We start from the raw sequence: 72,089 nt of genomic DNA on the forward strand, positions 1-72,089 counted from the left end.
CATTTATTAGTCTTTCAAAAAGAGTATTAAGGAGGGAGCAAACTTCAGTTTATCTAGATACACGGCATCTCAGATGATAAATATACAGTTCTCCCAACATTTTTCCATGAACAGTAACAGAGTGGTAATTTGTTCTCTACAGAACCATTTTAGTGCAGGGCTGTGAAACAATTTTACAAATACTCTCCCTCCCCTGGCACTGTCACAAACATAACTGACTCATGGCTTCTGTGATTGCACCACTACACACACAATCTGCCTGAGAATTCTAGGTCATCATCAGCTTACGTCAGTGTGCACCCTGGGCTTCCTGAGCATAAGCTGCCTGCTCAGTGGGCATTCTAGACTAAAATGCCTCCTTCCCTTCCAGGGATCCTTCACCCCGCTGGGGTATCCATGGCAAAATTTCTGTGGGATCAGTGAAAGGATAGGAACAGAGCCACAGATATAGTACGGTCCTTGGACTGTGGCCCGTTGCCCTCTCTGCTCATTGCCCAACAGCCCTCTACCCAAGGATGTGGAGGAAATATTGTGGAGCAGGATTACATTACATTTAGACTTGGAAGGATTCGATTTTTATCAGTAAATGTCCATTTCATCATACACACAAAAAACAATGAAAATGTATTTTCATTGATGATCTTTGAAATGTACAAAGGCAAAGTAAGAAAAATGCTGCATGAGAAATCATTGATTTAAGGATATTTACTTTGTATATTTTTATGTGATGTTGACAATCTGTCTTTTCCTAAAGCTTCAGTTTTTTGACTATGTGTCTACTGTCTTTAAATAAATGTCTGACACCCTCAATGCCTGGTCCATCCGTAATTTCCTGAAACTGTTGAAAATTAAAACTTATAAACATTAAAAAAACTTAAAAATAAATATTGATATCATCCATTAAAATTATAAACAAATATTGAATTTTGCCAAGCCTAATTATATTGATGCCGGCCTTTGATAGCTTTCATTTGTGCAATCAGACCACAGAAAGCATATCCATTTGAACTTTTGCAACAATTTATAGTGCTAATATATTTTCACTTTCCGCATGGATGATTTGTCTTTGGACCTAAACGTATTAGGTACAAAGAAGCTTTTCTTTAATTTGGGGCATGATTGCCTTGTGTAATGATTTTTATTTCTTTCAACAGACTTACTAATTAATAGGTTGGCATGACACTCCATGCCTTCCAACTTCTTGGTAGCTAAATGTCTGAAGCCTTTCTTTTCTGAGTTGTCTCTCTTCCTTTTCTGCATTATATTCCCCTACACCTTTATGCTTTTTTTCCACTTCTGGCCAGGGCCGGCTCTGGCTTTTTTGCCGCCCCAGGCAAAAAAGCCTCCGGCCGCCCTCCCCCCCCCGCTGTGGGGGGGGGGAGGGAGGGCAGCCGGAGCCCTGGGAGGAGGACGGCGAGCCCCGGCCGGGGCTCGGCTTTCCCCCCGGCCGGGGCTCGGCTCTCCCCCCGGCGGCCAGAGCGCCGGGGACAGGGCGGTGAGCCCTGGCCGGGGCTCCGCTCTCCCCGGCGGCCGGAGCGCCGCGCCGCCCCCCTCCAGGTGCCGCCCCAAGCACAAGCTTGGTGGGCTGGTGCCTGGAGCCGGCCCTGCTTCTGGCAGAGCAAGTAGTGACTAAAAATACTGAAGTAATCTGAAATGGGGGGATGTGAGAGAACTGGACCAAGGCCCCAGTACATCTAAAACAATCTTCACTCACTGTGTTGTCATTTCTCTGTGGATGGAAATTCCATGTTTGAATAATAAGAGTATAACAGTAGAAATATACTACCGAGCCAGGCATGATAATTCTGATTGTGAGATGCTCAGAGAGATTAGAGAGGCTACAAAATCAGAAAACCCAATAATAATGGTGTACTGTAGCTATCCTCATATTGACTGGGTATATGTCACCTCAGGACAGGATGCAGAGATAGCATTTCTAGATATAATTAATGACTGCTTCTTGGAGCAGCTAGTCCTGGAACCCATAAGGGGAGAGGCAAGTTGTGATTTATGTCTAAGGCTAGGTCTACACTACAGCGGGGGGTCGACTTAAGATACGCAACTTCAGCTACGTGAATAGCGTAGCTGAAGTGGCGTATTTTAGGTCGACTTACCTGGCTGTGAGGACGGCGGCAAGTCGACTGCTGCCGCGCCACTGTCGACTCCGCTACCGCCTCTTGCCGCGGTGGATTTCCGGAGTCGACGGTAGAGCCATCAGGGATCGATTTTTATCGTGTCTTCACTAGACGCGGTAAGTCGATCCCCGATAGACCGATTGCTACCCGCCGATCCGGCGGGTAGTGAAGACGTGCCCTAAGTGTCACACAAGATCTAGTTCAAGAAGTGAATATAGATGAACTGCTTGGTAATACTGACCATAATGTAATTAAATTTAATATCCTTGTCGGGGAAAAATACCAATGAAACCCACCACAGTATCATTTAACTTCAAAAAATGGGACTACGGAGATATAAGGAAGCTACTTAAATGGAAATTAAAAGGAATGGTCACAAGAGTGAAATCCCTGCAAGCTGCGTGGAAACTATTTAAAAATACGATGATAGGGGTTCAAACTAAATGTATACCCCAAATAAAAGAAACCAAAAACAGTAAGAGGATAAAAAGTGGCACCATGGCTAAACAGCAGAATAAAAGACGTGTATAGAGGCAAAAGGGCATCCTTTAAGAACTGGAAGTGAAATCCTAGCTAGGAATGTAGAAAGGAGCATACATACTGAGAACTCAAGTGTAACAGTATAATTAGGCAGGCCAAAAAAGTATTTGAAGAGCAACTAGCAAAAGACACTAAAACTAACAGCATTTTTTAAAAATACATTGGAAGCAGGAAGCCTGGCAACAATCAGTGGGGCTGTGGGACAATCAAGGTGGACAAATTGTTGTGGAGAAGCTTAATAAATTCTTTGCATCAGTTTTCACTACAGATGATGTGATGGAGCTTCCCACACCCGAGCCACTCTTTTTTGATGACAAATCTGAGGAACTGTCCCAGATTGAGTTGTCAACAGAGGAGATTTAAGAACAGATTGATAAATTAAACAGTAATAAGTCACCAGGACCAGATGGTATTCACCCATTCACCCATCAAATACGAATTGCAGAACTACTAACTGTGGTATGTAACCTATCACTTAAATCAGCCACTGTACCAGATGAGTGGAGGATAACTAATGTCATACTGATATTTTAAAAGGGCCCTTGAGGCAATCCTGGCAATTACAGGCCAGTAAGCTAACTTCAAAATGAGGCACATTGGTTGAAATAATAGTAAAGGACAGAATTATCAGAGATAGATGAACATGATATGTCGGGGAAGAGTCAACACAGCTTTTGTAAAGGGAAATCATATCTCAACAGACTATTAGAATTCTTTGAGGGTGTCAACAAACATGTGGACAAGGGTGATCCAGTTGCTATAGTGTGGGCTTTCGGAAATGGTCCCACATCAAAAGGTTCTTAAGTAAAGTAAGCAGTCATGTTATAAGAGAGAAGGTCCTCTCATGGACCAGTAACTGGTTAAAAGACAGGAAACAAAGGGTAAGATTAAATTATCTGTTTTCACAATGGAAAATGGTAAATAGTGCTGTCCCCCAGGGATCTATACTGGGACCAGTGCTGTTCAACATATTCATGAACGATCTGGAAAAGATGGTAAACAGTGAGGTAGCAAAGTTCGCAGACAATACTAAATTACTCAAGATAGTTAAATTCAAAGCTGACTGTGAAGAGTTACAAACTGGGTTACTGGGCAACAAAATGTCAGATGAAACTCAGTGTTGATAACTGCAAAGTAAAGTACATTGGAAAACATAATCCCAGCTAAACATTCTAAATGATGGGGTCTAAATTGGCTGTTGCCACTTCAATTGGAGTCATTGTGAATAGTTCTCTTAAAATATCTGTTCCATGTGCAGTGGCAGTTAAAAAAGCTAACAGAATGTTAGGAATCATTAAAAGGATAGATAAGAAGACCGAAAATATCATAATGCCACTATATAAATCCATGGTATGCAGTTCTGGTCACTCCAACTCAAAAAAAGATATGTTAGAATTGGAAAAGGTACAGAGAAGGGCAACAAAAATGATTATGGGTATGGAACAACTTCTATATGAGGAGAGACTAAAAAGACTGGGACTGTTCAATTTAGGAAAGAGACAACTAAGAAGGGAATATGATGGAGGTTTATGAAATTATGAATGGTGTGAAGAAGGTGAATAGGGAAGTGTTATTTACCCCTTCATGTAAGAAAGAACCAGAGATCACCCAATGAAATTAATAGTCAGCAAACGTAAAACAAACATAAGAAAGGACTTCTTCACACAATGCATAATCGATCTCTGGAACTCATTGCATGGTGATGTTGTGAAGGCCAAAAGTATAACTGGGTTCACAAAAGAATTAAATAAGTCCATGGAGGATAGGTCCATCAATGGCTATTCACCAAGATGCTCAGGGAGGCAACTCCATGTCCTGGATGTGCCTAAACCTCTGACCTCCAGAAGCTGGGACTAGACAATAGGGATCGGTTACTCGATAATTGCCCTGTTCTGTTCATTCCCTCTGAAGTGTCTGGCACTGGCCACTGTCAGAAGACAGGATACTGGGCTAAATGGACCACTGTTCTGAACTAGGATGGCCAGTCTTATGTCATTATTTCCAACCTTTCTGACAACACAGAATGATACTCCACTCTCATGTCTCAGTGGATTGCTATTTCTAGGTATATAGTGATGATTTAAATTCCATCATTTTCCTGGAGCCTTATTCTATCATTTGGATCTTTTGTCTTTTATTTGGTTATGTTATATTTACCTCATATGAGGGTATTTTTTGTTCTATCTCCACTAATGGCTAGCACAACAAAAATCACACGCTGAGGCAAACTTCTGTGCAGAGTAATTCAACAGAGATTTCAATGGACTTTCACCAGGGATTGAAAAAGGCAGTATATATTCATGTTTGGCTTGTCTCCTAGGGCTGGGATGTTGCACAGAATCTTTTGCACTCTATTTTTAAGGTGACTCTTTGAGGACCTCCACACTTACTTGCACTTTTCCAGCAGTGCTTTTGTTTTTCAAAGGACTCAGCTTCAACAGTGGAGGATGTTTAGCAGCAGAAGGCACCAAGCATTTGAATGGCAGTAGACAGGATGTGTATTAGAGCACAGGGATTCCTGGAGCCCACAACATTCCATGCAACCGGTATGGCAGGATAATCAAAGTATGGTTGTTGGCATGCAACTAATCAAGAGTTAACAGTGTAAATGTGTGGCCATTTTAAGGAAAGGATAAAAATATTACAGAAAGTAGATGAAACAGGAGAAAGAGTTGACAGATTCTCTTGATGGCATGGCCTCTACCATACTGGGACAATCCTTCACTCTGTGATTATGATTGCATTGATGTCATTTTTGTATTTCTGGAATAGGCAAAGGGAATTTAACCAGGACTAAGGATATTGTGTTAGGGGCTGTCCCATGGGAAAGGGTAGTTCTGTTGACAGATTTTAGTATGATCATCTTCATTTGTTCAGCTGTGATGGAGAGTGCCAGTCACCGCCAGGATGATGCCTCTTCCTGCTCATTCTGGGGAATAGCTTGCAAGGTCGACACTCCTTCCTGCAGTTGCACACTGTCTCTCCATCTCTCTCTCTCTCAGTGTCTGCAGCCCCTCTCTCACTCCACAAGCTGCTGCTGCCTCTTTCTAACACAGCACTCTGGCAAGGTTACCATCTGTGTTGTCCCCTTCTGGAGTACCAAGGTCTTCCCTCAGCAATCCTGGGTAGTCTTCCCATTCACTGCCAAATAGCGCTACTCCCTGTGGTTGGCAGGGGAACCTGGTCCTGCCCTTTACTCCAGGTTCTGGTTCAGGGACCCTCAAGCCAGCAGTCAAGGCCTGTGTCCTCTTAGACCTTACTGCCTTTCCCTGAGCCATCCTGGCATTCCCCCTCTCTGTAGATGATAGTACATTCCTACACTTCTGCTGCTTCCATGTGGCAGGTTTGGGCACATCTCTACATTTTGTACACATTTCCTCTAGGTCTCTTGCTATTCTGCTGTGGTATATGTGACATTATCTGATAAAATATGACCATGTAGGCCATTGTTGCTGCCACTGCTATATAATTGCAACAAATCTTGTACAAAGTATGTCAAGTAAGGTGTCTATGGAAAGGGTATGATTTGATTAATATGATTTTGCTATTTGTATGCATGTATCATTTTTGTATTTGAAGTTATGAATATTGGCTCTATACCTGTATTTTAAACATTTGCTCCTGTGGTAATGCCCACAAGGTATTTAGCCTGCACATCTTGAAGGAACTATTCGAGTTGAGTGGCCCATTAAAGAACAGTTAACTCACAATGGAAGACGCCCATCTACACTTAATAGACTTTCCTGCTGTGACTAAGAGAAATCATGTATGGACATGTGACTTGCCCATGTGACTCCAAACACCATCTTGTCACCTGTAATTTTCCACAGTGAGAACAATGGGTTTCCCTTCACTTGAGAGAAGCTATAAAAGGTGCTGGAAACATCTCCATTTTGCCTCTTTCCTGCTCAACCCTCTGGACTATGGACTTATACTAATGGGAGCATTCTAACCAAAGGACTGCGGACCTTCCAATGATTTGGAAGCAACCAGTACATATTTGATTCCTTTAAACAATTTTCTCACCTTTCTTTCTTTCTTTTTATAAACAAACCTTTAGATTTTAGATACTAAAGGATGGGCAACAGCATGATTTTGGGGTAAGATCTGAGTTATATATTGACCTGGGTATGTGGCTGGTCCTTTGGGATCAGAAGAACCCTTTTGTTTCATGAAATTGGTTTTAAATAACCACTCATCTTTAAGTCTAGTGCCTGGGTGTTGAATCAGGACTGGAATGCCCAAGGAGACCGCTTTTCTGACTTCTTGTTAGCCAGTGTGGTGAAACCAAAGTTTATTTTTGTTGCTAGTTTGGTATATTTTATGGGAGAATAACCACCAGCTTTCAGGTGTGTCTGCCCTATTTCTCAGCAGTTTGTCCTGAATTTGGTATTCTGAGTTGTGACTCACAGAGGCACAGTGACAGTATACAATTACTAACATCATCTGCTGACCACAGAGATCTTTGATGAATGACCCTTTTGAACTATTTCAGTTGCCCTGTGTAAGTTCCAACAGGTAAGCTAAGGACATCCCATAGACCACATTTTATGCAGATAAGAGGCAGCACAATATTCAAAAAGGTTAAGTAACCTGATATGTTTTTTCTCTGAGCCACTGTTAGCTAACTTGAGAAGATGTTCTTCTTCATCATTATTAATGAAAATTATTTCAGAAGATCTTAAGGGGGGGGAGAGGCATGGGGTGGAACTATTCCGAGACAAATAATAAAATAATATTTTCATGGGCATGTTGTATGTTGCATAGCTTACTCTGGATCTTTATTTTCACATGCAAGTATTTTATTCTGAATCACACACTGTTGTAGTATAGTTTAAGGCTCAAATTTGAGCCACCATATGCACCTGTGCAAAGAAATAAGCAAACATAAGGCTTACCTATGTGGGCTACCAGAAGCACAGGTAGCAGCAGAGAAGCAAAGCAACCTTCACAACTTCCTCTCCTATCTATGTAGACATGAAGAGGGGCAGTCAGGGATAGGATGAGGATAGCTGCAAGTCAATCACAGAGGAAGCGGGAGTGGGAGGAGAACAAGGTACCAGATAGTGGTTCTGACTTTCTTGCATTCCATCCCAGAGACACAATCTGATTCCGTGTTCTGCTCCTGGCCAACATAGCCATTCTCTACTCTTTGCTCAGGATTTGTGGCAAAAGCAGATTTGAGTCTATAGTTTATTACATGCCCCAAGGAACTTATATGTCTGGATTTGTAAAATGATATGTAAATTTACAGGGCTACATAAATTATTGTAGTAATAATAAAAATCCTTATTCCTGATGCAGTAATTTAATGAAAACATGACCTCCCAGTTAAACATATTTTTGCTTTTACAGGCTTTGAGCACCTCTCTCCAGTTTGTGAACACTGTTCTTTCAGCTAGCCCAGCTGATAGGCAAGAGTGTTACACTATAAAAACATATCAGGAGATAACAAATAAACATCTTTTTTTCACTCTCTTTATTCATAGGTTAAAATGTAATGCCATACAGTTCTTAACAATTATTCACTAAAAAAAACAAGGATTTCTTTTTGCATAAACCAGAAGCAAAACAGAAAGAGACTAATTAAAAAAGCCATCTTGCTTCAAGTTTTGAAACCATTACATACAGTATTAATATACATATTTACATTACAAGTATATTATATAAATATAATATATATGTAATCTTGTAACCACAATAAATATCAAGAAGGTTTTTTTAGGCACACAGCATAGAAAAAATGCAGAATCTGCACAATCCTTAAGAGTCTTGGAGTGACTCGCTCTTACATCATTTTCACACTGAAAAAGAAAATATTTTACATAAAATATACAGCCACAGCTTAAGCAGTCCTCAGTGAACTGGGAATCTTTCTTGTATTCCCATTAGAAGCCTCCTCCTTGGTTTTCTAATACTATTTTTCTATACAGCTGTTACATAAGAAAAATAGTTTGCAAGATTTTGTACTCAGCTAATAGCCTAAGTAATTATCAGTGCTAACAAAATAAGTACAGCATATCTACATAATGTATATACAATTGTGTGAAGAAATACGGGTTTGGTGAACAATTTTGAGGCTCACTTCTAATACTTGGGAGTTAACCTGACATCAAAAAAGAGATTTTCAGTTAAACCAAGTCAGAAATATTACATCAGTTGAGAAACTGCTGCAAACTGAGGTAACAACTGTATTTTATAGACATAAAGCTTTCAAATTAAATTTAAAAAAAATCTTCGCTATCTTGACAGACCTAGGCCATCACTGATTTTTTTGTGTGGTGTGTATTCCCTTCAACACTCAAGATAGTCAAGTCCAAAGCAGACTGCAAAGAGTTACAAAAGGGGTCTCACAAAACTGGGCGACGGGGCTACAAAATGGCAGATGAAATTCTATGTTGATAAATGCAAAGTAATGCACATTGGAAAACATAATCCCAGCTATACATACAAAATTAAGGGGTCTAAATTAGCTGTTACCACTCAAGAAAGAGATCTTGGAGTCACTGTGGATAGTTCTCTGAAAACATCAACTCAATGTGCAGCAGCAGTCAAAACAGCGAACAGAATGTTGGGAATCATTAAGAAAGGGATAGATAAGACAGAAAATATCATATTGCCTCTATATAAATCCATGGTATGCCCACATCTTGAATACTGCATGCAGATGTGGTTGCCCCATCTAATATATATATATATATTGGATTTGGAAAAGGTTCACAGAAGGGCAACAAAAATGATTAGGGCCATGGAACAGTTTCCATATGAGGCACGATTAACAAGACTGGGACTTTTCAGCTTGGAAAAAAGACAACTAAGGGGGGGATTTGATTGAGGTCTATAAAATCATGACTGGTGTGGAGAAGTAAATAAGGAAGTGTTATTTACTCCTCATAATGCAAGAACTAGGGGATCACCAAATGAATAGGCAGCATGTTTAAAAGAAACAAAAGGAAGTATTTCTTCACACAACGCACAGTCAATCTGTGGAACTCTTTGCCAGAGGATGTTGTGAAGGCCAAGACTATAACAGGGTTCAAAAAAGAACTAGATAAATTCATGGAGGATAGGTCCATCAATGGCTATTAGCCAGGATAGGCAGAGATGGTGTCCCTGGCATCTGTTTGATGGAGGCTGGGGTTGGGTGACTGGGGATGGATCGCTTGATGATTGCCTGTTCTGTTCATTCCCTCTGGGGCACCTGGCATTGGCCACTGTCAGAGGACATGATAGTGGGCTGGATGGGCTTTTGGTTTGACCCAGTATGGCTGTTCTTATGTTCTAATGCAATATAAAACCAGAAGATCAATCCAAAGGGAATTTTCACTCTGTATGTACCGTCATGATATTTTAAAGACTGTAGCTAGGGGACACCTGAGATCGCACTCTAGTAAGTGAAGCAGACAACTTCTCTTAGAGAGCCAATGTTTAGTGATACAGTATAAACAAAAAAAAGTGATTTTGTTCTCTAGCTACAAGTCAGACTCTGGCATATCTGGCATATCTGCCATTAGATAGCCAATACCATAGCGTCCATTGGGAGCAGTATCCAGAGTTGGGGATCCAGTCTGTTTCCGGTATATGTTTTTACCAAAATTTGGAGATGGCAGCTCACTTGGAATCTTCCCATGAATCAGACTTGCATCATCTCCCTCTAGATTAACAGGCTCCTTTATTATCCGTCCTCTTTTGTAGGATACAGCGGCCAAACTACCAGAGCTATCATCAATAAGATTGCAGCGGCGGACTATGAAGACTATAGGGACAGGAAGTATGGCCAATATCATCAGAGATATACAGACAATCATTCCCCAGGGTGGATAGCTCAGGAACTCCTCAGTAGCCTATGTGGGCCAAGAGAAACACAATTAATACATTGTTACTTATAAGAGACAAAGCTTGCAATCCTAACCCAGACGAAACTCCTATTCATATCACACATTCACTTCCCCCAAATTTTGATTAGCAGTCAACCCCAGATTTGGTGTTGCTACATGAGATGAAATAAGCACTAAGAGCAGTGCTAATGTTGCAAAAAACCTAGAAAACAGAACATTACCAATTCTTTGCTGAAAAACAATATACCTAGATTTCCTAGAAACTGAATGTCCTTATCCCACTATACTAGACAATCATAGATTGTTCTATAAAGTAGCTGTTCACTGATATGCTGTTCCAGTTTCCAAGGGGAGTGGCCATGAAATGTCTAATCTGAATATTTAGTTCTATGATAGCTGATGACAACAAAGTGGTGAAACAACTGATGCTAGCTCAGTGCCACCACCATGTATTCTGCTTTAATTCAAACAAACAAACAAATGCCTTAACACCTCCCCCTTTCACCCTCTCTCTCACACATGCAACCTAACAAATCAGCACTGACACAAAGGATAAAAGGGAGGTGTCAGCCAGTGACTACCTTTTTTGGAAATGAAAGAACCAATGCTATATTAAAGGTAATGATGTTTTTGTATTAGTATAACTAGAAACAAAAGTGGCCATGTTTACATTTGTAATGAACTATATGAATTACAAAAGTGTCTTTTCATGGGCTAGCAAAAGCACTTTAAATACATGTTACATTATTCTGGCAATGGTATATGTTATTACTTACCTTTTCTTCAATCCATGCATTGTAACCAGGAGGACTTAATCCCATTTGGACAATACTAGCTACCAGCAAAAATAACAATACTACAGGGGAAACATACTTCCACATGTAGTAATAATATTGGTTTGGAGAAAAACCAAGCATATCCTTTAGGTCCTCCATAAATCTGGGGGGAAATGCACATTATTATTAGTACAGAAACTGAGGTTTTGAGTGTATGTAGTTGAGACATATCAGCTAATTTGCAACAAGCAGCACACCAATAAAGGGTAAAAATAGAAATATCTGCACTTAGATCAATTATATAGTTTACAAATAGTACCTATATTAATAATGGGTTGAATCAGCTCAGATCAAGTTCACTCAGAGTGCTAGAAAACTTAGGTTTGAATCCTGATTAAGCCACAAGCAGAAATGAGTGTGATCCCTAAATGATGTTAGGCCAATATTTAGTTCCTGGTGTGTCACAAATATAGAATAGATTACCCTAAAATAAGTAAGAAACATATTTTGAATGTTGATGAATCATTGTGAAAATCCACAGTGTGCAGCTCAGAAAGATTTAACACTGGTGTTTAGGGGTGATACATTAGGAAAAAAAAAAAACACTGTTATAAGTTTTCCAACCCATTCTTGCAGCTGTCTGCTAGTTCAAAGATGCTGCCCCAAACCAGTATAAGTGTAAAAAGAAATATTACCCTGAACCCAACGCAAAACCTACTGAAGTGTTTATATTGTGCTGGGATATCTACTTAGGCATGTGCCATTGCTTTTGAATTCACATACAAATACGGCACCAGAAAGAACAAAATAGGTGTTACAAAACTAATTTGGAATTCAAGTGTGCTATATATTATAATAAATTACATTATCAACAAGCTACCATTTTGCACCTTATCAGTTGTTGAATGACTGACTGTGTAAGGTCTTGACTCTGCCACTGTGCCTTTATAGTGCAACATATGTTTTGAACCAAGCCTGTTGTTTTAGGACTTTCTGATGAAAAAGTACACATACTCCAATGCCAGCAGAAAATGAGAGTGTTAACTTAGAACTGGTTCCTTTTGGGTTTTGTCAGCAAACTCTGATGGCATTTTAACACTTTTGCTGTTTCATTTCCCTATTTGAATGTTACTGTAACAAAATGCTTCTACTGTAATTAACGTTGTGGAAGAAATGCCCCATGCAAGATTACTATGACATAAAATCTCATCTAATTCCTGGAAACATACCACTGAGAATATACTTCATTGTGAGCAAAGGACATAGTTAAAACCAGTGAAAATAACCGATTTCACAAATGGCTTTAACCCTTGGTATATAGCTCCCCTTTCTCCACCATAGCAAACATAAGCTACTTGTCTTCACTTTTAAGATTTTTCATGACCTATCCCCACACTACCTATCATCTCTCATATATGATCAAGATGTCATCTCCTGCCTCTGATCTGTCAATGATGACAGCCTTGTTACATTTTCAAACACTTTCTTACTTTCTCCTATGCTGCTCCTCATGCTTGGGAGGTGCTCCACATAAGCATCCACAAGGTCACCTCCCTCAAATTCTCCTTTGCTGTGATGCCTACAGAAAACTTGAGAGTTAGGTGCTGTGCTGAGACCGCTGCCTATCAGGCTGATCAATATTGTCTCATGTTTCCTTGTGTTCCCCCGTCGGTCTGTATCCACCTGCTGTCTCTTTTCTTACACTTAGATTATTAGCTCTATGGGGCAGGCACTGCCTTTTTGTACTGTTTGCCCAGCATCTACCACAATGTGGTCCTGACCTTTGACTGAAGCTCCTAGGCCTGATAATTAATAGCTACTTGTCAATGGCAGTTTGAGTGCTTCAGATTCAAGTGGTCTCTGCAAATAATATTGGGTTCCATACTAAGGTTAGTGTGGGGAAATATACACCATCAGTGATGTATAGAGCTTAGCAATGAGTTCACAGGTCAGTCTGAATGCTGGACTACAGTACATGCCGTGACTCAGAGACACTTTCAGTTGAATCATCAGGATACCCCGTGGAACCACTGACAAAGTAATACCTCGGACTGATAAATCAAGACAGGAGACAAATGCATTTGACATATGTAGGGTCAATGCTTCAAGATTATTAAATCTGAGACTAGATTTACAACAAAGCCATATTCTTTTCATCATCTGTGCTGACTAGTTGATTGAAACTGTTTCCTTTGAATTTGGATCTGGGTACCCTGATCCATGCCTGTGACACCTCAAGACTAGATTAATGCAATGAATTTTGCATGGGACTTTACCTTGACTCAATCTAGAAACTTTAGCTGGTGTAGTATGCAGTAGCCAGTCTAGTAAGTAGTGCACCTTGATGAGAGTGTGTGACATTACAGTTCCAGGATCTGCACTGGCTGACTGTTGGTTTCTGTATTTTTAGTCTAATTAATGTGTTGATTTTGACCTAAAAAGCCTTAAATGGGCTGGTGCCTTCCAACTTGAGAGACTACCTCTCATGTCATATTGTCCAATAATTCAATCTGTCAAAAATCATATATTGTTCCTCACCCACTACTCTAAGTATGTTTAGCTCTTCTTGAAATCCTTCCATTGGCTTCCCCTTGCTGTGTAGATCAAATTTATATGCCCCTTCCTTGACTTCAAGACCTTTCTCATCCTGCCCATCTCTCTGACCTTGTTTCTTGCAACTGACTTCCTCTTCTCTGTTGCACTGGTCTAATCAACCCTCTGTGTCCCTCTACTACTCGTGCTTGAAGGCCTTCTTCCATACTGCCCCCATAGATTTAGAACCCTCCTCCTACGCTGGTCCAATATATTCTCCAAATCCATCCTTAAAAATGCACTTCCCTCAGGAGTCCTACAAGCACAGGCTCACCCACCCTGACACCCATAACCTACCAGAAATAATGTACCTACACACACAAGAAAAAAACAACCCCAAGATGAAGACTTGATTTCACTCTTCAGTTCATCGTTCCCCTTCCCTTCTCTGTTTTTGTATGCTGCCTAGATAATTTGAAAGCTCTCTGGGGCAGGGATCTGTCTTTACCTCATCCAGCGGACTGTTGATCCTATACAACTAAAACAATAACAAGGATAATGATGAATAGCATCAACATATTAACCATCACAGAAAGGAGCAACTCCATTTCCTGAACTTACTTGTCTATCCCATAAACTTGAGAAATGGCAATATTCTCCAAAATGACCACAATAAGTAGAGGCAAAGTAGCAGAGTAATCATCAAACATTGTGACAAAATAATTTCCAGAGCGCTGCACAAAGATCAGGCCAATTAAAAACGCCACCAGACAGCAGATGACTGGAACAAAGGACAGAAATTAGAATTGTAACCATAATCATGCATCAGAGAAAGAAAGGAAGGAAGGAAGAAAGAGTTACCAAACATCAAAATAATTATTGTTTTGCTTTATTCTAGGTTGACACTAGTTTTCCCTTCTTTTCTTCCCACCTTTGCACTAGCACAGTAAAGCCATCAAAGGAATCTTAGCCGTTCCCTAGGCAGCAAACAGTCAAAAATTTGAAGTAATTACTAGAATGTAAGGCAGCCCTGATTCAGCAAAATAAGTTCTTTGCTGAATCAAGGACTATTTATCATTAGACACTTAAAGTGAATTTAAGGGTAGAATCCAGGAAAACAGTACACTTAATGCAGTGCATGCTGTGAACTGGTCCTTAGTTCTCTCTTTCCATCAACTAAAGTTAAGTGCGTCAAAATTTTAGACCAATTTTTTAAAACCAAACAACTATATAGGTTTACTAGGTAGAATCATTCACTGCCACTTTGATTCAGATTGCATTCACTTGCCAAGGGAACTATTTGCATTTACTTGCTTTCAGAGCAACAGCATCATAACCTTTTCTTCTTCTAAAGTCCAGCAGGAAATCTCCATCCCAAAGTCAATGAAATTCAATGATGAAAGTCAATGGGATTTCTGCCATTGGCTTCAGTGGGAGCAGGACTGGACCCTACAATAGTAATACAGTGAGACAAATTCTGGAAGAATTTGAAGTTGGTTGTACTCTGAACAGATAAGACTTGTAGGATTGGCCCCAAAGTGTAACAGTACCCCATAAAGGCCACTTGTTATACTCCAGCCAATATATGTATTGACTTAAGTACTGTAAGGAAAGAGAACAATAATTTTGTAAATACGGTCATATAAAAATAAATGTATCTTTTTTTATCATGTAGCCACAGTTGTTTACTTTATTAATGTCTTTTGGAGAAAAAAGTTTTGAATTAAAGCATTGCAGAAGAAACAGCTATTAAAATAAAAAATGGATGTTAACCATAGCATTCAGGGCACCAACACAAATTGACAAAAGCAGGGAAAGTTAGTGTGGAATCTTCAAAAGGGCTCAGCACTGGCCTAATTGCTCCTACTGAAATCAATATGAGTTATCCTAGAATCTTCAGTTAAACAGATTTAGCCCCATACTGTGTGCTTTGGAAAATCCCACCCTCAGACTTTAGATTATCCCTGAATCGTTAACTCTTCCCTCTGTGCCTTCATGTTGTAGATAGCCAGAGTATGCAATAATCTGTATATGGAGACTCTGATGATAGCACTAATGTCACTGAACACATACACCCCAAGTATTTAAGCATGTGATAAGTCTCAGTGAAGGCAATGGAGATTCAAAGCTACTTGAGTGCTTTGCTGAATCAGGCCCATAATGCTGCAAGTTACAAATGTAGGAACACTTTAATCAAAATTGCAGATTTGTGGGTATCTATGACTCTTCATGCCAAATTCTCCTGTTGGTGTTTATGCTGTGCAATTCAACTGGCATTGGATGGGACGTAATCCAGGGTAGAATTTGGAGATTAGAGATCAATTCTGAAAACATTTTATTATGAAGTGCTAAAATTGTATTACGTGGCAACAAAGCATTCATATACACATTCAGAACAAGTAGCTAATTTTCAAACTATATTAATGTTACACAAATTATTTGATAGGGTTTTAAAGAAGCAAGAGAATTAAGGGCTGTGTTTCAGAAGTGGTGAGCATTTCTATTCAATGGCTCAGCACTCATGAATATCTGCTGATTAGCCTTTGTGAAAATTGTAAGGCCCTGATCAAGCAAACAACTGAAGCACGTGTTTCCTTGTTAACTAAGTCCTCCAAGGCCAGATTTTTAAAGCTATTCAGGTACCTAAGATTTAGACAGGTGCTTAGTGGGATTTTCAAAATTGTATAGGAGCCCATGGGAGCCCAGTGCATTACTGGCCAGGCCTAACTCTCAGTAAAAAAGTATTTTTTATGAATGGTGGGTTCAGGGATGCTATCTTCCTCATAAATATCTGACATAGGACATTTCTGGCAGTAGGCTATCAGAGTGAGTGGGCAATTTGCTTGGTCCACTGTGGTAGTTCTATAGACTTTCTGAACTGCAAATTTCATCTCACCGTTTATTTCTTTACCTCGTTTTTTTTCTCTATCCAAAGAAAAGATTAGTAAAAGATGGTTAAGGATGCCCCATTAATCACTCATAAATCAGGACAAGCCACTATTAAGGCTGCATGTGAAACTTTCATTCCTCTTTGTGCATAAATTTTAGCATTTTATATTTATTTTTTTCATTCTTTTTTATTTACATTGTCATACTTGTCTATGCTTGAATGGCGAACATTTTGGGAGACTTAAGAATGACTGACTTTAAAGGAGCTCACAATGGAAACTGTTATACAACTTGAATTACACACATAAAAATTCTTTATGGAGCTATGTATATGGGGGTGGGGAATAGAGAGTACAGACTGGACTGCAGTTAAATTACACTATACTATATTCTGTGGTGCAACTCTTTATGCCAATAAAAACATGAAATACCTCTTATTCTTCTCCAAAGAAGTGAGGAGGAGACCTATTTTATTGGGCTAATGAGAGATGGAAACTTGTAAAACTCACCAGTAAGAATTTCTTTCCTCACTTTGAAGGTATCAACAATAGGTGTGATGATTCCTTCAATGGTTCCAAACATACTGCCAAGTCCCAAATTTACCAGCATGAGGAAGAACATCACTGACCAGAAAGGAGAAGCAGGGAAGTGGGTCATTGCTTCTGTAAAGGCAATAAAAGCTAAACCGGTGCCTTGAACAGCCTGTCAATAAGAAATCCACATGAGATGATTAATGGAGACAACAAAGCAAACTGTGAGTCAAAGTAACAGTGGGTCAGTATTTATTTACATATTTTTGTAAGCTTGCGTACACAAATTCTGCCTCCCACCCTGGGCCGGCTCCAGGCACCAGGTTGGCAAGCAGGTGCTTGGGGCGGCCACTCCGGAGAGGGGCGGCAGATCCAGCTATTCGGTGGCAATTCGGCGGACGGTCCCTCACTCCCGCTCGGAGCGAAGGACCTTCCGCCGAATTGCCGCTGCAGACCGCTATCGCGGCTTTTTTTTTTTTTTTTTTTTTTGGCTGCTTGGGGCGGCCAAAACCCTGGAGCCAGCCCTGCTCCCACCCATAATATTGCATTCTCTAAATGTCTGAAAATCAGGCTCATTATATTTTATGATCTCAGGATCAGTATATCTTGACCATAGCATACAGTAGCTCAATGCAGAGACACTGACTAGGGGCCTGATCCAAAAAATCTGATTGGGGCTTTAGATGAGGCCCATCTGTTTACAGATGAGGCTGTTCAGAAAATAAAGCCAATTTTAGATATACAATATTGCATTCTTTGTATTTCACAGTAACAGATGGCTAATAAAATACCTACTCATTCATAATCTTTGCATTGAAGACACAAACATCATTCTAACCTTATTAAGCTCATCTTCGATCTGACAGGATTTCAGGCCAAGAGCAGGAAATTCTTCTTCTTTAACTTTTTGAATGATGTCATAAACTAAATTGTAATCATCTGCTGTAATGCTAGAGAAATTAATATGATGGGGGATCATATCCTGGCTCAGATTGCCTATTTTCAAAAGATTTAAAATCTTTTCTGAATTTCTGTAAAACACAATGAAATAGTGATAATAAATCAGAGGATTTCTTGTGTGAATTCCTAAGTGAAATATACCATAAAAATGAAGAAAAAAAACAAATATTCATACTGGGTAATGCATTTCTCATTTATGATATTTGCTTTGAAGCCCAGGACAGCAAACACCACCAAAGTTGCCAGCACAGAAGTGAAAAAATTGATGAAGGACACCAGAACAGCATCGAAATGGCAGTTGTTGTCTCTCTTGTTGTAGCTTGAAAAGGCAATGACTCCACCAAATCCAAGCCCTAAGGCAAAGAACACCTGAGTAGCAGCTTCTCTCCAGACCTTGGGCTCCAGCATTATTTCAAGCTGTTTGAAATTAGACACAATATACGTCAGCTACAAAATACAGTACTTCTTTTGTATGGATAGACAACATACAATCCTGTAAGATAACCCACACAAAGTAAAATGCTAAAGCACAAATTTATTTATACAGTATTAGAACAAAAGCTGAATATTAATTATACCACTGGAGGAATGTATGGACCAAGATTTCCACTTTACACACAGTCCAAGAGGAACATAATGAGGCACTGTTGGCCAGTTATGTTCATTGTTAAAATAGTAGCTAGTTGTACCCTGGTATTGGAGGCCACATTGTAGTACGTTTCTAGTTTAACTGGGTTAATTGATTTGAGTTGCAATTGTTAAGATATTTTGGGATACAATTCCTTTATAAAATTAAAATAAAGTATGTTGAAGATTGTTTGAATAGCAAAAATGAATTACATGAAGCATCATGTGGAATTCTGTTGTGTTAACAAGAGAGAGTTCTGTGAATGCACTTACATTATAGTCTGTGCAGAAAGATTCAATGAGCAGAATAAACTCTGGCCATTATAACCTTTGCTGATATCTGTGGGTCAAATTCTGTCTTCAAATATACACATAAACCTCTCATTGACTTAAACAGATCACATATCCAAGTGAAAATTTGGCCCTGCACTGAAATTTGATTGTAAATTCTATTTGCATTGCTTCTTTAGCCCATCCAATTTCAATGAATGCCTTTGGTGAAACTAGATAATTTATACTGCATCACCTGTTTACCTTGGATCTACCCAATTAGTAGATCACAACAGAATAACAACACTGTCTAGTTCTTATATGTTGTTTTTCTTCCATAGATCTCAAAGAAGGTCAGAAGTTGATGGTTATGTTGGACATATTAGATTTGTCTACTGAGATCGAACTGAACCATACCTTCCTAAATATGTTATGAAATTATATATAACATTAAAAGACCTTAATTTTGATGACATACTTTGTATTTAAATTTCATTAGTTTTATAAGAAAATAAAAGCATCAAAATAGTTACATTAATGTATTGGTTTTCCTTACTTTAAGCAAAATATGCCTCAAGTTACTTTAATACAATTTTAGAAGTTTCCAACTTCCTGTAAAAACTGAAAGATTATATATATCATATGTAAACTGTAAAGGAGCTGTTTTCATAAATCTAATTCTGGTCCTGGAAGTCCTGACAAATGGATCTTTAGTGTGAAGGTGGAAATATATATTTTTCTGTAAAGATGCACAGTACTGTAATTACAAATGGTACAAACAGATATGCTGTACTCTACAGATACACCTCTACCCCAATATAACGCGACCCGATGTTACACGAATTCGAATATAAGGCGGTAAAGCAGCGCTCCGGGGGGGGGGGGGGGGGGGGGGTTGCTGCACGCTCCGGCAGATCAAAGCAAGTTTGATATAACGCGGTTTCACCTATAACACGGTAAGATTTTTTTGGCTCCCAAGGACAGCGTTATATCGGGGTAGAGGTGTACTTCAAATGTTGTGTGTATCTCTCACACAATCATTTCTAGTGCTTGCTCACTAGATGGAGCTAAATATACACTCTTAATTCCTACCAGCATGTCAGAACATTTTTTTTCACATTTTTATTTACTCTGTTAATATAGAGCATTTTCATTTCAGTTTTTGTGCAGTATAAGGAAACATTTCTCCACATACTGTGATATTTCTGCCCTAGTAACTGACTTTAATGGGCTTTGAATCAGGCCCATATATATTTCGTTTGCTACTCTATCTACATCAAGCCAATGTTCAAGTGACAATCTTCTGGTTATATACACTGCAAACAACATTATCCTCTCCTGTATTTATACCATCACTCGAGAGTAATGAAAATCAGGTTTTGAGACACATATCTAGAGACCAATAGAAAATATTAAGAATAAAATTTTTCTTTAAACATTATTTATTTGAACAATTTTATTACTAACCTCTTTTAATTAAAAAATCATCAGTATTATTTGTAATGTACTCATCACTATGTTTAAATCATGATTGGCCAACTCCTAAGAGATGCTGAATTCCTTTTGCTCAGTGGGAGCTGGGGAGCTTAGCTTCCTTCAGGATCTGGCTCCAGAGTGTTTTTACGATTAAAAGAAAGATAGTCTTGTGTTTGAAGCACTGAACTGCAAATCAGGAGCTCTCATTTAAAGCACTCAACTACATCTCAGGAGCTCTCAGTTCAATTCCTGCCTCTGCTACAGGTTTCCTGTCTGCCCATGGACAAGTCTCTTAATATCTCTGTGCCTTGGTTTTCCATCTGTAGAAATTGTGATAACACTTCCTCACAACCACCCGGCAACTGTCTTGTCTATTTAGCTGGTAAGCTAATTTAGGGCACAGACTGTCTCTCACTATGTGTTTGTACAGTGCCTAGCATAATGGGCCTGGATCTCAGTTAGGGACTCTTAGTATTACTATCATGCAAGTAAAAAACAATATGATTGCTAACACAGGTCATTTTAACCTACTGATGGTGCTCCTGACATTCAAACAAGGGGTAACCTTCTTGTTATTTTTCTCTGGCCACGATGACCCCTTCAGTTTTATCATATATTATTTAATATTCATCTGTGAGGGCCAGTCCTGCTTCCACTGAACTCAACTGTAGAACTGACTTGTACAGAAACAGGAACAGATCCCGTATGTGTTTCTGAGCAGGTAGGCTCTAAGGGCTTGATCCTGTGCCACTGAAGTCAATGGAAAATTTCCCATTTATTACAATGGGAGCAGGAGCAGGCCCTGAAAGAAGGCTGCTAAGCCCAGTGTTTTATTATTGAAAGAATTCATAAATGAACAATTTGCCATTGAAGCCATAAGTGCACATTCAATGGAAACTAAGCACATACCTTAGGTGTAAACATGTGACGAATTCCATCCATGGAACCATTTAAAAGCAGTCCTCTGACTAGAAAGCATATAAGTACCACATAAGGGAAAAGGGAACTAAAATACATGATCTGAAAAACATTAAAAGAACATTAAAAAGACATGCATGGCGTTTTTTTTTTCAGAGTTTCATTTTCTATAGTTAGTGCCTTTTCATGGTACAATTGCATGACCAAGATTAAATTGCAAGACAGACTCTCTGTTCCCCTCTATGGGGCAGAATGGAGCAAAAGCAAGGTAACATTGCTCAAATGGTTCCCCAAATTGCAGAAACAGTTATAGTACAACATCTGGTCTGGTTGGTTGAACAACACAGAATTGGGGTTCCATGGAAATCCAATGGGTATGTCAGTCCTGATGAGAGGAGTGGGGAGCAGCCACTCTTAAGGACTTTGCTTCTGCTTCTAAATGTACTCTGTTTCAGGCAGAAATCATGATGAAGAAAGTGGCTGCTTTTTGCAGCATTGTTATAATCTGCAACTTGTACTCCTTTTGGGAGAGGGATAACAGGTAGCCCAGTGGGTTCACCCCACCAAATAATGTGTACTGCCAAGAAGGAAGGGGAGCCCAAAACAGTGTGCAAATGCCCCCAAATCCATGGGATTTCAGCCATGTTGCATAGGGATTGGACCATTCCCCCTCACCTGAAGATCACATCTCACTGGGCTAATAGGCAGAGAAGTTAGTACACTTTAGAGCCCTAGAATACAATCCAGACCAACTTTCTGAGCCAGGAGAACCCTACTCCTACACTCTACAGCACCGATGCAGCTAAGGACCAGGTTTTTACCTTATACTTGAGGGCTGACTTCATTTGGTTTTAAAAGCATAAAGCTTAATTTTCTGAGGTACTTGCAACCCCTTGTGATAAATATCTTTTTGCTTTATTGTTAACTTATCTGATCTCATATTGGAAAGAAAACAGTATCCAGTAAGTGAAATGCTATCTTTCATTCCTTATCTGTTCTTGAAAAGGCTAGTAAATGGGTTTGGTGCTTGAAAAACTCAATCGTTTTATTATGTGTCAAAACAGGCCATACTTAAATAATTTCTGTTACTGGAATATGCTAAAGAGGCATGTGATAATTCCCCATGATCTGATGTAACATCCTATCACAAGATTTTCTGATTGCAAAGAACTGGGCAGATGATGCTGTCAGCAATGAGGCACCAGAACCAGCCAGTCTTAAGGGCAATTGTTTTTTTCTTATCTGGGGCTGTATGTAGAGGAAAGATGAATTCCCTTAAATTTGGCTAGTATTTTATAATACAGCCTGACATTATGACTCAGTCCTCTTGCCTCCAGGGCAGGAGATTATGGGTGGAAGTTCTAGGTGAGTACTTCCAGTCATGTTAAATACAAATTTTGCAGACTCACTTAGGATCAGGAATAACTGGAGGACGAACCTGGGGGGGAGGATTATTGCCATTGCCACCTTCTAGGTCCATCCCAAAATGCCCCTCCATAAACTTCAGACCTTCCTGCAGCATTCCTCAGGTGTCTCCTTTCTAAATGCTAGTTGAGATAGCCCGATTTACGACCCAATCCTGTTAACATTTACACTCACGTGTAACTTTATTGACAGTCCCAGTTTTAAGAATTACTGTGATGCATAAAATTTCCACTGAACCCTGTAGGTGCCTAAACTCACTCGGCACCTAAGATTTTACTGTAAAATTTCCTTAGACACCTATGATTCTGCCTCTGAGAATGTACACTGCTGCTTCACTCTAGGCGCCTATCTCCCACCTAATCCCCAGAGCGATTCACATATCCCGGGAAGATTGGCTTTCTGTCTCCTCAGTCATGTGTGGGGCCTGATGGTGGACAGCCTCCAAACACAGCTAATGGATTGGGCCCCTCAGGTGAATTTACACAAAACAGACAGGAGAAGGAGGAAGAGGACAACTTCCCTCATAACATTTAGCCCAGTGGTTAGAGTATTCTACTGGCACGTGGGAGACTCACAATTCAAGACCCACTCTCCCTGAGGAGGTGAAGGGATTTGAGCAGGGATCTGCCACTGGGCTATGGCATATTCTGATGTGGGAGAGCTCTCCTCCTGAAGCTGTGCACTCTGGATAATTAGTCATTGACACAGGAGGGCTGGATCCTCAGGCCCCACCTACCAGTGCTCTCACCACTGGACTATAGAGTCATTTTCATGCTTGTCCTCTCTTTTACTTTCTTGCTGGCCCAAATGACTCTTTGACACAGAGAGCGCACACGAGAGAGAGTTCAAGCATGAGAATTACTCTGTAGCATCTATCGCTCTCCTCCTCAGCAGCAGCAGCAATAGGGGATGGCTAATCGAAAAGGTTGAAAAGGAACAATGAAGGCTTCCAAAGGGAGCTGTATCCAGCCCTCATGATAAAGGATGTTACAGCAGCATGGACCTCTGTGAGGTATCAAAATGATAACGGATCATAAGGAACCAATCTACCATCCTGTAAATGGGCATGGATGTGGTAAGAGCCATCTCACCTCTTTATCTGATACACAAATGTATGCACATGTATCAGTGATGCAATAAAACAGAGGTGAAATTACCTGCATTATTTATATCAAATGAAAACAAAAAGGGTTCTCAGACTTCAGCACTCCCTCTCTCTTTATAACCAAACATTATGTCTACAGTTTTAATGCTTAGGTACCAACAGTTTTCTACCCGAGATTATAAAATTGCTAGATGAGTCACAACCTTTAGTCTGCCCGTGCAGATTTTATGAGAGGGTAGGCAAAGGAAGTGGCAAGTAAGAATGTACAGAAAGTAAAACACTGTAATTAAGATAAAGAATATACTCACTTTGCCTGAAGACTGAATGCCTTTGATCATTGCCAGGCAAACCAGAATCCAGGCAGCCAGCAAGCACAGAGTCATTTTCCAGTTCAGACCCCCACTCTCTGAGAGAGAGTTGGAAATGTTCAGTGCTTCTCTGTACCAGTAATAGGTGGTAGCAGAGCTTTTTTCACACTCAGGCTCCACAACTGGCAAAAAAAGTCAACAAATCATTATTGATCTTTGGATGTTGGGTAAAAAGTACTTTCACAATCTTACAGCAAAGCATCACAGCAACCTTGAATTAGTTCTTATATATTTTATTACCATGGGGGCATCATTTTAAAGTCTATTAATATGAAAATATCACAGTTCAAAGATGGAATCTGAGGCCTACTGAATGGAAAGTTTTGAATACGGCCCTTGAAAAAATACCCAACTGTACTCCCCGGAAGTGAAATTCATTCGTGAGCAGAACACCAACCCAAAGCCTATGAATCACTTAAATCCCATGTAAGCCCTCAAAATAGGGCTTTGAGTAGTGCATAGGCCTTGGACATAGTTTTATGCACAAAGTTGAATTTAATCAATTATGCATAAATTAGACTTTCTGCATTATGAAGCTGTGAATCATGTGCCAGGTTTTCCATTATCATTATGGAAAGTAATTTACTTTAAAGTTATTCTGAAATGTAGATGATGTTAATTTTGAAATAAATATGGTGAAGCCATTTTCAAATAAAGGTGTGTGATGGGATGTACTAGGCCTTCATGGCTCCCTGCTGGAGGCCCCACTGCTCCGCTACAGCCTACCCCAGGAAGCAAAAAGGTGGGAGGAAAAGGCAGCAAAGGTGAGTCCTCCAGGCCTGCCTAGAGAGGCCTCACTGTAGAAGCCATCTTGGAAGCTAGAGAGACTTGTCTTCCAATGGCTAGAAGGACAAGCAACAGCCAATCAGAGCCCAGCAGGCTTAGATAAAAGGAGCTGCAGGGCCTTTGCAGATCCGTTGCTGGATGGGACCAGAGGAGTGAGGAAGGGGACTCCTCTCTAGCCAAAGGAGCCTGACAAGTAGCCAGAGTTTAAGGCTGGCTGCACTTACTCTTGAGATTGCAGACATTGGCCCTGAGATAGAGCTGGAAATAAAAGGGCCTGGGAGGAAGAGGCCCAGGGAAACCGCAGCAGAGGATTGGAGTAAGCAGTATGTGGCTGCTGTGTATAGAGTCCTTAGGTGGGCCCCCAGAGGAGGGGATGTGCCCGGGTTCCCTTATGGGCCACTTGTAAAGTGGCATAAATGCCAGGAAGAGGAGAGGCCTTATCTGGGAGCCCAAACAATGCACCATATTTAAAGGGCCCAGAGCCAGGGCTGAAGACTGAGGGCAAATAGTCTGTTTAGTTATTGGACTCTTTAATACCTGGAAGGAATTCTTTTGGACTTTTTGACTTGACCACATGGCCAAGCTACTGAAGACAGAGCAAGGTTGGCCAGCAGCATGCAGGGGTTCGGTCACTAGGAGGTGCTCAAGAGGTGAGTGTCCTTTTACAGGGTGCCTCAACAGAATATCCATATCTTATATACACAAACAGTCTGGCAGGTAGGCACATAAATGACTATTTTACAAGTCAAAATAATGATTTAATGAAACCAAAGTGTTAAAGCACTTGAAAACAGGGTCCTATATTGTTCTGTTGAACTGAAAGTGGTTATGTGTATTACAGTAGTGATATTTTATAGTACTGTAATGCTACTATGAGTTTTCCAGTAATCTTATACTTATCAAACAGAATAGTTAAAATGTATTTTAAAGGATTTAAAAAAAAAAGACTCATAAAATTCACTTACATTTTTAAATGATAGCATTTCTAATCTAGCTCTTGAATCAAAATAGCTTATGGAGGAAAGAGGTTTATTTTAAATCTAATTAATACAAAGGGCAGATCCTGAGCTGGTATAAATTGTCCTAGCTCCATTATGGCTAGTACACGTTTGCCTGGCAGTTATGAAGCTATGACAACTTATATGAACTAGGGATCTACCTCCAGGTATTGAAGAAGCAATCAAAACTGGGAAAAAACTTCATAAAGAAATTATTTGCAACATTTCAAATTACCTTGGTCATCTTCTTCATGCAGAAACCCCCCCCCCAGCACACACTGAATATTTAAGATAAGAATAAAAATTTAAAAAGTCAAAAGAAATGTTTCCTACTTCTAGATGTATGGTCAGATCATCATGAGGTAATCAAATCCTAGGTATAAGAAGCACTTAGTTGTGTTTCATAATGTGCCAGGATAGGATTATTGCATTATGAGTATAAACCAATCACTAATTCTCTGATTCCTGCTTATTTATGAGTCAGACATAATATTGTTTAACTCACAGGTACTTCACTGATTCTTTTGGGCTTTCTGTTGTCTAACGTGTTTTCATTAGGACACTGAACAAACATGCCACTGAAATCATTAATGGAAAATATAATCCAAATCTTATCAATGTACAACTATGTCTTCAAAGAAAACACCTTGTTGTAGCCCAGGGGTCGGCAACGTTCGGCACTCGGCTCGCCAGGGTAAGCACCCTAGCGGGCCGGGCCAGTTTATTTACCTGCTGACGTGGCAGGTTCGGCCGATCGCGGCCCCCACTGGCCGTGGTTCGCCGTCCCGGGCCAATGGGGGCGGCGGGAAGCCGCGGCCAGCACATCCCTCGGCCCACGCCGCTTCCCGCCGCCCCCATTGGCCCGGGACGAGGAACCGCGGCGAGTGGGGGTCGCGATTGGCCGAACCTGCCACGTCAGCAGGTAAATAAACTGGCCCGGTCCGCTAGGGTGCTTACCCTGGCGAGCCGCATGCCGAACGTTGCCGACCCCTGTTGTAGCCAAAGGGAGCTTTGACATACAGCATTAAATATAGAAAAGTTTCCTCTGAGATTACATCTTCCAAGTCAAAGTAAATATAAAACGCACTATTAAAATTAGAAAAGTATATTTATAGTTTAGCCTATAACTTTCCTCATCAAAACATTTCCTAAGAGGACAGCATTCAACCAACCCAGTTACCCTTCAAATGACCTTTTTACATTATTAGGCCTTTTGCAAAGTCTGCCTATTTGTCTTAGACATGAGGTGGTTTATTTTTCTTTTTATGCATCATAATGCCATATCTGCCTTATTTTAGGTTTAAAATCTAGTCAGTGTTTCTTTCAATGAGGTAAAGGTAGTCTCAGGACAGTACTGACACCTGTACAGACCAGACAACTGTCCCTGAATCCTCCTGTCAATATCTGAAATGGTTTGAAAAAAAAATTTCTCTCCCCTTGTACTGTATAAAAATCTCAGACAAAGGTAAAGTGATAACTGAAGCATTATATAGGGGAAAGAGGGAAATGGACATGGGTGGCAAGTATAATATGCCAGTTCAGCCTCCCATGGTGCAGCCACTGCTGCTGGACGCCCTGTTGCAGGTTTGGTGGAGGACATTTTTGCTTGTTATTATGCCCCATGCAGGTTCTGGGGTGGCTGAGAAGGTAGTATCTGCTACTCAGCTTCCCGCATTGATCAGTAATCACTCTGGAGTCCAGGGATATTACTGATGAAGCCAGGAAGCTGAGTAGCACATACTGCCTCCTCAGCCTCCCCGGAACCTGCATGGGGCGCTCATGTTCTTCTTCCAGAAGAGACACTTTTTCCGCAGGGTGGCTTTGGGTCTGGGGAGGCACAGCATGGCTGCAAAGGGGCGGCTGACCCATGGCTCCTCTGGACATGAGGGGTTTGGGACTCTGGGGCAGGTGTGTGTTGGGGGGGGGGGGGGGCCTCAGGGCTTCGGCTGGCCCGGAGCTCCTCTGGCAGAGGGGGAGGGACTCAGGGCTCCTCCAGGGTGGGCTCGGGGCTCCTCCAGGAGAGGGGGGGCTTGTGGCTCCGGCTGTGGGGGGGGGGAAGGGGGTCTCGGGGCACCGTCCACAGGGGGTGGGCAGAAGAGGCGGAGACGGGGGCTAGCCTTCCCGAAGGGGGGCTCCACCTGCCACCCATGGAAATGACTATACATGGCATGCTGTCAAATATGCAAAGCAAAATAACTGAAACATACACAGAAAATATATCTTTTTCTCTAGTCTCTTTCAGTTACATTAATCTTAGGTGTTACTTAAAGAATAGTAGGTTAAAAAAAACTAGGGCTGTCAATTAATCGTAGTTAACTCACGCGATTAACTCAAAAAAATTAATCATAATTAAAAAAATTAATCGCACTCGCAGTGTTAAACAACAGAATACCAATTGAAATTTAATAAATATTTGTGGATGTTTTTCTACATTTTCAAAAATATTGATTTCTATTACATCACAGAATACAAAGTGTACAGTGCTCACTTTATATTATTATTTTTTTATTACAAATACTTGCAATGTAAAAATGATAAAAGAAATACAGTAAAAACTGTTTTGTCCAGCATGTTACGAAGAATAGGGGGTGCCGGTAAGTGAAAAATGCTGGTTAACTAAGAGGGAGGGAGTTTGGGTGGGAGAGGAGGTGTGGGGAGCGGGCTCTGGGAGGGAGTTTGGGTGCAGGAGGGGACTTGGGGCACGGGAGGAGGTGCGGGGTGCCAGATCTCGAGGCTGCTCACTTGGAGTGGCTCCCTGCAAGCGGTGACCTGTCCCAGCTGCTCCTAGTGGAGGCACAACAGGCAGTTCTGCACACTGCCTGAGCCTCCGCCCGTGGGCGCCGCCCCCGCAGCTCCCATTGGCTGCAGTTCCCAGCCAATGGGAGCTGCGTTGCTAGCGCTCAGGCCATGACGGGGCAGCGCGCAAAGCTGCTTGCCACGCCTCCGCCTAGGAACAGCCGGGACAGGTCACGGCACTCCCTCCCACGGCCCAAACCCCCTCCCGCAACCAAACTCCCTCCCAGGGCCCGTGCTCCACACCCCTTCCTGTGCCCCAAGCCCCAGCTGGCCCCACACCAACCAGACTATAAACTGGAATTTCAATGAAGATCAGAAATGCTGGTTTATAGAGCTTTCCAGCTGGAGATGTACTGGATAAAACAGCTTTTACTGTAGTATTTTTCAATTCACCTCATACAAGTACTGTAGTGCAATCTCTTTATCGTGAAAGTGTAACTTACAAATGCAGATTTTTTTGTAACATAACCGCACTCAGAATCAAAACAATGTAAAACTTTAGAGCCTACATGTCCACTCAGTTCTACTTCTTGTTCAGCCAATCGCTAAGACAAACACGTTTGTTTACATTTATGGGAGATACTGCTGACTGCTTCTTATTTACAATGTCACCTGAAAGTGAGAACAGGCGTTCACATGGTACTTTTGTAGCCGACGTTGCAAGGTATTTACGTGCCAGATATGGTAAACATTCACATGCCCCTTCATGCTTAGGCCACCATTCCAGAGGACATGCTTCCATGCTGATAATGGTCATTAAAAAAATAATGCATTAATTACATTTGTGACAGAACTCCTTGGGGGAGAACTGTATGTCTCCTGTTCTGTTTTACCTGCATTCCGCCATATATTTCATGTTATAGCAGTCTCGGATGATGACCCAGCACATGTTCGTTTTAAGAACAGTTTCACAGGAGATTTGACAAAATGCAAAGAAGGTACCAATGTGAGATTTCTAAAATTAGCTACAGCACTCGACCCAAGGTTTAAGCATCTGAAGTGCCTTCCAAAATCTGAGAGGGACGAGGTGTGGAGCATGCTTTTAGAAATCTTAAAAGAGCAACACTCTGATGCGGAAACTACAGAACCCAAACCACCAAAAAAGAAAATCAACCTTCTGCTGGTGGCATCTGACTCAGATGATGAAAATGAACATGCATCGGTCCACTCTGCTTTGGATCGTTATTGAGCAGAACCCATCATCAGCATGGATGCATGGACGCATGTCCTCTGGAATGGTGGTTGAAGCATGAAGGGACATATGAATCTTTAGCGTATCTGGCACATAAATATCTTGCGACTCTGGTTACAACAGTGCCATGTGAACGCCTGTTCTCACTTTTAGGTGACATTGTAAACAAGAAACGGGTAGCATTATCTCCTGCAAATTGTAACCAAACTTGTTTGTCTGAGTGATTGGCTGAACAAGAAATAGTACTGAGTGGACTTGTAGGTTCTAAAGTTTTACATTGTTTTATTTTTGAATGCAGTTATTTGTTTTGTACATAACTCTACGTTTATAAGTTCAACTTTTATGATAAAGAGATTACACTACAGTACTTGTATTAAGTGAATTGAAAAATACTATTTCTGTTGTTTTTTTACAGTGCAAATAATTGTAATAAAAATAAATATAAAGTGAGCACTGTACACTTTGTATTCTGTGTTGTAATTGAAATCAATATATTTGAAAATGTAGAAAACATCCAAAAATATTTAAATAAATGGTATTCTATTATTGTTTAACACTGCGATTAATCATGTGATTAAAAAAATTAATCATGACAGCCCTAAAAAAAAGTTGTTGTTTTTTTTAAATGGCAATAGCCAAATAAAGGGTCTGACTCAAAGCCCATTGAAATCAGTGCAAAGACTGCCCTTGACTTCAGTGGATTTTGCATCAGGCCCAAAGTGACTGTAAAAAAAAAAGAATATATCCAAGACTTACATGTATGAGAAATATTTTTCACCAAAGGACACTGATCCCATGGCAAGGGGTGCTGAAACGACTGAGAAAAGTAAAACAAACTCCATCCAATGATCACATTGTAGTAGAGGGCCACAAAGAAACATACCTGAAGGATAAAACAAGATATTTTAAAAGCTTTATTGAACAACTGCATATCTTAAGTTAAAGTAAATAAAACAAGCTAAATCTTGCACTACCTAAAATTGAGTAAGGAATGAATAACAGCTCTGTGATTTGGCCCTTGTAGATATATTTAAAAGTCCAATATTTTCCAAATTCTTGTTTTTTTCTGTGTTTATCCTGCATATCTTGCTAATATTTTAGCAGACTCTTTCTCCCAAAAGACTAATATTTTTATATATTACAATATGAGTTTTACAGATTCTGTAAACATTGTAAATTGGCCCTGGAGCTAGGACAAAAATTATTAACCTTTGGTTAAAACTGAGCAGAAAATCCCAATGTATTTCATTGTGATGCTCTGGAGAACATCAAACTATGTAAATTACAAACTTACTACACAGCTTGCAAATCCAATTCCACCAAGCGTGGGGCTGATGTAATTCCATACGCCAATGCTTCCTCGTCGGATTCTCTGGCCCACAGAAAGCTCCAGGAAAAAAAGTGGAATCCCTATTATCATCAGCAAAATTAAATATGGCACAAGATATGCACCTATGAAAACAAGAGGACATCAATCACTATTAGGATGAGGAAGAGTCTTCTAAGTCGGGGCAGGTGTAAATTTCTGAAAGGAGAACAAATAACGGATGACACAAGTGGCTGAAGTCTTTAATGTGTGTGTGTTTTTTCCCTTCAGTCTCCATTAAAAAGATTAATTGTGACTAGATGCTTAACACAATATTAACAAGTGAAAAGATTACCAACCAGAATAGGGAAAGAACAGATTAAAGAATATTTAGATAAATTACAGGTTTCAGAGTGGTAGCTGTGTTAGTCAGCAAAAAGAATGAGGAATACTTGTGGCACCTTAGAGACTAACAAATTTATTTGAGCATAAGCTTTATGGGCTAAAACTCACTTCATCGGATGCATGCAGTGGAAAATACAGTCGGAAGATATATATACACAGAGAACATGAAAAAATGGGTATTGCCATACCAACTGTAACGAGAGTAATTAATTAAGTTGAGCTATTAGGTGAACTATTATCAGCAGGAGAAAAAGTCTGGGGATAGACAAGATGATTGCTCAGTGTCCCTTTCAGCCCCATAGTTCTATGCTTCTATTAAAGCAGCTGATACCCTTCCAGTTTTAATCTCTGCCTGTCACTTGTAGAAATGGTTTTCCATCATACAGATAGTGTAGTATTCATTGGAAAATGCCCATGCATCTTTTAAAATTTGAAAAGCCAAGAAATCTCATGTTTACAAAGCATTTTCTGTTAAGTAAGTGCATATCATTTCGAGCCAAACCTTGCCAAGGAGTGAGTGCTCTCTGACCTGGCTACTTGATTGTGCTAGATTTTGTGTGCATATAACCACACTCATCAGAGTAGTAGTGATGTAATCACATGCTAAATCAACCTACCTTCAGACACTGTGTGTGTGTTAACTGCTATCAGAGCAGCAAAAGTGGACATTTTTGACCTATACAGGAATTGTGTGATGTTGCAAAAAACTTTCAGTGAGATTTAGGCTCCTAAGTTCCTAAGTCACTTTTGAAAATGAGACTTAGCTGTCTAAATTTCTTGGGCCTTATAATGGTGAGTGGAGCAGTGCTTAAATAACTTTAAAAACTAGACTTAACTGACTAATGTTACCCAGGATGTCTGTACTAGAGCAAGACCTGAACCCATGTCTTCAGCACCCCAATCTACAAGCTTAACCACAAGGCTCTAAAGTTAAGCACATACTTAATTCCTGTGCTGAACTGGGGCCCTTTTGTAGACCAGTTGTAGGTTGGAAGGTTTATCAATTAAACCAATGGGCCAAATTTACCCTGGCATAATTCTGCATTGTCTTATACCCTGTGCAACTCTGTTACTTTCAGTGCACAAGTGTAGGTCAGCATCAGGGTGTTCCAGATGTCCCGATTTTAGAGGAACAGTCCTGATATTCAGGGCTTTGTCTTATATAGGTGCCTATTACCCTTCACCCCATCCTAATTTTACACATTTACTATCTGGTCACCCTAGTCAGCATAGAATCAGAACAAATATGTTTTGTTTCAGCTTCTTTCAGCTTCTTGCAGTGTCATCCTCACACTGTCACAAATTGGAATTATATTTAAGCATTCTTTCCAATGCATGGAAACTTGGCACATGGGTGTTGTAGCATACATGACAAATGAGGATAATTCCTATTCAATTTGGGCAACATTTGGCCATATTTACTAATAGCATCCTAAATTAGCACAGTACATAGGTAAAAGTGGCTCTACATGCCAACTTTCAAGATAGCCCTTGAGTGTCACAGTTTGGTATGTTTCTGTATTTTCATGCAAGAGTTCTCTTCTATATCTTAAAAATATTTTTCTGTCAAATCACAGATGCAGCATTTTATGTATGATACCCTGGCTCATACAGTTATGTCACTTTTAACAGGACCTTCTTTCTGTCACTCACTGCTGGTATGTGCTGATAAATCTAAAAAGTATATTTTCAGATTTATTTAAATTATTGCTGCTGACATTTTTTTCTTTAAATATTAAGTATCTGATTTGGCTCCCATTGAAACCAATATGAGTTTTGCCATTACTTTGAGTAGGATTTGGTCCAAAACTTTGTCACCTGCTTTCTGTATACTCAGCATCAGGAATCATTGGTCTGGCAGCCAGAGATGTGAGCCAGCACATCTTAAATGTCTAAAGTCCAATTTATGCGAGTTACAATAAATTGAGGTACAATAAATCTAATATTGCAGTTTAGTGTCCTACTGGATTATATATTCTAAATTGGTTTGTTTACTCCTGTAAGAATATTAATTTTGCATACACACATGCACACACACACACACATAGGTATTAAAAACTACTAAATGTTTCACTCAAGTGATCTTTCACAGTCTTAATTTGTTCAGTTACAGCTATTATTTAAGTAATGCTATGTTTAGGGTTGAAACTAGCCTTGAGCAATTAGCTTTAATGGAATGAGAATTAAACTTGCAATATACTTCAATATACTTCATTGCAGCACGCTCATAAGTTCTCACACTCAATAATACAGTTCAAACTAGAATTTGTAAAGTTGAACTTGAGAGAAACTCTTATAGTCACATGTGATAACTTGAAACCATCTATTACAAGTTATTGATCAAGAATTCATTAATGAATCCATCTGTACTCAGACTTGGGAAACTCAAGAGTGTCTAATTTGTACTTTATTTTAGTAAGATTAGTCAATGGAACTGTGGGTTTGAATTACTGATCACTAAAATTTCAGCATTTATTTTTTTCATAATTCTCAGATATGACAGCTTCCTTTTTGTTTTATCAGTTCACAACTTATACTGTTCAATGTGCTGATATTTCAGTTTGAAAATACAGGCTACCCCATTAACAGCCCCTGATGTCTTTCCAGTCAGTACAGGCATTTCAACAAGTAATGATGAAGCAGACTCTATAGCTTTCCTGCTGCTGCTTATACCTATCAGTTTGCTCATCATTACTTGCTGCTCTTCCTACTCTTTAGCTCAACAGGAATACTGAAAGGATTGACATGCTAAAAGAGCTTAAAATTCGCCTTCATGGCAACTGAAGCCCGATCAGGCTACTAATAAACACATACAACTCCCATGGGACATGAATGTGTTCAGCATGCTTCAGGATATGATTATCTTAAATATACTTAATATTAGCAGAATAGGTAATCTATATTAGTTATTCTTGGTATCAAGATGTAAATTTTTCTCCCTAGGGGAAATACCAGCAATTGATTTTGCTGGTATTTCCCCTAGGGAGAAAAAGATCTGGTTTGCCATTACTTGTTGGACTGAATGCAGTGAGTGGAACCTTGAGAGCTGTTTAATTACCACTGTCAGTCAAAAGGAGTTGAGAATCTTTAGCACTTCACAAGATCAAGCCCCAGATATTTTGCACAGCTCTAAGTATTTGGCCCAGACTTAATGATGTATGTTCAAATATGTATATTCAAAATAAAGTTTTAGAATTTAACTTATAAGGATTAATGTCCAGATTTCACTTTCTATGCCTATTTTCCTTTTGAAGCTGCAAGTTGTAACATTAAAATATGTGTTAATATAGCTTTATAGTTCAGATCTGTATATAAAATATATTTGTACTCTAATAAAATTATCTATAGTAATATGATGTTATTGTCATATTTTCTGACCTGACATCCCAAACTAGCAATTTCAGAATGCTTGGCTTAAAGCTGTGCATGACTCAGCACTTTAGAGAAAGCTGTGAACTGTAATAGAAATAATGTGTGATTAAATAAAATGTATCACGGTCAAATATGTGCATGGAAATAATCAACTCCAAAAGCGCTCCAGGTAGAAAAATACTGTTGACGATATTTAAGAGTTTCCTAGATCTGTATTTTGTGGAGTTCCTAATGTGAGGATATGACTCGGCAAGTCCTATGAAGGCTGCCTTGTGAGCCAGTATTGCAAATCTTGGTTAGACATCATTTACACCATCATTCTTTATGAAAGTGTGATGCATGGCTAGAAAGGCTTAAACATCCTGCAAAATAAATAACTCTCAGAAGACATGTGGGCAGATAATGTTTGTGTTTTTGTGCATTTACATATGTATGAGTAGGGTCAACGACGTAATCAACAGTACCTGTCTATGCTGTATTCTGATAATTCAGAGGTCAAAAGAACATCCTATCATTTAAATGAATTGTAAACACAGGATATCTCAGTATTCATCTCTTTTTGAAATGTACTGTGAATGGTGGAGGAACAAGCAAATGGCCTTATGTTAATTCGTATAGCTAAGTACCGGTGATGGACCTCCTTCAAAGTCACCCTAATTACGTTTTGTTCCCTGAGGAATTCTAACTTGTCAAAAGACATGAAATTGTATAAAAGATCCTTGGGCCCTGATTCTATCTTCTCAGATCTGCTTAGGCTTAGGCTTCATCAGGGGAAGTTTGAGTCCCAAGACTGAGGTCTCCATTAAAAAGATTAATTGTGACTAGATGCTTAACACAATATTAACAAGTGAAAAGATTACCAACCAGAATAGGGAAAGAACAGATTAAAGAATATTTAGATAAGTCCCCTGAATATGAGATTTGGACATTGAACTATAACCTATGAACTATTCCTGGAAGAACTCTTTGCAACTACAAAGTTCACCGTCTCTTCTATGAATCTGAACCTCAATCAATTTATCTCTACATCTGTATGTATAGTGATCTTTTAACCATTTAGTTAGTTAATAAGAATTGGCTGTAGCGTGTATTTGGGTAAGATCTGAAACATTCATTAACCTGGGAGGTAATGTGTCCGATCCTTTGGGATTGGTACAACCTTTCCTTTTATATGATGAAATAAGATTTACAGAAATTTTCATCATGGGTACCTGAATGGAGGCCTGAGGGGAACTGTGTTGTTTGGACTTCTGAGTAACCAGTAAGGTAATAAAGAAGCTGTTTTATGCTGGGTTGGTAAATCTAAGTATTGGAATGTCCACCAGCTTTATGGGGATTGTCTGCCCCATTCTTTGCAGTTCACCCTAGCTGAGTGACCATAGCTGGCTCCCCACTAGGACCCTGGTCACAGTAAGTAAGGTGTCCTTAATTGACACTGACATTATTTTATCCCTGTAACCTTGATATCACTCCCCCCAACCAATTTCCATTTTCTTTCTTTCTTCAGACTATAATGAAAAACAAACATTATAAGAACTGTCTCCATACCAATGTGTGGATAACATGGTGTGCTCTGTATGTCAACAATATGTCCGATGCTAAATATGAATCAAAATACTGATAAGTTTCTATGGAAGAGCGCAAAGAGGGAGCAAGCAAAAAAAGGTGTCAAATCCCAAGGTCAGAGAGAGAGAACTAGTAAACTAGGCAGTCAAAGTGAATAGGGAGATCTGGAACCAGAGAAGGGAAAAGTGTTTGGAGGCACCCAAGTCCCATCGCCAGTCTAGCCAAGTCCCATTAAGGAACTGGGATAAAACCAATATTTTCACTAGAGAAATGATCTCTAACCAATTCAGCCTGATGCCTACAATTCTTTTCTATAGTTATTTGCATCTTTAAAGTCACAAGTGTCAAGAATAAAAATGTTGAAGGTTAGCCCATCATAAAAGTTTACATTCTATTAATGATTTTAAAACACATTATGTAGAAGGAAATACGGTAAATTTATTATTCTAATGGAAACCTTTTTAGTCAATAAATATATTTTTGGTAGCTGGAAATTGATTGGTTTATTTCTAAAAATATTCATGAGGCTCTTCATTGTCTGCAGTTATTTGTCAAGTATAAGTAGTTTATAGTTAAAGAACAAAAGTTTGGATTAGACTAAAGTTTGTAGGTCAATAAATATTATCATATTGGAAAAGCTATTCTATTGGAAAATCTACATGAAGGTGCCTTGCTATATAATCAGAACTCATGCAGATACTTTAATCAAGTGATCTCAATGCAAGATTGTAGAGCAGTTCTGACAAAGACATTTCAAACAGGCTTTGTGAAATTTATGCAAAAGCACTCTAATTGCAATGCAAAATAGATTGAACAGTCTTAAAATCTGGAGTGTGCAAAAAGAGAAGAATCAAAACCTATGTTTGAGTATCCATTTATATCAAAGTCTCCCCATCTTGCTTTATTGTTATCTTAAATCACCAGGAAACAGATCAATACATTTCTCATTCTTCTCTACTAGTCAGAAGTTGACCTTGTCCTCAAAATGATATAAAATAAAGTAAAGAAAACAGACTGCAGTAGGCACTGTTAAGCCATGTATTCACTGGTCCAACACCTGCAATAAACATAACATCTACCTATACTTAGAATAGGAGATACCATGATACTGCATTCACTTCGGAAGGACAAATATTGAGCTCTTAATGTCAACCACTGTAGATTTATTTTCCCAGACCACAGCACAATCCCAGATTTGTATTGTTAATTTGTGTTTCATCTGGATTAATTTGGCAAGCACAAAGTGACGCAGTAGTTGTAAAGATGTCTGACCATATCAAAACAATCTTTCCTTGCTCTAAGGAAAGCAGCTGATAGACTGGTGCTGCTGGTTCACAGAATTAAGCAATGAGTTTGCAAAATTCATAATTGATTAGCACTAACCAAAGCTTCACAAAATAACTATAAGTTTGATAAACAGACTATTGTAAAGCACTCTGCATGGGACTGCATCTTGATACCCTTTGGAAACTGAAATGGGTGCAGAAAATGTCCACTCCTTTACTGAATGTGAATTAGTTTAACTTGTTTGTTTGCCAATAAGGATACAGGATATACCCTACCCTACCCATATACTGCCTACAAACAGCCCTTAAACAGAAAGAATATATAGCTTTCAAGAACACTATATCCAATTTCCACTTTCTCAATCAGAACTTCCTATTTAGCACAGAGACAAGGAAATGAGTCAGATTCCACAGGGACCCAACAATTTAATGGTTCTAGCTCCAGAATAAAGGTACAAATTAAAGTTAAATGAAGGGTGGAAACTCTTCCATTGTTTGAAATGAATGAGAGCTATGCAGCTATGGAATGTGGGCCATTGTGACCACAGGTTGGAATTCAAATAACTATTTTAGGCCTGATTCTGTAGCCTTTAATGACATCCGTTGTCCCAGTCTGTACATTTTGAAGGATCTGACCCTAAATGTCCACCATGAATAAAAGTTCTTGTTTGTTTTCAATTCTCTAGAACCTTCTCATTTTTTGTTCAGCAAATATGGACAGATTCTTTTTCAACTCAGCTGAGCAGTCAGCCATACCAGGGTGTGGATTAATAGGCTATTGTTGCATATCTTGAAAGAAGGCCCCAGCTCGAGCCTCACAATGTATCTAAGACATGTATCAACAGACAAGTAATATGCAACTTGATGTGGTTTCTTTTTTATGTGAAAGGTATTAAGAAAAAGTGAAGCAATTTTATATCCTAGCACAATATGTTCTTCTAACATCTAGATTAACTCCTTTTTGTCTCATATTATACACTGTATGATTAAAGTTATTCATTACCTATAGAAACTCCATTACATTCCCATAATATTTTGTTCTGGCAAAGAACTGATCATGATCAAACTATCTAGGAAGTAGTGATCTAATTAAAAAGGACCTGACGATCAGTTATGCTAAGTCTTCATTTGGTCCTTAAAGTGAGTGCACATTAAATTTATGTCCATTTTAATGCCCCTTTACACTGCCTGACTGATGTAAAGAGGCCTAGCCTGACTGAGAATCAGGCCCTAACTATTTCACATACCACAATCTGCCCACGAAAATAACAAATGAGAGGACCTTGCTTAGCAAATATTTAAGTTAAAATAAAACAGTTACATGAACGGGGAAATTCTACCACAAAACACAAGGCCAAAGAAGCTTATCAGGATAATGTACTGCTTCCTTCAGCAGATTTGTCTCTCTAAAATAAAGATGGGGTGCTTTCTTCTCATAAACACTTGCCAAAATTAAAAGATAAATTTGAGACTCTGGAGAAATTTATCCGGTTTTTACAATGAAATCAGCAAGGCAAGTTAGTAAAAACCGACCCTTACCTCCACCATTTTTCTGACACAGATATGGGAATCGCCACACATTTCCCAGCCCTACAGAAAATCCAACTTGTGCCAGAATATACTGAAGTTTGCTGTTCCAGGCTGGTCTTTCATCTTCTACATCTGACCCCTCTTCAACATCTACATCTTTATGTTCTTGATCATCAACCAGCAGTTCACTCTTCTTAAAGGCATCATCTGCAGAGTCTTCATTAGAGAGAAGATCCTTAACTGACTCGATAACCTCATCATCTAGTTCTCTTTTTACCACCTTGCTGTTCTTAGGCATTTGCAATAAGGAAAAGGTGTAAGTGGGTCAGGTTCAGTTCAGGCAGGCTGACAAAGAAAGCTTTCCTTCGGCTAAACCAAAAATGTTGGTAATTCACTGAACAGCTAGACTGAAGAGGATGTCAGATTAGTCCTTCATACAGAGTGTTCAGGAGAAAGAAGACTTGTGGTTCCAAATGTTTGAACTATATATACCTGTGAAATTTTAAAAAAGAATAAATTATTAAATTATACAAGAAAATGTAATTAGGAACGTTATTTGCTCATTTATCTATTTCAGTTTATTTTCACATTAGGTTACAAGAAAACTCCTAACTCATCTTTTGGATGGTTGTTTTAATTTGCCTATAGACTATAATGATAGTTATATTCTTCTCCTTATAAATAAAATGTCAGAGAGACACCATCAATATGTGGAGGTCCAAATTCTGATTTACATTAAGTTATGATAATCCACTTGACTCTATCTTTCAGATTTCAAGCATCTCTTTAAAATATGTTTCACTCAATTACTAAGAACTAGCATGTGTGTGCTGAGTCTAGCAGCTGCTAGGCAAGGCTGAGAACTTCTTAACGAGGCTTTGATTCCGTAAGTCCTTTAGCACCCATCAACCTTAACCAGGGGCTTTCAAAAGCCTGCTCCTAAGCAACCAGAGGAGCTAGCGAACAGGAGCAGCTAACAGGGGAGTTTTGCAAGGGAGTTCTCCAGGTGAAGGAGGAGCGATTATGTGACCCTTGGGGTAAGTTGGTTGTCTGTAGTGTGTGTGTTTGTGGTGTGCTTGCTGCTTGATTGAAATATACCGTGTGGTCTGTTTGTTTGGGAGACGGTGAGCTGACCGTGTGTGTTCTAAGCCTAGCGGCCTGCTAGGCAAGGCTGAGAGCTTCTTAATGAGGCTTTAATCCCTAAGCCCTTTAGCACCCATTAGAAGCAGCTAACAAGGAGTTTCACGAGGGAGTTTAGAGGAGGGAGTGTGAGCCAGGGGGCTAGATACACTTAACATTCTTTAAACTTAAAGCCAAGCACCCCCTGATAAAAACAAAACAACAACGGAATGAGCTGCAGCTAATGCAGGCAGAAGTCCAGCAACAGAGTGGGGGCTATCCAGTTTACTGCACTCAATGCAGCATGTATGATTACTTGCCCTGGCAGGTGGCGTATGTGTGCATTCAGTGCAAGGAGGTCCTGGCCCTCAGAGATTGTGTACGGGCTTTGAAGACCAGAGTGGCTGAACTGGAGGAGATAAGGGAGACAGAGGTACATAGATGAGACTATCCGGGACACAGTAGAATGGTCCCACCCCTAGTCTGACAGCCTCTGTGCTGTTGAGGAGGATGAAAGTCTCAGGGAAGGAGACCATCCAACTGGAGCAGAGGGAAATGATCCCATAGTTGGAACCTTCCTTCCAGATGATGTTGTATCCTCTCGCACTGAGGATACCTCTCTGGGGGAGGAAACTCCAGTTATTAGGAAGAGACAGGTAATAGTTACGGGGGATTCGATCATTAGAAACATGGATAGCTGGGTTTCTGATGACCAGGAGAACCTCATGGTTACTTGCCTGCCTGGTGCAAAGGTTGCGGATCTCTCAAGACATCTAGATAGACTTATGTGTAGTCCTGGGGAGGAACCGGTGGTTGTGGTACATGTAGGTATCAGTGACATAGGGAAGGATAGGAGAGAGGTCCTGGAGGTCAAATTTAGGCTTCTAGGTAAGAGATTGAAGTCCAGGACCTCCATGGTAGCATTCTCTGAAATGCTTCCAGTTCCACGTGCAGGGCCAGGTAGGCAGGCAGAGCTTCAGGGTGGGTCTCAATGCATGGATGAGACAATGGTGTAGAGAGGAGGGGTTTAGATTTATTAGGAACTGGGAAGACTTTTGGGAAAGGGGGAGCCTATATAGGAAGGATGGCCTCCACCTAAACCAAAATGGAACCAGATTGCTGGCACTTAAAATTAAAAAGGTCGTAGAGCAGTTTTCAAACTAAGGACTGGGGCAGAGCTGACAGGTGCAGAGGAGCATTTGGTTCGGACAGCGACATCCGTTAGGGGAGGATCTATTAATGGAGATTCTCTATGTCCTACTAAGGAGGAGAGGATGGAAGATGATAAAATACAGGTAGGATCTGATGAAAAACAGTCAAATAAAAAAACGTCCCATTCAATTACATCATGGTAGACAGCTAAGAAGTGACAAGTTTTTAAAGTGCTTATATACCAATGCTAGAAGTCTAAATAATAAGATGGGTAAACTAGAGTGACTCGTATTAAATGAGGATATTGATATAATAGGCATCACAGAAACTTGGTGGAATGAGGATAATCAATGGGACAAAGTAATACCAGGGTACCAAATATATCAGAAGGACAGAACAGGTCGTGCTGGTGGGGGAGTGGCACTATACGTGAAAGAAAGTATAGACTCAAATGAAGTAAAAATCTTAAATGAACCAAACTGTACCAAAGAATCTCTATGGATAGTAATTTTATGCTCTAATAATAAAAATATAGCAATAGGGATACATTACCAACCACCTGAGCAGGATGTGATCGTGACTGTGAAATGCTCAGGGAGATTAGAGAGGCTATTAAAATAAAAAAACTCAATAATGGGGGATTTCAACTATCCCCATATTGACTGGGTACGTCACCTCAGGATGGGATGCAGAGATAAAGTTTCTTGACACCTTAAATGACTGCTTCTTGGAGCAGCTAGTCCTGGAACCCACCAGAGGAGAAGCAATTCTTGCTTTAGTCCTAAGTGGAGCACAGAATCTGGTCCAAGAGGTGAATATAGCTGGACTTCTTGGTAATAGTAACCATAATATAATTAAATTTAACATATCTGTGGTGGGGAAAACACCACAGCGGCCCAACACGGTAGTGTTTAATTTCAGAAAGTGGAGCTATACAAAAATGAGGAGGTTAGTTAAACAGAAATTAAAAGGCACAGTGCCAAAAGTGAAATCCCTGCAAGCTGCATGGAAACTTTTTAAAGACACCATCATAAGAGGCTCAACTTAAATGTATACCTCAAATTAAAAAAAACATAGTCAGAGAACCAAAAAAGTGCCACCGTGGCTAAACAACTAAATAAAAGAAGCAGTGAGAGGCAAAAAGGCATCCTTTAAAAAGTGGAAGTTAAATCCTAGTGAGGAAAATAGAGCATAAACTCTGGCAAATGAAATGTAAAAATATAATTAAGACCAAAAAAGAATTTGAAGAACAGCTAGCGAAAGACTCCAAAAGTAACAGCAAAAAAATATAAAGTACATCAGAAGCAGGAAGCCAGCTAAACAACCAGTGGGGCCACTGGACCATCGAGATGCTAAAGGAGCACTCAAGTACAATAAGGTAATTCCGGAGAAACTAAATGAATTCTTTGCATCGGTCTTCGCGGCTGAGGATGTGAGGGAGATTCCCAAACCTGAGCCATTCTTTTTAGATGACAAATCTGAGGAACTGTCCCAGATTGAGGTATCATTAGAGGAGGTTTGGGAACAAATTGATAAACTAAACAGTAATAAGGCACCAGGACCAGATGGTATTCACCCAAGAAGTCTGAAGGAATTCAAATGTGAAATTGCAGAACTACTAACTGTAGTCTGTAACCTATAATTTAAATCAGCTTCTGTACCAAATGAGTGGAGGATAGCTAATGTAACACCAATTTTTTTAAAGGGCTCCATAGGGGAACCCGGCAATTACAGGCCGGTAAGCCTGACTTCAGTACCAGGCAAACTGGTTGAAACTATATTAAAGAACAAAATTGTCAGACACATAGATGAACATAATTTGTTGGGGAATAGTAAACATTTTTTTGTAAAGGGAAATCATGCCTCATCAATCTACTAGAATTCTTTGAAGGGGTCAACAAGCATGTGGACAAGGGGGATTCAGTGGATGTAGTGTACTTAGATTTTCAGAAAGCCTTTGACAAGGTCCCTCACCAAAGGCTCTTAAGCAAAGTAAGCTGACATGGAATAAGAGGGAAGGTCCTCTCACGGATTGGTAACTGGTTAAAAGATAGGAAACAAAGGGTAGAAATAAATGGTCAGTTTTCAGAATTGAGAGAGGTAAACAGTGGTGTCCCCCAGGGGTCTGTACTGGGCCCAGTCCTATTCAACATATTCATAAATGATCTGGAAAAAGGGGTAAACAGTGAGGTGGCAAAATTTGCAGATGATACAAAATTACTCAAGATAGTTAAGTCCCAGACAGACTGCGAAGAGCTACAAAAGGATCTCTCAAAACTGGGTGACGGGCAACAAAATGGCAGATGAAATTCAATGTTGATAAATGCAAAGTAATGCACACTGGAAAACATAATCCCAACTATACATATAAAATGATGGGGTCTAAATTAGCTGTTACCACTCGAGAAAGAGATATTGGAATCATTGTGGATAGTTCTCTGAAAACATCCACTTAATGTGCAGCAGCAGTCAAAAAAGCGAACAGAATGTTGGGAATCATTAAGTGAAAGATAATAAGACAGAAAATATCATAATGTCTATAAATCCATGGTATGCCCACATCTTGAATATTGCATACAATGTGGTTGCCCCATCTCAAAAGAGATATATTGGAATTAGAAAAGTTTCAGAAAAGGGCAACAAAAAATATTAGGTGTATGGAATGACTTCCGTATGAGGAGAGATTAATAAAACTGGGACTTTTCAGCTTGGAAAATACGATAGAGGTCTATAAAATCATGACTGGTGTGAAGAAAGTAAATAAGGAAGTGTTATTTACTCCTTCTCATAACACAACTATTAAATTAATAAGCAGCAGGTTTAAAACAAACAAAAGTATTTTTTCACACAGCACACGGCCAACCTGTGGAACTCTTTGCCAGAGGATGATGTGAAGGCCAAGACTATAACAGGGTTCAAAAAAGAACTAGATAAATTCATGGAGGATAGGTCCATCAATGGCTATTAGCCAGGATAGGCAGAGATTGTGTCCCTAGCATCTGTTTGCCAGAGTCTGGGAATGGGCAACGGGGAAGGATCACTTGATGATTACCTGTTCTGTTCATTCCCTCAGGGGCACCTGGCACTGGCCACTATCGGAAGACAGGATACTGGGCTAAGTGGACCTTTGGGTTGACCCAGTAGGGCCATTCTTATGTTCTTAAGAAGTCTTTACAGACCAACTTTCCAACTGCTAATATTTTGATGTAGTCATACCTACATATATTGTACCATCTGGTACATGTGTAAAATAAAATTAAAAATCTCAGTTCAGAATTTCTATTTGACTTGTGGCTAAAAACCTGAAATTATTTTTTTTATTTTTTTCTGGAATTTATTTATTAAGAATCTTAAAGGGGGCAGCCTAAATTTTCTGAAATTGTTTCCTGAAACTCAGACATCAGTAATATTTTCAAATTTAATATACAGAGAAGTGCTGCTGCTTTAATAGTGTGGATGGCCTATATTGTGTGCATAACTATATAGCACAAGAAATGTAAGAGCCACCAAACACATTTTCAAGGTAGGGCTTTCCATTTCTTCAGAGTGAGCTGAAACAGTGCTTTAGATACAATTATTTTGGAAAAAGAGGATATCTGAACATAGGCTGAAATATCTGACAACCTGTGTTTTTAAAAACCCTTCCCTTTTGAACATATATATTTTAGCACAGATATAAAAAGTATATATAATTATGCTTTCTTTTAACACAATAAACCATTTAAAAAGACATTTGGGCTTGTTTGCAACTGCTCATAAAGTATTGTAGATATATCTGAGTGGCTATCCGATTTCTGGGGAAGTGCTTTGGAAGGAATTTTTCACTATTCTCATAGGGTGAAGTTCAGCCTACTGCAGAGGATTGGTATGAAGCCATCTGGACAATTTAAACCCCTAACAGAGGTCTTATAATTCAGGCTTAAGTGATGTGAAGAGCTTAGTGCAGGCCCTCTGAAGTAAGTAAATTTACCCAAAAGGCCTAATCTTGAAGTCCCAATTGATGGGGAATCATGTTTTATATGATGCATGAAAACTCCTCTAGCCTTTGGACGTCGGAGTTTCTGTAGCAGCATCTGGCCTCTAGTGGTAGGGCTCCACTGTAGTCTTAATGCCAGATGACAGCAATGAAGGGAGTTATTTTGCCCCAGACCTCAGCCTGCAGATAATCTAGGGTTACCATATTTCAGCAAGCAAAAAAGAGGACGGGAGGAGCCCCGCCCCACTCCTGCCCTAGCCCTGCCCCACTCCTGCCCTAGCCCCGCCCCTGCCCCTTCCACACCCTCCCACTTCCCGCCCCCCTCAGGACCCCCAACCCTCCCCCTGCTCCTTGTCCCCTGACTGCCCCCTCCTGGGACCCCTGCCCCTAACTGCCCCCCAGGACTCCACCCCCTACCTAAGCCCCCCTGCTCCTTGTTCCCTGACTGCCCCCTCCTGAGACCCTCCCCCCATCCTAACTGGCCCCCTAGGACCCTACCCCCTACCTGTCCCCTGACTGCCCCAACCCTTATCCACACCCCCACCCCCAGACAGACCCCCGGGACTCCCACGCCCCATCCAACCACTCCCCACCCCCTGACAGCCCCCCCCGCCAGAACTCCCGACCCATCTAAACCCCTCTGCTCCCTGTCCCCTGACTACCCCTCCTGGGACCCCTGCTCCTAACTGCCTTCCAGAACCCCACCCCCTACCTAAGCCTCCCTGTTCCTTGTCCCCTAACTGCCCCCTCCTGAGACCCCCCCACCCCAACTGCCCCCCCCCCCAGGATCCTACCCCCTACCTGTATCCTGACTGCCCAAAACCTTATCCACACCCCCATCCCCAGAAAGCCCCCCCCGAACGCCCGACCCCCCCCCCGTCTCTTGACTGCCCCCTCCAGAACCTCCCTGCCCCTTCTCCGACCCCCTGGCCCCCTTACTCTGCCGCTCAGACCAGCGTGCCGGGGAGGAGGAGCAGGGGGAGGAGCTCCAGACTGCCGGTGCGAACGGCCGGCTGGTGATCTGCGAATGCAGGGAGGGAGGGAGTGCTCTCAGCTGCAGGGGAGAGGAGGGGGAAGCGAAGGAGGGGCTCTCTCTGGCTGTCGGAGCCCCATGTAAGTGGCACCATCCGTCCGGCTGCCCTGTCAGCAGCGCGTGCTCTGCCGGGGGGGTGGGGGGGGGGGAGAAGTCCGGACATTTACAAATTCCCCCCAGACGCTATTTTTAACTCTAAAAGCCGGACATGTCCGGGGGAATCCGGACGAATGGTAACCCTAGATAATCAAGAGGAGTGTTTGCAGAAACAGAGCTGGATTCACTGTCAATGTAAGTGCTATCATCTTGAGTGGGGAAAGCCTGCAAGATTTGAGGGAGATAATGCCATGGAAAATGGTATGACCCAGATGTCTCATCTCCTGCCCATCAGTAATTTCCCATCCCTCTTCATCCATGGAGTCCAAAATGTAGGAGGGCTCCTGCATGCTTCAGGAGAGGAGGGATGAGCACATTAGCACATATCTCCACCTCTTCCATGAGTCCTGCCTGTTTGTGATTGTTTCCCTTCCTCTAATATGGTCATCCTGACTGGACGATTAGATCTTTTTTTAAGAACAAGTTCCCATGTAGACAAAAAGGTGGGTTTTTTTTAATAACAGCTGAATAATATTAGACCCAATGCACTCATAACTGTACTTGCCATGTTAGTATAAAGGCAACACACAACACCACTAACTGTAACTGACGATTCATATAGGCTTGTGAATGCAAAAGAGTGGGCCAAGGAAAATAAATGCAGCAATAGAAATCCAAAGCTCACTTCAGCAGCATTAGAAAATGCAGTTTCTCAATGAATCTAGGTCAATGTGTGCACTGCCTGCTTTGCTACCTGAGATGAACCTACTGAACGGATGTTGACTCTTAAAGAGGTAAAACAAGAACGGGTCATACATATCTGTTTGCTACTATAGTACAAAGCAGCATTGCCAATGACGTGCACATATCTACTTTTATCATAGATTATGTAACAAAGCCCATGCATTGGAAGAGAAATAAACAAAACCTATTTGTATGCTTGCCTTGATAGAAAAACATAAAATAAACACTTGTTAAGTAGAAAAAGGGAAAATAAAGAGTATTTGTTTTCAAGTCTCTAGAGGATACCATAGACTATAAATTAGCCTCAAAATGCCCTTTTAAATTAGCATTAATGAATACATTACTCTATATTCCAAGTTTCACATCCTGACAAGGCACCCACCAGTCTCCCATGCACAAAACAAAAGTTTTCCACTCCTATTTTGGTCTCTCTAAAAGTGGCAGCAATGTTGCTCTGCAGGCCTTCTGGATCACATGCCCCAGAGGAGCATCCTGGAGCAGGGTCTTGAAGATACCATTGGTGTATGTATGCCTCCAGGCCTGAAATTGGCTCCCATGTACAAGCCACATTACCCCTTTAATTTCTACTTTGGCAGAAATAATCTGCAAATGGGTGACAAAAACTGTACATGGGGTGACTGCTGAGTAGAATTTTGTCCACACTTTAAGTTAAGGGGCATTCTGGCATGTGTTGAACTAGAAATGGGGCTTACAGAGGCACCAATTCTGAAAAGTACTTAAGCACGTAATGAACTAGCAGCGAACACAGCAGAGGTTGGTGGGAGAGTGGGGGTGTTATATAAAGGGAAAAGTGAGAAGAAATAGTATCATACTTTTTGTTGTTTATCTCTGTATGTTTGTTTATCTTGCCTTTTAGGGACAGGGTGTGTCTTCTATTCCAACGCTGATTCCAAACTTTAGCAACCCAAAGACCCCCATTTTGATTTTTAAAATTTTCACGGACCCCCAAGCCTCCTGCTCAGCCCCAGGCCCTGCCCCTCACTCCACCCCACCCCTTCCCCCAAGGCCCCACCCCACCCCACCTCTTCCCACCCCTGCTCCACCCCTCCCCCTCCTCTTCCCTGCCTCTTTCCATTCCCTCCCCCAAGCGCCTCATCCCCTCTCCTCCCCCTCCCTCTCAACGCCTCCTGCATGCTGGGGAACAGCTGTTCAGCGGCACGCAGGAGGCACTCAGAGGGAGGGGAAGGAGTTGATCAGTGGGGCTGGCAGCCCCCGGACATGATTCCACCCCCTCCTCCGAGCGTACCCTGTCCCTACTCCTTCCCCTCCCTCCCAGCACCTCCTGCACACTGCTGAACTACTGTTTCCCAGCATGCAGAAAGTGTTTAGGAGGGAGGAGGAAGAGTTGATCAGCGGGGCCCACGGGGCCCCTGGAGTACCCTCGCAGACCCCCCAGGTATCCGCAGACCTCCATTTGAGAAATGCTGTTCTATTCTATTGTGTGTACAGTGCCTAGCACAAAGGGGTCCCAACCATGACTGGAATCTTTAGGTGCTCTCAGGATATAAATAATGAATAATAATAACATTTTAAGTACATGAGTCGTCCCATTGAAGTCACAACCATAATCATTAGAGACATAGGTGTTTCCACTGGTTTTTCAGTAGTATACCCTTGAACTATATTTTAAGTTTCCAGAGAATGAAATAGACTTCTTAATCAAGACTTTCAATTTTAAAATGTAACCTGTAAGAGTAATTTCTTCTAGAAATAAATGTGAATGATGGAACAAGCAATCTTTCCCAAGGATTAAAAAGCTAGAATAGAATTATTTTCAAAAACCTCTGGCAACTGTATGGAAGGGAAATTAAAAATAACAAAAACAGTGCTAAGTATAATTGCCCCTTCTAGTCCATTTCACTACTTCACTGAATGACCAACATGTCATATTCAAAATGTTCTGAATTCTCAGATGCTTGTAGCTTCTACAGGTTCCCAGATTAGATTTTCCTTACCTCATAAGCCTTCTGGGAAATTTTTGCCTAATATGTAACCTAATTCAATATCCTCTAAAATTAGATCATGACCATATGTTTAACTGTTATCTTGTAATGAAAGCAAAATAATTCCCAGCCTCACTATCTTGGCGCCGTATAAATTAGCCTATAATTTAAATTAATCTCTCAAAAACTTTTAATTTTAAGGAACAAATCTGAAGAGGAAAATTCATAAATGTTCATTTCTGAAGTAGCTGAAGTATTTCTATGCACTGTTGGGGCATACAGGAATTATGACAAGTCCTAGCTTCTGCTACTTCTTTTTTTATTATTATTATTTCTTGCTTTTCAGCTCTTATACATATAGTAACGGGAATGCTTTTTTCATATATGCTATGTTCAATCCAAGATCAATATGATCAAATTGCCAGCCACTTTTGCCCTTATATAATTTCACGTTCACCCCATATATCTCATTGTAAACTATGCAGGATTTCTTCCCTTTATAAAACAACCTGAATTGCTACCTCATTTCCTCAGCACCTTACTGTCCACTTAAGCAAACGGACAGAGCATTATATGCGACATAACTAATTTTCTAAAGAAAAATCAGATTACCCCCAACGATTTATGTGATTTATTCCAGAATGGATCATTTAGGAGAGAACATATGCCAAGAATGTTACCTGTCACAATAGGGCAAATATGGTAAATCATGTCCTGGACCCTCTGTCAAGTTAGATTTTCTTTCATCAAGCAGTTAGGTTCCCAATAAAAACAGAGAAAGTTGCAGCATAATGTGATATGTATTGTAGCACGTCCCTAAAGCGAAAGGCATATGACAACCAGCAATAACATGCCGCAACAAAAAAGGTGGGGTGTCTTTTCTCTTTACTTATCTGAGACAATAGGCATTTGTAAGGAAATGCAACCACCCCTTCACATTTTGTATGAGCCATTTCCATTCTGTTCTGTCTGTTTTAAATCAAAATGGGGGTCTTTGGTTTGCTAAAGTTTGAGAACTGCTGGAATAGAAGACAGACCCTGCCCCTAAAATAGTCAAATAAAACAAAGAATACTTTAAACCAGTGATTTTCATAAGGCTGAATACAAAGAACTTGTGTGTTGTACTAAATGTTGGGCTTTATTATCTGGAGTCCTGGATGTAGCCAAAACTACTAAGCACTCTGACATGAGTTTTACTAGATTCTAAGGCCAGAAGGAAACATTGTGATCATCTAGTCTGACCTCCTGTGTAACACAGGCCTTCTGTTTACTTGGAGTGGGTTGGTTACTGATTAGGATGTAGTGATATGGCAAAAAACAAAATGTGACTCCTGATGGACAAACAGGGAACATGGTATTGCCCATCCCACCCCTAGGATATTTTCCTTTAAGTTTCCTTGGGATGGTACTGTAATGCATGTGTAAGTGCTGTGACACTGCACCCCAAATTCTTGACAGTGATATCTTTATGATATGATTATGGCATAACTATGATGTATTTTATGCAAGATAGATTTTATGCGAGATATCTTTGCAAAGGTTATGATTTACTGAATATGATTATCCTATTTGTATGCATGTGTCATTTTTGTATCTGAAGTTAGGAATATTGTCTATGTATCTATTACAAATGTGTTTACACATGGGGAATGCCCACTAGGCAGAATGCACTCAGTCTAGATGGCTGGCTGGGAAGGACCCATTCAAGTTAATGAACCATTAGGAAGAATGATAGGCCTTAGGAAAAGCTTATCTCCCACCTTGGAGCCTTCCTGGGGACACTGTAAACAGCCTCTGATTCATGGCTGCCAGGACCCCACAGGGACAGGTGACCAGGTCACCTGGTACTGGACTCCATCTTGGAATACCAATGATTTTCCACTGACTGGCGTGGGAAGGAAGCGTGGAGACAAAGGGTTCCCACCATTAGCAAAAGCTATTTAAGGGATGGGAGTGACATCATCGAGGGTCTTCACCGACTCCCCACCCCAAAGAGACTCTTGGAAGCACCTGAGGAACAAGGACTGAACTCAGGAGAAGTGCTGGACCCAGGCTAAAAGCGATTTTAAGCCTGTGAAAGGAACACCTGGGGTTTTTGAGCTGCAAGCAAGTGCAGCTAGTCCCTTAAGAATCTCTGCAGCCTGCTTGTTTCAACATTTAGGGAGAGAATTTGCTACTCATATCCAATCTCTTTAATATATTAAGCCTAGGTTGTGTTTTTGTTTATTTGCTAGGTAATATGCTTTTATCTGTTTGGTATCCCTTATAATCACTTAAAATCTATCCTTTGTAGTTAATGAACTTATTTTATGTTTTAATCTAAACCAGTATGTATTTGACTAAGGTGTCTGGCGAAAAATCTCAACTTGGTTACCACAAGTGTGCATGGTCCTCTTCATATTGAGGGAGAGACGGACCAGATGTTAAACCCATATATTGGCCAGATTTGACCAAGGAAGGATGGTACTGCTCTGGGGTCCTAGGCAGGGCCAGATTCACTTTTTGTGGGCTCGGCGCCAAACATATTTGTGGGCCCCCATTGCGGAAATAGGGCATGTGATGGGAGGCGGTCCACAGAGTGAGGGGCTGGTAGGGGACAATGAGGCACAGCGCAGCGGGAGTGGCCCCACTCAGCCCAGCACAAGGGCACTGTTTACAAACCCACAACTGCTAGATGCACACTGGCCCGCCCAGCCCTGTGCTGCCAGCATGCCCCTTCCACACTGCCCCCCTGCCCAGTGCCCTGCCCAGCACCACCTCACCCAGAGACTTCCCCCACAGATCCCTATGCCCAGCACCCCCTGCCTAGATACCCCTCCCGCTGACCTCCCACCACAACTGCACAGCACCCTGCACACCATACCCCCTGCCCAGCTCCCCCACCCACAGATCCCCTACTGTCCAGCACCCCCTTCATAGTCCCAACATCACAGCTGTACAGCGCCTCATATCCTGAGAGAATTCTGCATCAAATTCTGTGCATAATATTTTAAAATTCTGAATATTTTTTTTTTTACAATAAATAAATGTGGAAGCTCCACCATGGCAGTGGGGAGCACAGGCCACTGGCTGCATGGAGGTGGGAGAATACCCCGCAGCCTCCCCCGGCCCCTTGGGACAGGGACTTGGCAGTGAGGCTGAACCTGACCCTGACACAGCACAAGGGCCATGCCTGCCACAGAAACACACTGGGGCCCTGCCCCTTTTGCACCAGGCACACCAGATGTGGGCAGGGAGGCTCAGCCCGGCAGCAGGATTCAAGTGCAGAGGGACTTAGTGTGGGGGTATTCAGATGGGGGTAAGAGGGTTCTGTGGGGGACAGTCTGGGTGCAGGCAGCTCAGTGGGGGATCTGGATGCACAGGGAGGTACCAGGTGCAATGGGAGTCTGTAGGGGGGACCAAGTGAAAGTGGTTGGAGCTCAGCGGGGGGGGGGGGGGAGTCTGAGTGCAGGGGAGGTGGGGTTCATTTGGGTGGGGGTCTAGGTGTAGGTGGTTGGGGCCCAGTGGGGAGGGTGTCTGGCGGGGGCTCATCGGGGTGGTACAGATGCAGGGGAGGTGGGGCTTGTCAGGGTGAGGGTTTGATGGGCCTGCTTAACAGGGGAGCCCCAGTTGCTGCCAAGGGGATCCGCATGCTGGGCCCCCATTTCCCTATCCCAGGGATCGGCAACCTTCGGCACGCGGCACGCCAGGGTAAACCCCCTGGCGGGCTGGGCCAGTTTGTTTACTTGCCGCATCCACAGGTTTGGCCAATCGTGGCTCCCACTGGCCGCGGTTCGCCGCTCCAGGCCAATGGGGGTTGCGAGAAGCTGCGGCCAGCACATCCCTCGGCCTGCGCCGCTTCCTGCAGCCCCCATTGGCCTGGAGCAGTGAACCGCAGCCAGTGGGAGCCGCGATCGGCCGAACCTACGGATGCAGCAGGTAAACAAACAGGCCCAGCCCGCCAGGGGGCTTACCCTGGTGGGCCGCGTGCCAAAGGTTGCTGATCCCTGCCCTATCCCCTTCTCTTCCCCATCCCATGCCCCTTCCCCACCACTCCATCTCCTCCCCATCCCACCCTCTTCCTTCCCCACTGCCTCTGTCCCCCTGCCTGCCTACCCCACCGCGGGCACTCACTGTTGTACAAAATGAAGGATGGCTCCCAGCACACAGAAGGGAGCTCAACAAGCACTAGGATCCAGATGGTGGTGTCCAGCTGCAAAGTCCAGGTAGCTGAGCAACACCTTCTTTTTTCAGCCGGGCTGCGCAGCTCTGCGTTCACAGAATAGGTATGCTCATTCCACCCCCTTCCCCAAGGCCCTGCCCCCACCTCTTCTCTGCCTCCTCTCCCCAGCAGCGAGCATGCTGCGGCTCCACTCTTCCCCCTCCCTCCTGCCGGCAAACAGCTGATTGGCGGCACGGAGGGGGAGGGCGGGAACGCAGCAGGTTGTGAGAAGAGGCAGGGGAGGGGGTGCTTGGCTGCCCTACTGCAGCAGGAGCCTCAGTGCCAGCAGCACCAAGCTTCTGCCCCCCGCAGGAGAGAGCGGGGGGCGGAGAAGAGTGGGCCTGGCCAGGGCCCCCCTGGAGTGTGGGCCTGGTGCCTGGCGCCATGATAAATCCGCTACTGGCTAGGCTGGAGGCTGGTGGTTAGAGAGCCTGTGTGTGACTGCAGCTGGGTGTGTCCCTATCTGTGTGAATGCTGGTGAAAGGGCAAGCTTGGAGGGCTTTGCAACTTGTCACAGCAACACAGTGTGAGAGAGAGAGCCCAGGCTGGTGGGTCAGAGGGCTCCGTGGTATCCCAGTTCCAGGTGGCACCCTGGGGGGAACCCATCACAAGTGCCTACTCTAGAAATGGACTGTGTTTGCATTATATATTGGAAATAAATCTCACAGGGTTATTTTTGGTTTTATCTTCCAAGTAGTGAACTCCTGAGTTTGGTATTACTGCCAGATAATCTGCTGTGTTGCCACATTAGGCCCATTCCTGGCTACCTTCTAAGCAGGCTGATGAAGTCATATAGTACTGACTGATTTAGACCATGTCACTTATGTGTCCACTCTACTTCTGTTATCTAACATTAAGGGGGGAAAACAGTTCCCCACTAATAATAGCATTACAAATGTAGTTAGGAGCTAATGATGTTCCAACACAAGGTACTATAATAGACTCAGCATTTCCCTGTAACCATTTTAAATCCTTCACCAAACCACATTGCTTTTGGGGTACATACTACCAAAAATGCAGATTTGGGAATAAGAATTTTTTGGAGTGTAAACAAAATAGCATCAGCTCCACATCATTGCATGAAAGCTGAGGGAACCCCCATCTGGCCAAATGCAGAAGACCTAACTGAGCATTGGCAAGCAGTGAGTTAACGCCTTTCTCAGACCTACAGGTGCAAAGGGTAAAGTACTGTGGCAGGGCTGGGGACTTGAGGCCCCGTTAGAGAACATCTAGGACACTCTATAAAAGTAGCTTGCAGTGTCACACACAGTTGCTATATGGTTGGGTTTCAACCATAGGTTGAGGTTGTTGTTTTACTCCCTTCTTACTGACTGATTATTTGCTTCCAAAATCTATGTGACACAAACCACAAGAATAAAGTCTTGGGGGGAAAATCATTGTTAGTGAAAGGCTTTGTGGTGTTGCTGGACTATGGGGCCTACTCCACCAGCTCCTACCTCCTACTATATTAATTATTCCATAGCCTGGAGTTACACATTTAGAGATTTAGGATAAAATCAAGCCTTAAATATGTTCATCATTTTGAGGTTTTCCTAATGGGACATTCACTTCATAACCCCAGATTTGTCTTGTAGCTACCTCTGCAGTTTCTTGAAGGCTTAAAAGATACTAACTGACAACAAAACAGTTTTCACAGTGCAGTTCAAAAGCAAAAAAAAAAAAAAGGCAAACTTTAGTTCTAATATAAAACTTGCTATAAAAATATTTCAACTCAGTGCAAGTTTAAAGGGACAATTAAAAATCTTGTATATTTTTAAAAAGCAGTGGCTCTACTAGTAATAATACCTTACCACGGAAAGGATATCTAAAATCTAATTTTCTCATCATTAATGCTGTTTGTTTAACTTTTTTATTGCTACACTTGATCTGGACAATGAAAATAAACTAGTCAGTTTAATTTTTGTTTCTAGTCAGTTTTACATGACCATTCACATACACTGGCTGTTGTTGCATCGTTTAGCTTGGAAACACTATAATAGAGGATTTTTTTTAAAAATGGGGAACAAAATTTTGCTTTGGAATTTAACAGCAACAGAAAACCACGGAAACCTTTCCCCCCCCCCTTTTGCTGTGTAAATCCCTGTTTTTAAAAATCTAAATTTGGTCTTAAATTGACTGGACAAGTGCCCCTTTGATGTCTCAGAGAACTTAACAGAATGGAAATTGCTGGTATAGGTGATGTGTGACCCAGTTAAAAATATTTTAGAACAAAATACACAAATAGGAACATGTTAATAGTAATTAATAATCTGAACTAGCACAATCAGAATTCTTTGGAAATCCCCTCACCAATCATTTATAAGCAAGCCTTCTAAATTAAAACAATACCCAGCTAGCAACTGACTAATGATTATCATCTCTTAGACACGTTTTAAATTGGTTAAATTAAAATGTTGCCTTTTCTTTCTACTACTGAAATATCAAAACCAAGAGAATCATGTTGACACTTGCATCGTCCAAACTATGGGCCCAATCTTTCTCCCGGAGAAGACAGTGGGAGCTTTATTATTTACTACAATCAAGGCATAATGGGTATGTCTACACATCCCATGGCAGCAAGACTCCCAGCTCAGGTTGACAGACTCAGGCTCGCAGGGCTCACGCTACTTTGTTAAAAATAGCTGTGTAGGTGTTGTGGTTAAGCTGAAGCCTAGGCTCTGAAGCCAAGAGGTGGCCCCTTGAGGGTGTGGGCCTCAGAGCCTGAGCACCAGCCCAAGCTGTACCTTCAAAGCATTGGCTAAGCGGCGATTTTTAGAGTGCAAGCATGAGCCCCGCAACACTGAGTCTATCGACCTGGCCTGGGACCTCGTTGCTGCAGGCTGTATAGACATACCCAATAAGTCTAGATTCAGAAAAGAAAGTAACCTGCTTAGATTTTATCTACATTAGGTACTTATATGACCCCCCCCCATCACCAGAGTATCTGAGCACCTCACAATCTTTAATGTATTTATCCTCACAACACCCTTGTGAGGTAGCGTGTACTATTATTATTATCTTTTTTAAGATGGGGAACTGAGGCACAGAGACGCTAAAGCCCTGAAGCAGAATTCTCAAACTATGCAGAGAAACGCCTTTCTCAGCAGCGGGGCCCGATCTCTGAATATGCCCAAGACCTGATACCTGTCAGACCCCACAGCAGGCGAGCCAGATGCAGGCCACTCGTAGGTGGAGGGGGCAGCACAGCACCCACACAAAAGACAACCAGGGACTCAAGGAAATGTAGGACAACTGAGAGGTATCAAGCATGAACTGGAGGCAGGGAGATGGTTTCAGCTGCTAGAGCATTGGCTATTGAAGTGGCCAAACTCCAGAAGAGGGTTCATGGCTGAGGATCCCTAGCACAGGGAGGCATGAACCAGATCAGACACTTAGATGCCTAAGCCCCTCTTCTACGCATTTTACTCCTGGCTATCTTAGGCAGCTCCCAGCTCAGATTTCTAGTCTCAGAGGATCCCTTTTTTAGGCACCTGACTCTCCCCATGCATTGTATGGGAAGGTTGAGTGCCTAGCTTCAGGCTGAAAATTCCCCTAGGCAGCAGGCTGCCTAGAGCTTAGTCACTGCAATGCTGAGTGAAGGAATGCCTAAGTACCTTTGATGGTCTGGGCCCAAGTGACTTGCTCAAGGTCACACGGGAAGTGAATTGAACCCAGGTCTCCTAACTCCTAAGCTAGTAACCTAACCACTGGACCTCTCACATTACTGTGATTTTGTTAACGACCGAAGCAATATTAATAACTTCAATGGGGAATTTAAGCTTGAATGTACTCCTTAATTGTCTTAGCTTCACTGTATACAGAGTCACAACTTTTCTTTCAAGTTCACAGCCACATTCGGAAAAGCTGGCACAGGCAGATAGGAAGTATAACTCTGGACCAGTCAAGCATATTGCCTCTGATGGAAAATTCACCCCTTACTAGGCCAATGACAGACCCAGTGGAATAAAGCCACATTCCACAATGGTGGTAAAGGTGGATGAGCCATGACCATGGATGTGTGTACCGTATAGGACACAAGAAGAGCTAGATCTTCATAATGGTCATCCACATGCTCAGAAACCAACCTTCTGACGACTGTCCAGAGCTATGTGACCTGGCAAATAACATGGCTGCAGACCCAGGAACAGACACTGATCCTCCATCACTCAAGCAAGTATGAAAGGCCATCCAAAACTTATGCTGGACATGATGGTATTCCACCTGAGCTACTCAGAGATGCCTTGGAACCAGTGAGCATTGGTGTGCAACAACTGTTCTTAAAAGTGTGAGCATCAAAAATTCCAGTAGAATGGAAAGATGGCATCATAGTATCCCTGTACCAGGGCAAAGGATCTTGCACTGACTATGGCAACTACAGTATGATCTCATTGTTATTGGTCCATGGAAAGGATGCAGACATTCCTTAACACTGTCATTCACAGCAATCAGGTTTCTTGTCCTTAACCTCTGGCTTCTGGCTGAGCTGCACCAAGAACTTAACCACCCACTTCATGTGGCATATATTGATATCAAAGCAGCTTTTTGATTCGGTTGACAAGCAAGCACTCTGGCTCACATTGAAAGGAATTGGCATTCTAGATGTTCTGTTAAATCTGGTGTGCAATATTCACACCAGTACTGGTGTGAGAGTGCGTACTGGTTCAAGGCTTTTGCTGTGTTACTGCACAAGCTCAGGTGTGTGGCAGAGATGTATTCTTGCCCCCAAACTATTCTGTCAAGCTATCAACTGGATATTAAGACTTTCCACTCCACATGTCAGAATCAAGGTTGGTCAAGAAGTGTTCATCGACCAAGACTATGCTGCTGCTGCTGCTGCTGCCCTGTTTGTGGAGTAGTCAGAGAATTTCAGCCCATCCTCCAAAATCTCCAAGATGCTGCCCACACTATGGGGTTGAACATCTCATGGCAGAAGACCAAGGTCCAGAATCTCAGAATTGGGCCACCAGAACCCCTGGTGCAGGTGGAGTCAAGTACCACGAGAGCATTGCTGAGTTCATCTACCTAGGCAGAGTTCAAACAGTCACAGCAAACCAGACATTCTTCAGTGAATAGGTCTCACTGCCTCCTGTATGAAATCCATGTCTCACTTACTGACCCAAAAACATCTTTGGACTGAGACAAAATCTGGAGCAGCCACAGAGAAAAATTAGCGGGTGCTCAGCACCCACTGGCAGCCAAGCTCCCCCTCTCCCCCCCAGCCCCCAGAGCCTCTCCTCTGCTGGCGGCCCCACTGATCACTCCTCTCCCTCCCTCCCAGTGGCTCCCACCCTCCACGAACAGCTGTTTCACGGCATGCAGGTCAGCTCTGAAAGAGATGGGAAGGAGCGGGGATGGGGCGTGCTCGGGGGAGGGGCGTAAAGAGGCAGGGAAGAGGCGTGGCGGAGCAGAGGCGGAAAGAGGCAGGGTGAGGGGGCATGGGGGTGGGGCCTGGGGCGGAGCAGGGTTTGAGCACCCCCCGGGTAGAGGGGAAGTTGGAGCTTATGACCTGTATTGCTATATGGGTAAGAAACCTGGACCCTCTTACAGGGAGACTTGGAGCAGCTAGAGGCATTCCATATGCACTCTCAGCGCCAAATCCTGAGCATAAAGCAGTTTGACTTTGTGCTAAATGTTATAATCTCGCCGAGATCTGTCCTTCCTTTAATAGTTCTTTATATTAACAAGTGGTCGTGTATGCTTTTTGGCCATGTCAGCAGGAGAGACAAAAACATCCCACGCTCTCAAACTTTCCATTGAACCATGAAGGGAAGCATGCTCTAACCCTACCTGGCACCCCCCACAGGGCCACCCCAGAGATGCATGGATTCACAGGACTGAGCCAGATCTGGGAACTTCACTACATGATACATGGTGTGACACCACCAACCGTGGTCACTCTGGCTGGCACAACAGTCCTTGGTAGACTACGGACATTTAATGATGATGACAGGCAGATGGAGTTTGTCAGGAGGCAGAGAGGAGTTCAAATTTCCAATCAGATGCCTAGGAACTTCACCAGTGGGAGAATCTGAATAGATACATTCTCTAAGCAGCCTGGCTAGACAGCTTTTTCCTGCTGGTCCTGCCCACTTAGGGGGGGTTTCACTGCCACCCATTCCTGCTCTCTCATAAAGAGTTTAGCAGCTTTGCACTGTCTTCCACCATACCAGAGACCATCACCAATATTTAAAGCCTTTTTTTAGCATTTAAACTTGAATCTGACTCAACAATCCTTGTCAGGCTTATATGGTAAGATGTATATATTAATATATGAGTGCAACTTACTGGATATGGACTGTTTTCCAAGCGCTGTCAATTATGTAGTATGAATAAATAATTAAAAAGTGATGGTGCTGGAGACTTTCACAATCAATAGGGAAAAACATTCACAAAACATCTGTAGACTTGCATACAAATTTGAAAGTAAAATGAACATAGCTGACCTAGAAATCCTATAGCTGTAATCACAGCATCAGTCTATATGCAAATATATATGTAAGGCAATTTTAGTTTATAAAGTACAGTAGAATATTATTACACTGATTGATGTAACTCAACAGCAAAGAGCCATAGCAAAGATCTATTTCATTTACATAAAGTAAAACATCATTGTTTTTAGATTCATAGCTTTCAAAAGGGAACATACTATGATCTGAAAACATATAGATCCCAACACGCCTTTAATGGAAGGTGTATTGTAATGTGTTTTATTTCTTTTTTATTTTATTTTTATATATTTTATTTTGTATTTAATCAAAATTAAAAGCATTCATCAAAAAGAAAGTGAAAGAGTCTAAATACACTAATTAATACATTATATTTATTTGGTTTCGGCCCTCATTTGGACATTTACGTAACGGAAACAAAGACAAAATGAAGACATCACTTTTTAAAGCTTTATAAAAGACTAGCAACAAACACCAAATAGAGCAGAATTTCTCTTGTTTGTTTGAAAAGTCTCACTTAATCATAATATAATATACTATTCCTACACATTCAAAATAGAAAAAAAGAAAAATGGAATTGATTTCCTTTTAAATTCAAGATTACTCTTTAAGAGGAGTAAGAGATTCATGCTCTTAGAGCTCAATGTTCCTTTCAGGGGTAGCTCTATTCATAACTTTGCGGAGTTAGGGAAAGGTGGAATGCATGATGTGAAAAGGTATATAGAGTTCATGCCATATTCTCCTAACTTTGTGAAGGAAGTGCCAGAACAGTTTAAAGTCCCATCTGCAAGGTGTTAAGTGCCTTCTTCTCCCATTCACAAAATGTCCCATTGACTCCAATGAAGGATAGTGTAGTTCAGCAGATAAGATACTGGACTAGTCGTCAAGATTCTATCCTCACTCTGCCACTGAGCGGCTTTCTGACCTTGGTCAAGTCACATCTACATGCTTCAGTTTTCCCATCTGTAAAATGATGATGATACTTACCTATCCCTGAGATTTATGTGCAAAAAGCTCTGAGCAAAGGAACCTTGCAGGAGTCAATTCAAATATAGAGCAGGACAGTGGAAGCTGATGCTGGGAGAGGAAAAGAAAAAGAGCAGGAGCAGAGGGCCTTGCTGAACTGAGAAGAAGAGGACCAGTGCTGCTGATAGGACCTGGGGGAAGATCTGAAAGACATCAGTTCTGACTGGGAAATAGGAATGGGAGGGGAAAGGTAGCAGGATTGATCAAGTTTTGGAGGCAGACTGTGATTGTGAAGAATGGCTAAAGTTGGTGAAGACCTGTTTGCAGGGAGCTAATCACACAAAAGAAGAGCTACACTACGTTACAGTACTCTGTTTAGTTGACATTGAACTACTGCTGCAATGCAGCAGCATATTCCTTGCAGGTATCTAGAGCCTGCACTGTCTTCTTCCTGCCAAGTCAAGCCCATTGTTACCCTTCTGCACCCTACAAGATGGAAAAGTATAGGAGTGGCCATTATGCTCAGTAGGAGCTGCATGTTATAGCATTTTGCCCTAGTTAATTAATGTAGTTATGCATACCAAAAGTTAATACAAGTTTCCCATCATAAAACTGTTATACAAGTGTACATTAAGAAATTTAAATCTGTTAGGAAAACATGGTGTTCTCAGTTTCATCCATATTGTCTCTAAGGCTAGACTCCAAAAAAGTATCAACCAGTGTGGTAGAAACAGATGAGGACTTAAGCTGCATCTGACTTGATCTTTCCCTTCTGAAAGATGTGAACTCATCCATATAAAGAGGGACCCAGTTCTATGTGTTCCCTTGTGATTCTACCTGAGATGTGCAAGAATATAACATAGAAAATGTGACATTACAATCTTGCTTATAGGCTCAGAAATGAACCTTTGGTTTGGAGGCATGAGAAATAATGAGTATCTCCCCCTTAAATGCCTCCACCCCAATTAAATATTTTGACCCAGGCAAAATAATTTAAAGACTCGGGGCCAAATTTACCACTCATGTAATTAGGTACATATCTACTGACTTCAGTGAAGCTATGCTTGCTTATTTTAACAGTGAATATAGCCCTCAATTCCTAATAAATGTTCTTCCTGGGATCTCTCTTAGAACAGGGACTTCTTTCCCAATCTCAAATACAGGCCAAATAAGTCCTTCATTTCTCCTTCTTGTTCTCTCATCCCGACACTCAGGTCCATTGGAGGATTCTTTCTGTAATTATTAGGCAAACAATATGGCTTAGCTAGGGGTCGAAACTATTCTTCACAGAATCATCAGATAGTTGGTTCATTAACTCAATGACAACTTTCTCCTTGCAAATCAGTGGCACGGCAGGGACTTATATTTGGGGATCTCCAATTGGAAATCTGGGGAATATCTAAGATTATTTTATTTTTGAATTCTTGAGTACCATTTTTGTTCTGAATTTGTAGGTTGTCTCTAATAATCATCTCAATTGTGGCCTGAACAGATCCTAATTTTATCTCTTGTGCCTATAATCTTCTCAGCAGATTCTATAGACTTCTCAACACTTGTCACTGTGACAGGCAGAGATGCTCTGTAGTGCCCCCTTCAGGGCCTCTCCCCACCTTAGTCTGCAAAGTTCTTAACTGGCTTGCTGGTTCCTGAGTAGTCAATATTTTCTCCTGACCCTTGGAGAACTGGCTTGTTGATTGCCTGTTCTTAGAAGATTTTCCTTGGGCTAGGAGTTTTGGGCACTGATGCCTCCAGCAGGGGGCAGAGAAGGCCTAATAGACCCTATCACACACCTCCACCCCACAGAATAGGCCTATTGGCCCAATCTCCCTCCTCTGCAATAATGCCACCCTCCCAGAAAAAGAAATCTGCATTCAGATGCTGTGAACCTGGCTGGTGTACACAAAAGGCATAGGGTTCTAACTCCAGATACCACCAAGTAATGTGAGGGTTAGTGTCTTTCATTGACTGCCACCATTTGAGGGGGTGCCTTCTGGGTTCCATTGGGAGGTACTCTTCATTTTGGGACTTCCCTGGGAGCCCCCTGGGCCTTTTCTAGTACCTCAAGTTGACTCCTCAGGAGGTTGGGGCCAGGCTTCACCAGACAAGGGTCATTCACTCTGGCTAGACCAACCTGCTGCCATAAAGTCCTCTGTGAGTTGAACTGTCACTGTGCTGAGATTGTATCAGCATACCCAGGTTTGAATGGCAGTTGGCAGAATATCTAGGTACTGTTCGAGCACCACCACCTCCAGAATCTTGGCTGGACAGTGGGATGCCAGCTGGAGCTGGTGGGCAGCTTAGTCCTTTAGCCGCTAAGCCACAGCCTGGGGTTTTGCCCCCGGTGGGAAATGTTCTGTCTAGAATAGTCTTCGGCGATACCCCTCGTTGGTTGAGACAGTAGCTTTCAGGGTTTCAGACTCCTTTGCAGCTTCATCATCTAAGGACAAGTAGGCCACCTGGGCTTCCCCAGTCAGAAAAGGGGCTAGTCGTGTGGCCCATGTGGCCTTCTCCCACTGTGTGGCAGTGCCTATCAGCTCAAACATAACAAAATATGTCTCAGGGTTAGCAGCAGGTCCCAATTTGGAAAGGACAATACTGGGGCTGGCTGAGTCCCTTCAGAGTGGGAGCAGCTGGTGATCCATTCCAGTATTGGCTCCTAAAACTGCTGTTGCCATTATTGCTTGCTTGCTGCTATTGGGTGGCTCGCCAAGTCTCCCGCTGCCCTTCTGGAAAAGCTGCTGGGCCTCTGCCTGGACCTGCTGCTGCTGAGCTAGGAGTTGTATGATCTTCTCCATGGTTCCCCTTTACAAAAAAAGTCAATCCCATTTCTGGGTCCAAGTTGTGGCAGGCAAGGCTGCATGTGGTACTGGAGCTGCTCCATACCTTAGTCTGAAAAGTTGGCCACCTACTTGGGGTTGTAAGCTTGGCATCAAGTTCTAAACAAAAATAGCAACTCATGATTTGGCTGTCTGCGCCTTTAAACAAGAAGGGGGGAAATTCCTTCAAAATGCTTAGTTGCAGTGCTTAGGGCAAGCCCCTGGCCCGGTTAGCCCTGATGAGCTCCTCCTCTGTCCCAATGTCACCCAGCTCTGCCCCTGAGCAAAAGCAGGCTAGCCTTCTTAACTGGTCTGCTGGTTCCTGATTGGTATTTCCTCTTTTAGGCCTCTGGAGAACTGTCTTGTTGGTTACCCAGTCAGAGTGGATTTTCATTGGGTGGAGAATGTTAGGGCTCTGCGCCTATGTCCCCAGGGCCGGCTCCAGGCACCAGCTGAGCACCCACTTTTTTGTTGTTGTTGTTCCGCTCCGGCCGCCCTGTAGGGGGCGGCGGCGCGGAGAACCAGAGCGCCCTGCAGGGCAGTCCTCTTCCTTCCCTCCCCGCCAACCGGAGTGGAGCCCTAGCGACAGGCGGCAGAAGGCGGCGCAGCGGGAGGGGCCGCGTGGCAGCGCCCCTGCTGTAGCCCTGGCCGCCCTCTTCTCTCTCTCTCCCGCCCGCTCCCTTCCTCCCCCCCCCCCCCCCCCAGCCGGTCCCCCTGCACCCGCGCTCCGGCCGTGCCGCAGGTTTTTTGGGTTTTTTTGCTTTGCCGTTCTGGCCGCCCCGTTTTTTTTTTTTTTTTTTGCTTGGGGCGGCCAAAAAGCCAGAGCCGGCCCTGTATGTCCCTGCCTTTGAGCATGTGCACTGCTGCCTCATTCTAGACATCCAGATGCTTAAGCCCCAGTGTGATGCACTAACTGAAGGAAGACAGGCCTCCTCCATCTTACTCACCTGTGGGGCCCGATCCTGTAGGTGTGCAGTTCAACACAAGACGACTTCCCTCATAACTTTTAGCCCAGTGTTTAGGGTACTCACCCAGATGTGGCACACCAAGTACAGTATGTTCTGCTGCAATTTGGTGATGTGGGCCCAGGTCTTTGGAATGTTGGTGTTCAGTTATTATTATGGCAGGTTGCTAAATTTTCCCTGAGAAATACAAGTGAAAAAGGGAAAAGGAGTTAAATCTGTATGAAATTTCAGAGGACAAAAGAAAAATGTACTTCTCTAGCCTGGGTGCTTCTCCATGCAAAACTTCAAAGGCCTGCTGCAAACAGTGGATGTTTTAGCGTTTCTAAAAAAAGATCACAAGAATCTTTTATAATAGAAGCTACTAGGCAATGTAAATATAGTGATTGTTACCAACTCTGCCTATAAGGACCAAAAGTGCTAAAAGCTTGCATTAAATAAAGCAGTTTTGTCGCCCATCTTAATTCACTCAACTGTAAGTAATTTCACAGTAGATTTTATAGAACTTAATATTTAATTGGTGAAAAGTTCAGATATTCTTTTGTATTAGAGGGGATTAAAATGAAAAATGTAGTAAGTGGGGAGAAAATAGTCTCTGTAAGTAACCAAAAATAATTTAACAACATAACAGCACCTTCAGGGAACTACGTAGCTGCCAAATCACTTGCCTGAAAAATTGCTCCTGATACTTAAGTCATGAGATAATTACCAAAAGAAGATGATGACAAAGAGAAATCTGATAGGAAGGAAAATGAAGGAACATATTTTACTTTAATATTAAAGGATGCCAACACTTTTAAAATAATTTAAAATACAGAGAACACAAATTCAGACAGGAAATAAGGCATACATTTTTTTACAATGAGAGTAATTAACCATTTGAACAACTTACCAAGGCTTGTGGTGGATTCTCCATCACCAAGAATTTTTAAATCAATACTGGTTATTTTTCTAAAAGGAATTATTTTGGAGGAAGTTCTATGATCTATGTTATACAGTAGGTCAGACTGGATTGTCCCTTCTAGTCTTGGAATCTATGAATCAATGAATCAGCTGTATTCTGAAAAAGTAACTTAGCATTGCATCAGCAACTTCTTAATTCCACTGTTGGTGGCACATCTGAATTTCTATGAGGGGACCCAATTCTGGATTCTAAGACCAAAATCAACAGGAAGGCTCCCCTCCCCTTGTACTTGTAGTGTAATATTCAGCTCCCAAGGCGTTCTGTGTGTGTAAGGAGCTGTTTATTTAATAGCTCCTATGTATAAATTCAATCCTTCAATAATGGCAAAGAAGTCCAAAATGGAGAAATCCTGATTTGGGTTTTCTAACATTTAGTTAACTAAATTTTCATTTTAATGCAGAAAATATCAATACAAATGGTGTCTGGGAAGTAAGTTGCAACATACAAGGATTTGGGGGAAATTTTGTCATTCGTATCAAAGGGAGAAAGTTGTCTGGAGAACATATCTGAGTGCACAAGCATAACGGCTGATGTAACACATGACTCTTATGAAATCACTAGTGCTAATTTATTCATTTTTGAGGGGAAAAGAAATTGGGAGAAACCAGCATCTTTATCCTCTATTAAAAATAATAATTGCCTCTTAAGAGGAAGACTGTGTTTTGAAAATAGTTAGGGTCTCTTATAAACCAATGCTACTACACTCACTGTGATTGATATGTAGCAATACTAAATACCAGATGGTCTAAAATGGCTGATCCACATGGTAATATAAAACTTTGACTGCAAAATTTAACAAATAACATTAAATTCTGTGCAATGGAAATCTACATTCCTTTGCATCCCTAAGGGCAGGGAGACGATGATACCTTTTAAAAATCCTATGTGCTTCCTCAACCGAAACAAAGTACTGTATGGCAGAGAAATGCTGAACCTCTGCATGGCTGGCAGTTCATTCTCATACTAGCAACAACCAAAGGAAAATATTGCAGGAGCATATAGGCAATGAGGAGGATTATCAAAGGAATCCAGTAGCGCAGAGTCCAATCACAGCATGAAAATAACAGGCGTGAATCTCCCCTCTCTCTGAGATATATTGTTGTACGTGTGCTGGAGAGAGGGGATTAGCCTTAAAATGCGGGAGAGGGGAAAAACCCAAGACCGAACAAGATTGGGGAGAGATCCTCATTAACATACCCACCCAAACATGGCTGACATCACAGTAGACCAGCCTTGTGTGCCCCCCCTCCCCCTCCCAGCCAGACTGGGATTCGGAAGGCGTGGGAGAAGGAGGAATACGCACTGGCCATGACCATTGGATACATAGAATGAGACAGCATCCGGACCTCTTCCTCCCCACTGCCGATAAAATGATCTTAGATCCCGGCCCCTCGCCCCCGCCTCCAAAATAATATGACAGTAGTCTCATCTGAGCAGATCCTGCCTTCTGAGGATATTTCCCTAAACCTTTCCTCCAATTAAAGAGAGAGAGAGAGAGATGCAGATTTGGGAACCGCTACAGGCGCAACCGGCGCTATTCATCCTCTTTCATCCCCTAGATAGCTTAAACGATTAAGATCAGGCAGATTCCTCTTAATAAGCCTCGGAGCCACCGAAATAGCTAAAATCCAGAAAGGCAGATCTCCAGATTAAATGCTCCCTTCCCTGCGCTGCAGACACACAGGCAATCAAGGCGTTTTACACAACCCGCGGGACCTGAAAGAAATGCTTTTGATCCACACAAGGAAAGGAACTCCCCGCCAAAAGAGAAAGAAAGAAAACCCAACCCCACCGAATCAGAGCACAAGGCGCCTCTTTCCATCTGGCCACACTATTGTTTCCCCAAGGACAAACCCGCTTCCCTCCGAACAGGCGATATTCAGTCTAGCAAAGAGAATCTCCCAGGGACTGATGTGACAATGCTCCTGGCTTCTGCGAGAGGGGAAACACCGGGCGGAGAGAAACCACTTCTCCTCCCCTCCCTTCCCCTCCCAGCACATACAGATAAGCGGGGGTAGGGGGGACTCTCTTTACACCCCCAGCGTGAGCTCTCCGGTGCCCACAAACCCCACTACTGGTACTAACCTACCAGGCAAACCGTGCCTCCGATCATGTGTTTCTTTCCATCCTGCCAGATCACGACCCACACAAGATGGCTTGGGAGCACTAAAGCCTAGAACATCCTGTGGGGACCCCTGCTGACTCCTCTCCATCCCTCTCCCCCCACACACACACCCGCCCCAGACATGCCCCCTTGCCCGGCGGTGCGGCCGCCTTACCTACCTTTCTTTGGGGCGTCCCGCGGGGCGAGGCCCTGCAGCGGAGGCTCGCTTCGCCCTGTGTGCTTGGAGTGAATGAATGAGCGTGTTTGTCATAGGGTTTGTGTGCGTGATGGAGAGCGAGATGCAGGCGCACATGTGCTCAGCCGTCTATGCAGCGGCGGCTTAAAGGCGGACACACACACACACACACAAAAGGGGGGGGCGGCGCCGGTGGAAGAAGGGTGGGCAGGGCTGAGCAGGGGGAGCCGCACCTCCCTTGACGCAGAGGAAACTCTGCAACACCCGCCCGCAGTTGCATCCTTGCTCAGCCAGCGATGGGGGTGATGGGTGTGGGGAGGTATGGGGACGGGGGCCCAGTGCTCCATTCCACAAGCGTGCCGCTGCCTGGTGGTCCTTAACCCGGTTTGTTTAAGGCTCTGCTTGATCTGAAGCCTGGGCTGTTTGTGTTCAAGAACTATCAGAAGCCCCCAGCTGGCCCCACCCTGTCTCCAGCGCTGGAACGGCCCATGGCATCTGCAGTATGCGCCTTGCCCTGCCTCACAAAGGCAAGAAGCACCTTTTTCCACCCTCTTCCCTTCTGCTACCACCACTGCACCCCTAGTGCACACATGCAAGGTACCTGTCTGCCTAAGGGTTATGGGAAAGTGAAGCAGTTATTGCTCTTTCCATGCCCTTGGCCCAGGCCCAGCGCTTCCACTGCAGTCGGGCAGGATGGAGAGTTGGGATCTATAAGGCAATGGGTGGGAGGGGTGTGTGTATTTCTGTGTGTTTTGTGGTTGACATGCTGATAGAGGAAGGGGAGGGGGCGCAGGGGTGGAGAAACACAGGAGTGAGGAGCTAAAAAGTACATGGAAGGGGAAGGGGATGTGGAGGAGCTGAGCTGGGTGGTGGGGGAGCCCAGGAGCAGGTGAGGAGCCCAGCTGTATTTTGTAGACTTGGATAGGATGTAGGGTGGGGGTGAGGAGTTGTGCTGGGAGTTGGGGACAGGGCAGTTAATGAAGGAGTGAGGAAGAAGAGCTCTCTGAGGGATGGGAGAGTAGGAAGATGGAAGAGTGGAGGTGAGGAGGTGATTTGGGAAATTAGTGAGATGGAGGCATGGGAATGAGGATCTGATCATACATTTGAAAAATTGAGATCAGGAGTAACAATGCATGAGTCCTGCAGCAAGGAGGAGGGGAGACATTAATTCGGTCCTCTTGTGCATATGCATTATAATACAGTTTTTAATCATGTGATCACATACTGTTTTTCCCACAGGACCCTTTGCTTCATTCAGTACACAGGACAGACAGTGTTCACTTAACGAGCAGCTATGGAATATTTTGTTTTTTCATCACTGTTCAATCTGTTGTCCTGGACCTTATCTACTGCACACTATTCAAACTCTGTTATGAAGATTAAATTATTAATTTCCTCTTGGGCTTTCAATGGTGTTTATTAGTATAGTATCTGAGTGCTCCACAGTTAATTTATCTTCACAACACCCCTGTAAAGTGATGGGGTGGTATCCCCATTTTACAGATGGGGAGCTGAGGCACAGAGAGATTAAGGTAAATTTATCTACTAATTTTGGGTGCGCAATTTGAGACACCTAATACTTGATTTTTTCAGAGTACTTAGCATTATATCGCACTTTGAAGCACAGCTCTCAATGACTGCAGTGGCATTTGTGAGTACTCAGCACTTCTGCAAATGCAGCAAGTCAGACCTCAGGAACTCAAGTCAGGCATCCAGAAAATGAGGAGCACATAGCTAGTGACCACCTCTGAAAAGTTTGGGTTAAATGACTTGTTTAACATCACACAGGAATTCTGTGGCAGAGGCAAGGATAGAATCCAGTTCTCCAGGGCAGCATCCCACTGCTTTAGCCATGAAACCATCCTTTCTCTTCCCTTAATCCCTGCCTCATTCACTACACAACCTTCAATTTCTGCAACAAATGAGGAGAGGCCCTACAGGCGACAACCTCCTTTATTACATAACTCTGATTCATCCTTGCAGCAAGACCATTCTATACACTGAATAAGACAGGAGTCCTGTGGAAAAAAATCATATGTGATCATATTATTAGAGACTGTATAACAAGGCATAAACACAGAGGATGAATTAAGGTAATACAGACAACTTTAAATCTAGCATTTCCTAACTTTTGAGTGCTTGACTTTGCAACCTCAATCGTGTTTTTAACATAGTTTTTCTGTGTAATTTACTAGGTTTTTAGAAAATCATATTGAAAAAATAGAAATTCCGTTGTGTGGCATCATATTGACACCCGCATCAGCAAGGTTGGAAACTTTAGATTCACCACATATACCTCTGCCACTTGAGCTAACTGAGCAACTAATAGCAGTAGTATGTTATCATCCTTTATATGGACTAGCACTAGTGAGGAGTGAGACACAATGATGAGACTCAAGAATCTTGGGTTCCATTCCAAGTTTTGGAGGGGAATGTGCTCCAGTGTGCACAGATTCTTCTGTTCATTTCCCCGAAGCTTGACCCCTTCTACCCCATCCCCTCTAACTTGTCCCTTTCCTAGTCCTGACTGTTCCCTACCCCAGGATCCTTATACCAGGCCCATTCTCATTGTCCACCTAGTCCTAGTCTCCACTCCTAAGGCTTCTCAAACCAGACCCAGTCTCCTTGTTTGGTCAGTCCTAATCTCCCCCTTTCAGCTTGCTGTCAGAGTCCAAGTCTCTACCCCTCCCCACACTTAGTCCCAGTTTCCCCTCCCACTCCAACACTTTGTCCCTAGTCTCCTTGTCCAGACAGTACCAGTTCCTCCATCTGGCTCCTCATCCAATCTGTCTCTCATCTTCCATCTCACTGGCTCACAGTCCCAGTCTCTCTCCTTGAGCTCCTCATCTGATCTCAACTTCCTCCTCCACCCCTTCCTGTCTCCTTGTCCCAGTCAATCCCAATTAACCCACACCTCAGCTCCTTGTCTGCTATGTTGCTCCTCCTCCTTTTCCTTTCCCTCTCCTACTGATTCCTAGTTCCAGTCTCTCGTGCTCCCTCCAGCTCTCATCCGATCTCAGTGTTCCCCACCAACAACAGCCAACTGGTTCCCAGTCCCCCTCAGTCTTGTTGTACTCACTGTTTCCCAGTCCCTGTCTCCTTGCCCAACTCACCCTCTCCTCCCCCCAGCTGTTTGTCTCCATCTCTCCAAATCCCACAGTTTCCACCATGCACACAACTCCAGTCCCAGTCTCACCAGACTCACCGTTCCATTCTACTCCTTTCCTTTTCCCCTGGTCCGGTTTTTGTCCCCTGTGCATTTGAGTCAGTTTCCTCCTCCATCCAGTATGGCAGCAGGTGGGTCATTGAGAGCACAGGAGAAACAGGTTCCTGCTCTCAGTTCTAATGCCTGGCCCAACCCTGGCCCTGAGCAGCTGGGAGAAGCTTTCACAGGTAAAGCTCTTCCGAGCCCTCATAGCTCTGGGCTGGAGAGAGCATGATCAGTCGCTCTGTGAGGACAGCACATGTGCAGTCTGGTCAAACATAGGAGCTGTGAGGGCTTGGAACATGCTCAATTACTGTGTGGGGATGGCACATGCATAGTCTGGTCACCACTTTATGTTGTGAGAGGCTCAAGCATGTTCAGAGAGGGAGGAATCTTCTGAGATTTTAGCTGATAAGCTTCAGCCAGTCTCTTTTGAGCATATGCAAACTGTGATTTTTCAAATGCTTATAACGTGGCCAAATTTGGACAGATTTTCATGGGTACAGCAAAAAGCACATC

General features: G+C 42.2%; 1 protein-coding gene across 1 annotated transcript; it reads right to left on the reverse strand.

The window, feature by feature from the left end:
* Nucleotides 1-10,147: 10,147 nt before the first annotated feature.
* On the reverse strand, nt 10,148-39,924 carry SLC6A15 (solute carrier family 6 member 15). The gene is made up of 11 exons (XM_065412955.1): nt 39,636-39,924; nt 31,456-31,613; nt 30,918-31,044; nt 24,330-24,511; nt 21,483-21,593; nt 18,376-18,617; nt 18,079-18,271; nt 17,220-17,412; nt 14,443-14,602; nt 11,290-11,452; nt 10,148-10,519 (listed from the first exon to the last, which is right to left on the reverse strand). Exons 1-11 carry the CDS (start codon nt 39,922-39,924, stop codon nt 10,148-10,150), a joined length of 2,190 nt encoding a protein of 729 aa, XP_065269027.1.
* Between the last annotated feature and the right edge of the window lie 32,165 nt (nt 39,925-72,089).

Source organism: Emys orbicularis, chromosome 1 (assembly GCF_028017835.1).
Source record: "Emys orbicularis isolate rEmyOrb1 chromosome 1, rEmyOrb1.hap1, whole genome shotgun sequence".
Lineage (NCBI taxonomy): Eukaryota > Metazoa > Chordata > Testudines > Emydidae > Emys > Emys orbicularis.

Coding starts and splice junctions, on each gene's coding strand:
- SLC6A15 (XM_065412955.1), bottom strand. CDS start 39,924: ATGCCTAAGAACAGCAAGGTGGTAAAAAGAGAACTAGATGATGAGGTT. Junction 31,045..31,455: donor TTGGATTTGCAAGCTGTGTA/GTAAGTTTGTAA, acceptor TTTATCCTTCAG/GTATGTTTCTTTGTGGCCCT. Junction 18,272..18,375: donor AATGAGAAATGCATTACCCA/GTATGAATATTT, acceptor TGTGTTTTACAG/AAATTCAGAAAAGATTTTAA.